Source organism: Aegilops tauschii, chromosome 2 (genome assembly GCF_002575655.3).
Source record: "Aegilops tauschii subsp. strangulata cultivar AL8/78 chromosome 2, Aet v6.0, whole genome shotgun sequence".
NCBI classification, from domain to species: domain Eukaryota; kingdom Viridiplantae; phylum Streptophyta; class Magnoliopsida; order Poales; family Poaceae; genus Aegilops; species Aegilops tauschii.
In genome coordinates, this window is record NC_053036.3 from 420,949,773 (window position 1) to 421,021,861 (window position 72,089).

The following is a 72,089-nucleotide window of genomic DNA, read 5'->3' on the forward strand; positions in this document are numbered from 1 at the left end:
ATTATAGTTCATCACGAAGCCTTTGTAGCTTGGTGGCAGTGATTGAAGAACTTTGTCAATGACACTATCATCAAGAAGATTAACTCCCAGTTGAGTCAAGTGGTTGTGGTACCCAGACATTCTGAGTATATGTTCACTGACAGAACTATTCTCCTCCATTTTGCAGCTGTAGAACTTATTGGAGACTTCATATCTCTCAATCCGGGCATTTTCTTGAAATATTAACTTCAACTCCTGGAACATCTCATATGCTCCATGACGTTCAAAACGTCGTTGAAGTCCCGGTTCTAAGCCGTAAAGCATGGATCACTGAACTATCGAGTAGTCATCAGCTTTACTCTGCTAGACGTTCTTAACGTCATCAGCAGCATCTGCAGCAGGCCTGGCACCTAGTGGTGCTTTCAGGACATAATTCTTCTGTGCAGCAATGAGGATAATCCTCAAGTTACGGACTGATACGTCTCCAACGTATCTATAATTTTTGATTGTGCCATGCTATTATATTATCCATCTAGGATGTTTTATATGCATTTATATGATTTTTGGGACTAACCTATTAACCTAGAGCCAGTGCCAGTTTCTGTTTTTCCTTGTTTTTGAGTATCGCAGAAAAGGAAAACCAAACGGAGTCCAATTGACCTGAAATTTCACGGAGATTATTTTTGGACCAGAAGAAAAGCCCACGGAGTATCGGAGATGGACCAGAAGAGTCCCGAGGCACCCACGAGGGTGGGGGGCGCGCCCTACCCCCTGGGCGCGCCCCCTACCTCGTGTCCGCCTCGGAGACCCCCCTGACTTGTTCCCGACGCCAAAAATCCCTATAAATATAGAAACCCCCGAAAAGAAACCTAGATCGGGAGTTCCGCCGCCGCAAGCCTCTGTAGCCACCAAAAACCAATCGAGACCCTGTTCCAGCACCCTGCCGGAGGGGGGATCCCTCACCGGTGGCCATCTACATCATCCCGGCGCACTCCATGACGAGGAGGGAGTAGTTCTCCCTCGGGGCTGAGGGTATGTACCAGTAGCTATGTGTTTGATCTCTCTCTCTCTCTCGTGTTCTTGATTTGGCACGATCTTGATGTATCACGAGCTTTGCTATTATAGTTGGATCTTATGATGTTTCTCCCCCCTCTACTCTCTTGTATGGATTGAGTTTTCCCTTTGAAGTTATTGTTGGAAATATGCCCTAGAGGCAATAATAAAATGGTTATTATTATATTTCCTTGTTCATGATAATTGTCTATTGTTCATGCTATAATTGTGTTATCCGAAAATCATAATACATGTGTGAATACATAGACCACAACATGTCCCTAGTGAGTCTCTAGTTGACTAGCTCGTTGATGAATAGATGGTTATGGTTTCCTGACCATGGACATTGGATGTCATTGATAACGGGATCACATCATTAGGAGAATGATGTGATGGACAAGACCCAATCCTAAGCATAGCACTAGATCGTGTAGTTCGTTTGCTAAAGCTTTTCTAATGTCAAGTATCATTTCCTTAGACCATGAGGTCGTGCAACTCCCGGATGCCATAGGAATGCTTTGGGTGTACCAAACGTCACAACGTAACTGGGTGACTATAAAGGTGCACTACAGGTATCTCCGAAAGTGTTTGTTGGGTTGGCGCGGATCGAGACTGGGATTTGTCACTCCGTATGATGGAGAGGTATCTCTCGGCCCACTCGGTAATGCATCATCATAATGAGATCGATGTGACCAAGTAGTTGGTCACGGGATCATGCATTACAGAACGAGTAAAGTTACTTGTCGGTAACGAGATTGAACGAGGTATTGGGATACCGACGATCGAAACTAGGGCAAGTAACGTACCGATTGACAAAGGGAATTGTATACGGGATTGCTTGAATCCTCGACATCGTGGTTCATCCGATGAGATCATCGTGGAACGTGTGGGAGCCAACATGGGTATCCAGATCCCGCTGTTGGTTATTGGCTAGAGAGTTGTCTTGTCATGTCTGCATGATTACCGAACCCGTAGGGTCTACACACTTAAGGTTCAATGATGCTAGGGTTATAAGGAAGGTTTTTATGTGATTACCGAATGTTGTTCGGAGTCCCGGATGAGATCCCGGACGTCACGAGGAGTTCCGGATTGGTCCGGAGGTGAAGATTTATATATGGGAAGTCATCATACGGTCACCGGAAATATTCGGGGGTATACCGGTATTGTACCGGGACCACCGGAGGGGTTCCGGGGGTCCACCGGGAGGGTCCACCTGCCCCGAAGGGCCTTATGGGCTGTAGGTGGAAGGGAACCAGCCCCTAAGTGGGCTGGGCACCATCCCCCCTAGGGCCCATGCGCCTAGGGTTGGGGGAACCCTAAAGGGGGGCGCGCCCCTTGCTTGGGGGGCAAGCCCCCTCCCCCTTGGCCGCCGCCCCCTCTAGATCTCATCTAGAGGGGCCGGCCCCCTTCCCCCTTCTCCCTATAAATAGAGGGGTAGAGGGAGGGCAGCAGCACCACATCCAAGGCGCAGCCCCTCCCCTCCCCAACACCTCTCCTCCTCCGCGTGAGCTTGGCGAAGCCCTGCCGGAGAACTGCCACTCCACCATCACCATGCCGTCGTGCTGCTGTTGGAGCCTTGTTCCTCAACCTCTCCCTCCTCCTTGCTGAATCAAGGCGCGGGAGACATCACCGGGCTGCACGTGTGTTGAACGCGGAGGCACCGTTATTCGGTGCTTGGATCGGATTCTGCCGCGATCTAAATCGCTACGTGTACAACTCCTCCAACCGCGTTCTTGCAACGCTTCCGCATTGCGATCTTCAAAGGTATGAAGATGCACTCCCCTCTTGTTGCTAGTAAACTCCATAGATTGATCTTGGTGATGCGTAGAAATTTTTTAATTTCTGCAACGATCCCCAACAGTGGCATCATGAGCTAGGTCTATGCGTAGTTTCTATGCACGAGTAGAACACAAGTTGTTGTGGGCGTCGATTTTGTCAATTTACTTGCCGTTACTAGTCTTATCTTGATTTGGCGGCATTGTGGGATGAAGTGGCCCGGACCGACCTTACACGTACGCTTACGTGAGACAGGTTCCATCGACTGACATGCACTAGTTGCATAAGGTGGCTAGCGGGTGTCTGTCTCTCCCACTTTAGTCGGATCGGATTCGATGAAAAGGGTCCTTATGAAGGGTAAATAGAAATTGTCATATCACGTTGTGGTTTTGGCGTAGGTAAGAAACGTTCTTGCTAGAAACCTATAGCAGCCACGTAAAAATTTGCAACAACAATTAGAGGACGTCTAACTTGTTTTTGCAGCAAGTGTCATGTGATGTGATGTTGGGGAACGTAGTAATTTCAAAAAAAATCCTACGCACACGCAAGATCATGGTGATGCATAGCAACGAGAGGGGAGAGTGTTGTCCACGTACCCTCGTAGACCGACAGCGGAAACGTTATCACAACGCGGTTGATGTAATCGTACGTCTTCACGATCCGACCGATCAAGTACCGAACGTACGGCACCTCCGAGTTCAGCACATGTTCAGCTCGATGACGTCCCTTGGACTCCGATCCAGCCGAGTGTTGAGGGAGAGTTTCGTCAGCACGACGGCGTGGTGACAATGATGATGTTCTACCGACGCAGGGCTTCGCCTAAGCACCGCTACGATATTATCGAGGTGTAATATGATGGAGGGGGCACCGCACACGGCTAAGAGATCAATGATCAATTGTTGTGTCTATGGGGTGCCCCCTGCCCCCGTATATAAATGAGCAAGGGGGAAGGCGGCCGACCTAGGAGGAGGGCGCACCAAGGGGGGAGTCCTACTCCCACCGGGAGTAGGACTCCTCCTTTCCTTGTTGGAATAGGAGAAGGGAAGGGAGAAGGAGAAAGAAGGAAGGGGACGCCCCCCTCCCTAGTCCAATTCGGACTAGTCCATGGGGAGGGGTGCGGCCACCCTTTGGGGCCTTTTTCTCCTTTCCCGTATGGCCCATTAAGGCCCAATACGAATTCCCGTAACTCTCCGGTACTCCAAAAAATACCCGAATCACTCGGAACCTTTCCGAAGTCCGAATATAGTCGTCCAATATATCAATTTTTACGTCTCGGCCATTTCGAGACTCCTCGACATGACCCTGATCTCATCCGGGACTCCGAACTCCTTCGGTACATCAAAACACATAAACACATAATATAACCGTCATCGTAACATTAAGCGTGCGGACCCTAAGGGTTCGAGAACTATGTAGACATGACCGAGACACCTCTCCGGTCAATAAACAATAGCGGAACCTGGATGCTCATATTAGTTCCCACATATTCTACGAAGATCTTTATCGGTCAGACCGCATAACAACATACGGTGTTCCCTTTGTCATCGGTATGTTACTTGCCCGAGATTCGATCGTCGGTATCTTAATACCTAGTTCAATCTCGTTACCGGCAAGTCTCTTTACTCGTTCCGTAATACATCATCCCGCAACTAACTCATTAATTACAATGCTTGCAAGGCTTATAGTGATGTGCATTACTGAGTGGGCCCTAGAGATACCTCTCCGACAATCGGAGTGACAAATCCTAATCTCGAAATACGCCAACCCAACAAGTACCTTTGGAAGCACCTGTAGAGCACCTTTATAATCACGCAGTTACGTTGTGACATTTGGTAGCACACAAAGTGTTCCTCCGGTAAACGGGAGTTGCATAATCTCATAGTCATAGGAACATGTATAAGTCATGAAGAAAGCAATAGCAACATACTAAACGATCGAGTGCTAAGCTAACGGAATGGGTCAAGTCAATCACATCATTCTCCTAATGATATGATCCCGTTAATCAAATGACAACTCATGTCTATGGCTAGGAAACATAACCATCTTTGATCAACGAGCTAGTCAAGTAGAGGCATACTAGTGACACTCTGTTTGTCTATGTATTCATACATGTATCATGTTTCCGGTTAATACAATTCTAATATGAATAATAAACATTTATCATGATATAAGGAAATAAATAATAACTTTATTATTGCCTCTAGGGCATATTTCCTTCAGTCTCCCACTTGCACTAGAGTCAATAATCTAGTTCACATCGCCATGTGATTTAACATCAATAGTTCACATCACCGTGTGATTAACACCCATAGTTCACATCGTCATGTGACCAACACCCAAAGGGTTTACTAGAGTCAATAATCTAGTTCACATCGCTATGTGATTAACACCCAAAGAGTACTAAGGTGTGATTATGTTTTGCTTGTGAGATAATTTTAGTCAACGGGTCTGTCACTATGTCTACCATGCTCTGCACGGGGCTACTCTAGCTAATTGCTCCCACTTTCAATATGTATCTAGACCGAGACTTAGAGTCATCTAGATTAGTGTCAAAACTTGCATCGACATAACCCTTTACGACGAACCTTTTGTCACTTCCATAATTGAGAAACATAACCTTATTCCAGTAAGGATAATTTTGACCGCTGTGCAGTGATCTACTCCTAGATCACTATTGTACTCCCTTGCCAAAATCAGTGTAGGGTATACAATAGATCTGGTACACAGCATGGCATACTTTATAGAACCTATGGCCGAGGCATAGGGAATGACTTTCATTCTTTTTCTATCTTCTGCCGTGGTCGGGCTTTGAGTCTTACTCAATTTCACACCTTGTAACATAGGTAAGAAACTCTTTCTTTGACTGTTCCATTTTGAACCACTTCAAAATCTTGTTAAGGTATGTACTCATTGAAAAAACTTATCAAGCGTCTTGATCTATCTCTATAGATCTTGATGCTCAATATGTAAGCAGCTTCACCGAGGTCTTTCTTTGAAAAACTCCTTTCAAACACTCCTTTATGCTTTGCAGAATAATTCTACATTATTTCCAATCAACAATATGTCATTCACATATACTTATCAGAAATGTTGTAGTGCTCCCACTCACTTTCTTGTAAATACAAGCTTCACCGCAAGTCTGTATAAAACTATATCCTTTGATCAACTTATCAAAGCGTATATTCCAACTCCGAGATGCTTGCACCAGTCCATAGATGGATCGCTGGAGCTTGCATATTTTGTTAGCACTTTTAGGATTGACAAAACCTCCTGGTTGCATCATATACAACTCTTCTTTAATAAATCCATTAAGGAATGCAGTTTTGTTTATCCATTTGCCATATTTCATAAAATGCGGCAATTGCTAACATGATTCAGACAGACTTAAGCATAGATACGAGTGAGAAACTCTCATCGTAGTCAACACCTTTGAACTTGTCGAAAACCTTTTTACGACAATTCTAGCTTTGTACATAGTAACACTACTATCAGCGTCCTTCTTCCTCTTGAAGATCCATTTAATCTCAATGGCTTGCCGATCATTGGGCAAGTCAATCAAAGTCCATACTTTGTTCTCAAACATGGATCTCATCTCAGATTTCATGGCCTCAAGCCATTTTGCGGAATCTGGGCTCATCATTGCTTCCTCATAGTTCGTAGGTTCGTCATGGTCTAGTAACATGACCTCCAGAACTGGATTACCATACCACTCTGGTGCGGATTTCATTCTGGTTGACCTACGAGGTTCGGTAGTAACTTGATCTGAAGTTACATGATCATCATCATTAGCTTCCTCACTAATTGGTGTAGGAGTCACAGAAACTGGTTTTTGTGATGAACTACTTTCCAATAAGGGAGCAGGTACAATTACCTCATCAAGTTCTACTTTCCTCCCACTTACTTCTTTCGAGAGAAACTCCTTCTCCAGAAAGGATCCATTCTTAGCAACAAATGTCTTGCCTTCGGATCTGTGATAGAAGGTGTACCCAACATTCTCCTTTGGGTATCCTATGAAGGCACATTTCTCCGATTTAGGTTCGAGCTTATCAGGTTGAAGTTTCTTCACATAAGCATCGCAACCCCAAACTTTAAGAAACGACAACTTTGGTTTCTTGCCAAACCACAGTTCATAAGATGTCGTCTCAACGGATTTAGATGGTACCCTATTTAACGTGAATGCAGCTGTCTCTAATGCATAATCCCAAAACGATAGTGGTAGATCGGTAAGAGACATCATATATCGCACCATATCTAATAAAGTACGGTTACGATGTTCGGACACACCATTACACCGTGGTGTTCCAGGTGGCGTGAGTAGTGAAACTATTTCACATTGTTTTAACTGAAGGCCAAACTCGTAACTCAAATACTCTTCTCCACGATCAGATCGTAGAAACTTTATTTTCTTGTTACGATGATTTTCCGCTTCACTCTGAAATTATATGAACTTTTCAAATGTTTCAGACTTCTGTTTCATTAAGTAGATATACCCATATCTGCTCAAATCATCTGTGAAGGTCAGAAAATAATGATACCCGCTACGAGCCTCAATATTCATCGGACCACATACATCTGTATGTATGATTTCCAACAAATCTGTTGCTCTCTCCATAGTTCCGGAGAACGACGTTTTAGTCATCTTGCCCATGAGGCACGGTTCGCAAGCATCAAGTGATTCATAATCAAGTGATTCCAAAATCCCATCAGTATGGAGTTTCTTCATGCGCTTTACACCAATATGACCTAAACGGCAGTGCCACAAATAAGTTGCACTATCATTATTAACTTTGCATCTTTTTGGCTTCATTATTATGAATATGTGTATCACTACGATCGAGATCCAACAAACCATTTTATTGGGTGTATGACCATAGAAGGTTTTATTCAAGTAAACAGAACAACAATTATTCTCTAATTTAATGAATAACCGTATTGCAACAAACATGATCAAATCATATTCATGCTCAACGCAAACACCAAATAACACTTATTTAGGTTCAACACTAATCCCGAAAGTGTAGGGAGCGTGCGATGATGATCATATCAATCTTGGAACCACTTCCAACACACATCGTCACTTTACCCTTAACTAGTTTCTGTTCATTCTGCAACTACCGTTTCGAGTTACTACTCTTAGCATCTGAACCAGTATCAAATGCCGAGGGGTTGCTACGAACACTAGTAAAATACACATCAATAATCTGTATATCAAATATACCTTTGTTCACTTTTGCCATCCTTCTTATCCGCCAAATACTTGGGGCAGTTCCGCTTGCAGTGACCAGTCCCTTTGCAGTAGAAGCACTTAGTCTCAGGCTTAGGTACAGACTTGGGCTTCTTCACTTGAGTAGCAACTTGCTTGCCGTTCTTCTTGAAGTTCCCCTTCTATCCCTTTGCCCTTTTCTTGAAACTAGTGGTCTTGTTAACCATCAACACTTGATGCTCTTTCTTGATTTCTACCTTCATCAATTTCAGCATTGCGAAGAGCTCGGGAATAACTTTCGTCATCCCTTGCATACTATAGTTCATCACGAAATTCTACTAACTTGGTGATGGTGACTAGAGAATTCTGTCAATCACTATTTTATATGGAAGATTAACTCCCACTTGATTCAAGCGATTGTAGTACCCAGACAATCTGAGCACATGCTCACTACTTGAGCTATTCTCCTCCATCTTTTAGCTATAGAACTTGTTGGAGACTTCATATCTCTCAACTCGGGTATTTGCTTGAAATATTAACTTCAACTCCTGGAACATCTCATATGGTCCATGACGTTCAAAACGTCTTTGAAGTCCCGATTCTAAGCCGTTAAGCATGGTGCACTAAACTATCAAGTAGTCATCATATTAAGGTAGCCAAACGTTCATAACGTCTGCATCTGCTCCTGCAATAGGTCTGTCACCTAGCGGTGCATCAAGGACATAATTTTTCTGTGTAGCAATGAGGATAATCCTCAGATCGCGGATCCAATCCGCATCTTTGCTACTAACATCTTTCAACATAATTTTTCTCTAGGAACATATGAAATTAAACACAGGGAAGCAACAACGCGAGCTATTGATCTACAACATAATTTGCAAAATACTATCAGGACTAAGTTCATGATAAATTTAAGTTCAATTAATCATATTACTTAAGAACTCCCACTTAGATAGACATCCCTCTAATCCTCTAAGTGATCACGTGATCCATATCAACTAAACCATGTCCGATCATCACGTGAGATGGACTAGTTTCAATGGTGAACATCACTATGTTGATCATATCTACTATATGATTCACGCTCGACCTTTCGGTCTCCGTGTTCCGAGGCCATATCTGCATATGCTAGGCTCGTCAAGTTTAACCTGAGTATTCCGTGTGTGCAACTGTTTTGCACCCGTTGTATTTGAACGTAGAGCCTATCACACCCGATCATCACGTGGTGTCTCAGCACGAAGAACTTTCGCAACGGTGCATACTCAGGGAGAACACTTTTATCTTGAAATTTTAGTGAGAGATCATCTTATAATGCTACCGTCAATCAAAGCAAGATAAGATGCATAAAAGATAAACATCACATGCAATCAATATAAGTGATATGATATGGCCATCATCATCTTGTGCTTGTGATCTCCATCTCCGAAGCACCGTCATGATCACCATCGTCACCGGCGCGACACCTTGATCTCCATCGTAGCATCGTTGTCGTCTCGCCAACTATTGCTTTTACGACTATCGCTACCGCTTAGTGATAAAGTAAAACAATTACATGGCGATTGCATTTCATACAATAAAGCGACAACCATATGGCTCCTGCCAGTTGCCGATAACTCGGTTACAAAACATGATCATCTCATACAATAAAATATGGCATCATGTCTTGACCATATCACATCACAACATGCCCTGCAAAAACAAGTTAGACGTCCTCTACTTTGTTGTTGCAAGTTTTACGTGGTTGCTACGGGCTTAGCAAGAATCGTTCTTACCTACGCATCAAAACCAGAACGATAGTTTGTCAAGTTGGTGCTGTTTTAACCTTCGCAAGGACCGGGCGTAGCCACACTCGATTCAACTAAAGTGAGAGAGACAGACACCCGCCAGTCACCTTTAAGCAATGAGTGCTCGCAACGGTGAAACCGGTCTCGCGCAAGCGTACGCGTAATGTTGGTCCGGGCCGCTTCATCTCACAATACCGCTGAACCAAAGTATGACATGCTGGTAAGCAGTATGACTTATATCGCCCACAACTCACTTGTGTTCTACTCGTGCATAACATCAACGCATAAAACCAGGCTCGGATGCCACTGTTGGGGAACGTAGTAATTTCAAAAAAAATATTCCTACGCACACGCAAGATCATGGTGATGCATAGCAACGAGAGGGGAGAGTGTTGTCCACGTACCCTCGTAGACCGATAGCGGAAGCGTTAACACAACGCGGTTGATGTAGTCGTACGTCTTCACGATCCGACCGATCAAGTACCGAACGTACGGCACCTCCGAGTTCAGCACACGTTCAGCTCGATGACGTCCCTCGAACTCCGATCCAGCCGAGTGTTGAGGGAGAGTTTCGTCAGCACGACGGCGTGGTGACAATGATGAAGTTCTACCGACGCAGGGCTTCGCCTAAGCACCGCTACGATATTATCGAGGTGTAATATGGTGGAGGGGGGCACCGCACACGGCTAAGAGATCAATGATCAATTGTTGTGTCTATGGGGTGCCCCCTGCCCCCGTATATAAAGGAGCAAGGGGGAAGGCGGCCGACCTAGGAGGAGGGCGCGCCAAGGGGGGAGTCCTACTCCCACCGGGAGTAGGACTCCTCCTTTCCTTGTTGGAATAGGAGAAGGGAAGGGAGAAGGAGAAAGAAGGAAGGGGGCGCCCCCCCTCCCTAGTCCAATTCGGACTAGTCCATGGGGAGGGGTGCGGCCACCCTTTGGGGCCTTTTTCTCCTTTCCCGTATGGCCCATTAAGGCCCAATACGAATTCCCGTAACTCTCCGGTACTCCAAAAAATACCCGAATCACTCGGAACCTTTCCGAAGTCCGAATATAGTCGTCCAATATATCGATTTTTACGTCTTGGCCATTTCGAGACTCCTCGTCATGTCCCCGATCTCATCCGGTATATCAAAATACATAAACTCATAATATAACCGTCATCGTAACGTTAAGCGTGCGGACCCTATGGGTTCGAGAACTATGTAGACATGACCGAGACACCTCTCCGGTCAATAACCAATAGCGGAACCTGGATGCTCATATTGGTTCCCACATATTCTACGAAGATCTTTATCGGTCAGACCGCATAACAACATACGTTGTTCACTTTGTCATCGGTATGTTACTTGCCCGAGATTCAATCGTCGGTATCTTAATACCTAGTTCAATCTCGTTACCGGCAAGTCTCTTTACTCGCTCCGTAATACATCATCCCGCAACTAACTCATTAGTTACAATGCTTACAAGGCTTATAGTGATGTGCATTACTGAGTGGGCCCTAGAGATACCTCTCCGACAATCGGAGTGACAAATCCTAATCTCGAAATACGCCAACCCAACAAGTACCTTTGGAAGCACCTGTAGAGCACCTTTATAATCACCCAGTTATGTTGTGATGTTTGGTAGCACACAAAGTGTTCCTCCGGTAAACGGGAGTTGCATAATCTCATAGTCATAGGAACATGTATAAGTCATGAAGAAAGCAATAGCAACATACTAAACGATCGAGTGCTAAGCTAACGGAATGGGTCAAGTCAATCACATCATTCTCCTAATGATATGATCCCGTTAATCAAATGACAACTCATGTCTATGGCTAGGAAACATAACCATCTTTGATCAACGAGCTAGTCAAGTAGAGGCATACTAGTGACACTCTGTTTGTCTATGTATTCACACATGTATCATGTTTCCGGTTAATACAATTCTAGTATGAATAATAAACATTTATCATGATATAAGGAAATAAATAATAACTTTATTATTGCCTCTAGGGCATATTTCCTTCATGTGATATGGCCAGAAGGATGTGATGAATGATATATGTGATGTATGAGATTGATCATGTTCTTGTAATAGGAATCTCGACTTGCATGTCGATGAGTTTGACAACCGGCAGGAGCCATAGGAGTTGTCTTAATTTATTTATGACCTGCGTGTCAACTGGAACGTCATGTAATTACTTTACTTTATTGCTAACCGTTAGCCATAGTAGTAGAAGTAATAGTTGGCGAGACAACTTCATGAAGACACGATGATGGAGATCATGGTGTCATGCCAGTGACGATAATGATCATGGTGCCCCGAAGATGGAGATCAAAAGGAGCAAAATGATATTGGCCATATCATGTCACTATTTGATTGCATGTGATGTTTATCATGTTTTACATCTTATTTGCTTAGAACGACGGTAGCATAAATAAGATGATCCCTCGCTAAAATTTCAAGAAAGTGTTCCCCCTAACTGTGCACCGTTGCGAAGGTTCATTGTTCCGAAGCACCACGTGATGATCGGGTGTGATAGGTTCTAACGTTCGCATACAACGGGTGTAAGCCAGATTTACACACGCAATACACTTAGGTTGACTTGACGAGCCTAGCATGTAGAGACATGGCCTCGGAACACAAGAGACCGAAAGGTCGAGCATGAGTCGTATAGCAGATACGATCAACATGAAGATGTTCACCGATGATGACTAGTCCGTCTCACGTGATGATCGGACACGGCCTACTTGACTCGGATCATGTATCACTTAGATGACTAGAGGGATGTCTGTCTGAGTGGGAGTTCATTAATAATTTGGTTAGACGAATTTAATTATCACGAACTTCGTCTAAAACCTTTACAATATGTCTTGTAGATCAAATGGCCCACGCTAATGTCAACCTCAACTTCAACGCGTTCCTAGAGAAAACCAAGCTGAAAGACGATGGTAGCAACTATACGGACTGGGTCCGGAACTTGAGGATCATCCTCATAGCTGCCAATAAAGCATATGTCCTGGAAGCACCGCTAGGTGAAGCACCCGTCCCAGCAAAACAAGACGTTATGAACGCCTGGCAAGCACGTGTTGATGACTACTCCCTGGTTCAGTGCGGCATGCTTTACAGCTTAGAACCGGGGCTCCAAAAGCGTTTTGAGCAGCACGGAGCATATGAGATGTTCCAAGAGCTGAAAATGGTTTTCCAAGCTCATGCCCGGGTCGAGAGATATGAAGTCTTCGACAAGTTCTAAAGTTATAAGATGGAGGAGAATAGTTCTGTCAGCGAGCACATACTCAAAATGTCTGGGTTACACAATCGCTTATCTCAGCTGGGAGTTAATCTCCCGGATGACGCGGTCGTTGACAGAATCCTTCAGTCGCTCCCACTTAGCTACAAGAGCTTTGTGATGAACTTCAATATGCAGGGGATGGAAAATACCATTCCTGAGGTATATTCAATGCTGAAATCAGCGGAGGTGGAGATAAAAAAGGAACATCAAGTGTTGATGGTCAATAAAACCACTAGTTTCAAGAAAGGCAAGGGTAAAAAGAACTTCAAGAAGGACGGCAAGGGGGTTGCCGCGCCCAGTAAGCCAGTTGCCGGGAAGAAGCCAAAGCATGGACCCAAGCCCGAGACTGAGTGCTTTTATTGCAAGGGAAATGGTCACTGGAAGCGGAACTGCCCCAAGTACTTAGCGGATAAGAAGGCCGTCAATACCAAAGGTATATGTGATATACATGTTATTGATGTGTACCTTACCAGCGCTCATAGTAGCTCCTAGGTATTTGATACTGGTGCGGTTGCTCATATTTGTAACTGAAAACAGGAGCTGTGGAATAAGCGGAGACTGGCGAAGGACGAGGTGACGACGCGTCGGGAATGGTTCCAAGGTCGATGTGATCGCCGTCGGCACGCTACCTCTGCATTTACCTACGGGATTAGTTTTAAACCTCAATAATTGTTATTTAGTGCCAGCTTTGAGCATGAACATTGTATCTGGATCTCGTTTAATGCGAGATGGCTACTCATTTAAATCTGAGAATAATGGTTGTTCTATTTATATGAGAGATATGTTTTATGGTCATGCTCCGCTGGTCAATGGTTTATTCTTATTGAATCTCGAACGTGATGTTACACATATTCATAGTGTGAATGCCAAAAGATGTAAGGTTGATAATGATAGTCCCACATACTTGTGGCACTGCCGCCTTGGTCACATTGGTGTCAAACGCATGAAGAAACTCCATGCAGATGGACTTTTGGACTCTCTTGATTATGAATCATTTGACACATGTGAACCATGCCTCATGGGCAGAATGACCAAGACTCCGTTCTCCGGAACAATGGAGCGAGCAACCAACTTATTGGAAATCATACATACTGATGTGTGCGGTCCAATGAGCGTTGAGGCTCGCGGTGGTTATCGTTATGTTCTCACCCTCACTAATGACTTAAGTAGATATGGGTATGTCTACTTAATGAAACACAAGTCTGATACCTTTGAAAAGTTCAAGGAATTTCAGAGTGAGGTTGAGAATCAACGTGACAGGAAAATAAAGTTCTTACGATCAGATCGTGGGGGAGAATATTTGAGTCACGAATTTGGCACGTACTTAAGGAAATGTGGAATTGTTTCACAACTCACGCCGCCTGGAACACCTCAGCGTAATGGTGTGTCCGAACGTCGTAATCGCACTCTGTTGGACATGGTGCGATCTATGATGTCTCTTACCGACCTACCGCTATCATTTTGGGGATATGCTTTAGAGACTGCCGCATTCACTTTAAATAGGGCTCCATCGAAATCCGTTGAGACGACACCGTATGAATTATGGTTTGGTAAGAAACCTAAGCTGTCGTTTCTGAAAGTTTGGGGATGCGATGCTTATGTCAAGAAACTTCAACCTGAAAAGCTCGAACCCAAGTCGGAAAAATGCGTCTTCATAGGATACCCTAAGGAAACTATTGGGTATACCTTCTACCTCAGATCCGAAGGAAAGATCTTTTTTGCCAAGAACGGATCCTTTCTAGAGAAAGAGTTTCTCTCGAAAGAAGTAAGTGGGAGGAAAGTGGAACTTGATGAAGTACTGCCTCTTGAACCGGAAAGTAGCGCAGCTGAAGAAAATGTTTCTGTGGTGCTTGCACCGACTAGAGAGAAAGTTAATGATGATGATCAAGGAACTTCGGATCAAGTTACTACTGAACTTCGTAGGTCCACAAGGACATGTTCCGCACCAGAGTGGTACCGCAACCCTGTCCTGGAAATCATGTTGTTAGACAATGGTGAACCTTCGAACTATGAAGAAGCGATGGCGGGCCCGGATGCCGACAAATGGCTTGAAGCCATGAAATCCGAGATAGGATCCATCTATGAAAACGAAGTATGGACTTTGACTGACTTGCCCGATGATCGGCGAGCCATAGAAAATAAATGGATCTTTAAGAAGAAGACAAACACGGATGGTAATGTGACCATCTATAAGGCCCGACTTGTCACTAAGGGTTATCGACAAGTTCAAGGGGTTGACTACGATGAGACTTTCTCACCCGTAGCGAAGCTGAAGTCCGTCCGAATCATGTTAGCAATTGCCGCGTTCTATGATTATGAGATATGGCAAATGGACGTCAAAACGGCATTCCTTAATGGTTTCCTTAAGGAAGAATTATATATGATGCAGCCAGAAGGTTTTGTCGATCCTAAGAATGCTGACAAGGTGTGCAAGCTCCAACGCTCAATCTATGGGCTGGTGCAAGCATCTCGGAGTTGGAACATTCGCTTTGATGAGATGATCAAAGCGTTTGGGTTTACGCAGACTTATGGAGAAGCCTGTGTTTATAAGAAAGTGAGTGGGAGCTCTGTAGCGTTTCTCATATTATATGTGGATGACATACTATTGATGGGAAATGATATATAATTCTTGGAAAGCATAAAGGCCCACTTGAATAAGTGTTTTTCAATGAAGGACCTTGGAGAAGCTGCTTATATATTAGGCATCAAGATCTATAGAAATAGATCGAGACGCCTCATTGGTCTTTCACAAAGCACGTACCTTGACAAGATATTGAAGAAGTTCAATATGGATCAGTCCAAGAAGGGGTACTTTCCTGTATTGCAAGGTGTGAGATTGAGCACGGCTCAATGCCCGACCATGGCAGAAGATAGAGAAAAGATGAGTGTCATCCCCTATGCCTCGGCCATAGGGTCTATTATGTATGCCATGCTGTGTACCAGACCTGATGTAAACCTTGCCGTAAGTTTGGTAGGAAGGTACCAAAGTAATCCCGGTATGGAACACTGGACAACGGTCAAGAATATCCTGAAGTACCTGAAGAGGACTAAGGATATGTTTCTCGTTTATGGAGGTGACGAAGAGCTCGTCGTAAAGGGTTACGTCGACGCTAGCTTCGACACAGATCTGGATGACTCCAAGTCACAAACCGGATACGTGTATATTTTGACTGGTGGGGTAGTCAGCTGGTGCAGTTGCAAGCAAAGCGTCGTGGCGGGATCTACATGTGAAGCGGAGTACATGGCAGCCTCGGAGGCAGCGCATGAAGCAATCTGGATGAAGGAGTTCATTACCGACCTAGGAGTTATTCCCAATGCGTCGGGCCCGATGACTCTCTTCTGTGACAACACTGGAGCTATTGCCCTAGCCAAGGAGCCCAGGTTTCACAATAAGACCAGGCATATCAAGCGTCGCTTCAACTCCATTCGTGAAAATGTTCAAGATGGAGACATAGATATTTGTAAAGTGCATACGGACCTGAATGTCGCAGATCCGTTGACTAAACCTCTTCCACGAGCAAAACATGATCAACACCAGAACTCTAGGGGTGTTCGATTCATCACAATGTAACTAGATTATTGACTCTAGTGCAAGTGGGAGACTGTTGGAAATATGCCCTTGAGGCAATAATAAAATGGTTATTATTATATTTCCTTGTTCATGATAATTGTCTATTGTTCATGCTATAATTGTGTTATCCGGAAATCGTAATACATGTGTGAATACATAGACCACAACATGTCCCTAGTGAGCCTCTAGTTGACTAGCTCGTTGATCAATAGATGGTTACGGTTTCCTGACCATGGACATTGGATGTCATTGATAACGGGATCACATCATTAGGAGAATGATGTGATGGACATGACCCAATCCTAAGCATAGCACTAGATCGTGTAGTTTGTTTGCTAAAGCTTTTCTAATGTCAAGTATCATTTCCTTAGACCATGAGATCGTGCAACTCCCGGATGCCGTAGGAATGCTTTGGGTGTACCAAACGTCACAACGTAACTGGGTGACTATAAAGGTGCACTACAGGTATCTCCGAAAGTGTCTGTTGGGTTGGCGCGGATCGAGACTGGGATTTGTCACTCCTATGACGGAGAGGTATCTCTGGGCCCACTCTGTAATGCATCATCATAATGAGCTCGATGTGACCAAGTAGTTGGTCACGGTATCATGCATTACGGAACGAGTAAAGTGACATGCCGGTAACGAGATTGAACGAGGTGTTGGGATACCGACGATCGAATCTCGGGCAAGTAACGTACCGATTGACAAAGGGAATTGTATACGGGATTGCTTGAATCCTCGACATCGTGGTTCATCTGATGAGATCATCGTGGAACGTGTGGGATCCAACATGGGTATCCAGATCCCGCTGTTGGTTATTGGCTAGAGAGGTGTCTCGGTCATGTCTGCATGATTCCCGAACCCGTAGGGTCTACACACTTAAGGTTCGATGATGCTAGGGTTATAAGGAAGGTTTGTATGTGATTACCGAATGTTGTTCGGAGTCCCGGATGAGATCTCGGACGTCATGAGGAGTTCCGGATTGGTCCGGAGGTGAAGATTTATATATGGGAAGTCATCATACGGTCACCGGAAATATTCGGGGGTATACCGGTATTGTACCGGGACCACCGGAGGGGTTCCGGGGGTCCAGCGGGAGGGTCCACCTGCCCCGAAGGGCCTTATGGGCTGTAGGTGGAAGGGAACCAGCCCCTAAGTGGGCTGGGCACTATCCCCCCTAGGGCCCATGCGCCTAGGGTTGGGGGGAACCCTAAAGGGGGCGCCCCCCTTGCTTGGGGGGGCAAGCCCCCTCCCCCTTGGCCGCCACCCCCCCTCTAGATCTCATCTAGAGGGGCTGGCCCCCTTTCCCCTTCTCCCTATAAATAGAGGGGTGGAGCGAGGGCAGCAGCGCCACATCCAAGGTGCAGCCCCTCCCCTCCCCAACACCTCTCCTCCTCCGCGTGAGCTTGGCGAAGCCCTGCCGGAGAACTGCCACTCCACCACCACCACGCTGTCATGCTGCTGTTGGAGGCTTCTTCCTCAACCTCTCCCTCCTCCTTGCTGGATCAAGGCGTGGGAGACATCACCGGGCTGCACGTGTGTTGAACGCGGAGGCACCATTGTTCGGTGCTTGGATCGGATTCTGCCGCGATATGAATCGCTACGTGTACAACTCCTCCAACCGCATTCTTGCAACGCTTCCGCATTGCGATCTTCAAAGGTATGAAGATGCACTCCCCTCTCGTTGCTAGTAAACTCCATAGATTGATCTTGGTGATGCGTAGAAATTTCTTAATTTCTGCAACGATCCCCAACAGTTATCTTATCGGATTGAGTCTTTAAGGATTTGAGAACACTCGATGTATGTCTTGCATGTGCTTATCTATGGTGACAATGGGATATTCACGTGATCTACTTGATGTATGTTTTGGTGATCAACTTGCGGGTTGAGTGACCTTGTGAACTTATGCATAGGGGTTGGCACACGTTTTCGTCTTGACTCTCCGGTAGAAACTTTGGGGCACTCTTTGAAGTTCTTTGTGTTGGTTGAATAGATGAATCTGAGATTGTGTGATGCATATCGTATAATCATACCCACGGATACTTGAGGTGACATTGGAGTATCTAGGTGACATTAGGGTTTTGGTATATTTGTATCTTAAGGTGTTATTCTAGTACGAACTCTAGGATAGATCGAACGGAAAGAATAGCTTCGTGTTATTTTACTACGGACTCTTGAATAGATCGATCAAAAAGGATAACTTTGAGGTGGTTTTGTACCCTACATAATCTCTTCGTTTGTTCTCCGCTATCAGTGACTTTGGAGTGACTCTTTGTTGCATGTTGGGGGATAGTTATATGATCCAATTATGTTATTATTGTTGAGAGAACTTGCACTAGTTAAAGTATGAACCCTAGGCCTTGTTTCAACGCATTGCAATATCGTTTGTGCTCACTTTTATCATTAGTTACCTTGCTGTTTTTATATTTTCAGATTACAAAAACCTATATCTACCATCCATATTGCACTTGTATCACCATCTCTTCGCCGAACTAGTGCACCTATACAATTTACCATTGTATTGGGTGTGTTGGGGACACAAGAGACTCATTTTTATTTGGTTGCAGGGTTGTTTGAGAGAGACCATCTTCATCCTACGCCTCCCACGGATTAATAAACCTTAGGTCATCCACTTGAGGGAAATTTGCTACTGTCCTACAAACCTCTGCACTTGGAGGCCCAACAACGTCTACAAGAATAAGGTTGTGTAGTAGACATCAAGCTCTTTTCTGGCGCCGTTGCCGGGGAGGCTAGGTAAGCGGCACTACCACCCCGTCAACTAAGCTCTTTTCTGGCGCCGTTGCTGGGGAGGTTAGTGCTTGAAGGTATATCTTTAGATCTTGCAATCGAATCTTTTAGTTTCTTGTTTTATCACTAGTTTAGTCTATAAAAAAGTACAAAAAATGGAATTGAGTGTGCCTCATATGCTTCATCTTTTTAATATCTTTCGTGAAAATGATGGAAAGGAAAATTGTGCTCAAGTGCTAGAAGAAGAAATCTATAAAAAATTTGGCAATAAATCTGTGTATGATGAGCATGATTGCAGTGTTGTTAGTATGAATTCTTTGAATATCCATGATGCTAATGATATGCAAAGCCACAAGCTTGGGGAAGCTATGTTTTATGAAGATGATATTTTTTGTCCCCCAAGTTTTGATGAGCAAATTTATTATGATGAAAGCATGCCTCCTATCTATGATGATTATTGTGATGACACGTATGCTATAAAGATTAATGATAACCATGAAACTTGTCATCTTGATTTTAATTTTCAATTGGATTATGCCTCACATGATAGTTATTTTGTTGAGTTTGCTCCCACTACTATTCATGAGAAGAAATTTGCTTATGTGGAGAGTAATAAAAATTCTATGCTTGTAGATCATGAAAATAATGCTTTATGTGATGGTTATATTGTTGAATTCATTCATGATGCTACTGAAAATTATTATGAGGGAGGAATATATGCTTGTAGGAGTTGCAATAATATCAAGTTTCCTCTCTATGTGTTGAAAATCTTGAAGTTATGCTTGTTTTACCTTCCTATGCAAGTTGATTCTTGTTCCCATAAGTTGTTTGCTCACAATATCCCTATGCATAGGAAGTGGGTTAGGCTTAAATGTGTTAGTAATATTCTTCATGATGCTCTCTTTATGTTTCAATTCATATCTTTTATGTGAGCATCATTGAAATCATCATGCCTAGCTAGGGGCGTTAAACGTTAGCGCTTGTTGATAGGCAACCCAATTTTATTTTTGTTCTTTGCTTTTTGCTCCTGTTTAGTAATAAATAAACCATCTAGCCTCTGTTTAGATGTGGTTTTATTTTTAAGTAGTGTTTGTGCCAAGTAGAACCTTTGGGAAGACTTGGGTGAAGTCTATGCGATCTTGTTGTAAAAAACAGAAACTTTTGCGCTCACGAGATTAGCTGCCATTTTTTACTGGAGAGTGCTTTTAGGTTGATTCTTTTTGAAGATGATTAATAGACAAATTCCTGATGTCAGAACTTTTGGAGTTACAGAAGTATTCGAATGATACAGATTACTACAGACTGTTCTATTTTTGACAGATTCTGTTTTCATTGTGTTGTTTGCTTATTTTGATGAATCTATGAGTAGTATAGGAGGGTGTGAACCATAGAGAAGTTGGAACACAGTAGATATTACACCAATATGAATTTAGAATGAGTTCACAACAGTACCTAAGTGGTGATTTATTTTCTTATACTAACGGAGCTTACGAGTTTTCTGTTGAGTTTTGTGTTGTGAAGTTTTCAAGTTTTGGGTAAAGTTCGATGGAATATGGAATAAGGAGTGGCAAGAGCCTAAGCTTGGGGATGCCCAAGGCACCCCAAGGTAAAATTCAAGGACAACCAAAAGCCTAAGCTTGGGGATGCCTCGGATGGCATCCCCTCTTTCGTCTTTGTTCATCGGTAACTTTACTTGGAGCTATATTTTTATTCACCACATGATATGTGTTTTGCTTGGAGCATCATTTTATTTTATTTAGTTTTGCTTGCTGTTTGAATAATATCCCAAGATATGAAATTCTTAAATGTTAGAGAGTCTTCACATAGTTGCATAATTATTCAACTACTCATTGATCTTCACTTATATCTTTCAGAGTAGTTTGTCGTTTGCTCGTGTGCTTCATTTATATCCTATGAGTAAATGGTTGAATGAGTTGAATATCTTAAATCTGAAATTATATATGTTTCATATGCTTATCCCGTGGGGAGTAGTGACTTCACATATAAGAAGTAGAGGTGGTAAATTTATTGAAGGTTAGCAAACATTGTATTGGTCACTTGAACAATTCATGAAAGAATATTGAAGGAAGAGAGATTTCACATATAAATATACTATCTTGGACATCTTCTCTGATTGTGAGCCCCATTAATTATTTTCAAACCTGAGCAAATTAGTTGAAGTTGGAAAAGGAAGACAACATAATGAGTTATGCTTGGGTATATTTGTGTAGAAGTTATATTGTTATGGATCCTCTAACATGTGGTGCTTGCTATTTAGAATCCTTTGTTAGCCAAAATATCTGTACTAAGTGGGAATACGGTTTGTGCATCCAAATTCCTTGAACCAAGTTTCTTCCATGAGTGTCCACCATATCTACCTATATGCGGTATTTACCCGCCGTTCCAAGTAAATTTGCATGTGCCAAACTCTAAACCTTCAAATAATAATCTATTTTGTATGCCTGAATCGCTCATGTAGCGACTAGGGGCTGTCAGTATCTTCCATGCTAGGTGGGTTATTCTCACGATGAGTGGACTCCGCTCATCATTCACAAGAAAATGGCTGGTAACTGGGATGCCCAGCCCTATGATCAAAAGATCAAAAACAAAATCGCAAATAATTTAAACAAAACTCCCCCAGGATTGTTGATAGTTGGACAGCACCCATTGTTTCGGACAAGCCGTGGAGTGTGATTGTTGGTGGAGGGGGAGTAAAATCTTTACCTTTCTATTTGGGAACCGCCTATAATGTATCTAGTATAGAAGATATTGGGAACTCTTGGTCGTTATGTTGACAATGAAAGCATACCTCTCAAAATTATTTTCATCTCCGTTTTAAAGCTTCGAGCTCTGGCACCTCTGCAAATCCCTGCTTCCCTCTGCGAAGGGCCTATCTTTTAATTTTATGCAAGAGTCAGTAGTATTCCTTCTCATTCCAACCTACTTTTTGGTTGGCAAGCATCATGTGATGGGGAAAGATCTAAGCATATATGGCCATTCAAATATATTTGATCATGAATTATTATTGTTGACAATTATCTACATGATAAACAAGCTGGGAGGCGAAACATTAAGCCCCTATCTTTCTCTGTGTTCGATGGATGCTATTTGTTCTAAAAATATGCTCTGAGTGGTAGCAATCATGGAAGACTATATGATAGTTGAGTATGTGGGATTTGCTAAATCAAAGCTCTTAGATAGACCCTTCCTGAAAATAAAATGAATTGCAATTGTTTGATGACTGAGAACATAGTTTGTTAGTTTTCAATAAAGTTTATAATCTATGCGTTAACATATGAATATCTTGCTACTTGCTCATGAGAAGCTTTATGATATGAGCTACTGCTATGATATATAATGATGCTAGAAAAAGTGATTGAAATTATCATTGATCAAACTTGTGCACTTGATAGCATTCCACATCAAAAATTCTGTTTTTATCATTTACCTACTCGAGGACGAGCAGGAATTAAGCTTGGGGATGCTTGATACGTCTCCTACGTATCTATAATTTTTGATTGTTCCATGCTATTATATTATCCATCTAGGATGTTTTATATGCATTTATATGCTATATTATATGATTGTTGGGACTAACCTATAGACCTAGAGCCCAGCGCCAGTTTCTTTTTTTTCCTTGTTTTTGAGTATCGCAGAAAAGGAAAACCAAATGGAGTCCAATTGACCCGAAACTTCACGGAGATTATTTTTGGACTAGAAGAAGCCCACGGAGTATCGGAGATGGACCAGAAGAGTCCAGAGGCACCCACGAGGGTGGGGGGGCGCGCCCCCTACCTCGTGGCCGCCTCGGAGACCCCCCTGACTTGTTCCCGACGCCAAAAATCCCTATAAATATAGAAACCCCCGAAAAGAAACCTAGATCGGGAGTTCCGTCGCCGCAAGCCTCTGTAGCCACCAAAAACCAATCGGGACCCTGTTCCGGCACCCTGCCGGAGGGGGGATCCCTCACCGGTGGCCATCTTCATCATCCCGGCGCTCTCCATGACGAGGAGGGAGTAGTTCTCCCTCGGGGCTGAGGGTATGTACCAGTAGCTATGTGTTTGATCTCTCTCTCTCTCTCTCTCTCTCTCTCTCTCTCGTGTTCTTGATTTGGCACGATCTTGATGTATCACGAGCTTTGCTATTATAGTTGGATCTTATGATTTTCTCCCCCTCTACTCTCTTGTAATGGATTGAGTTTTCCCTTTGAAGTTATCTTATCGGATTGAGTCTTTAAGGATTTGAGAACACTCGATGTATGTCTTGCATGTGCTTATCTGTGGTGACAATGGGATATTCACGTGATCTACTTGATGTATGTTTTGGTGATCAACTTGCGGGTTCAGTGACCTTGTGAACTTATGCATAGGGGTTGGCACACGTTTTCGTCTTGACTCTCCGGTAGAAACTTTGGGGCACTCTTTGAAGTTCTTTGTGTTGGTTGAATAGATGAATCTGAGATTGTGTGATGCATATCGTATAATCATACCCACGGATACTTGAGGTGACATTGGAGTATCTAGGTGACATTAGGGTTTTGGTTTATTTGTATCTTAAGGTGTTATTCTAGTACGGACTCTAGGATAGATCTAACGGAAAGAATAGCTTCGTGTTATTTTACTACGGACTCTTGAATAGATCGATCAGAAAGGATAACTTTGAGGTGGTTTCGTACCCTACAATAATCTCTTCGTTTGTTCTCCGCTATCAGTGACTTTGGAGTGGCTCTTTGTTGCATGTTGAGGGATAGTTATATGGTCCAATTATGTTATTATTGTTGAGAGAACTTGCACTAGTGAAAGTATGAACCTTAGGCCTTGTTTCAACGCATTGCAATATCGTTTGTGCTCACTTTTATCATTAGTTACCTTGCTGCTTTTATATTTTCATATTACAAAAACCTATATCTACCATCCATATTGCACTTGTATCACCATCTCTTCGCCGAACTAGTGCACCTATACAATTTACCATTGTCTTGGGTGTGTTGGGGACACAAGAGACTCTTTGTTATTTGGTTGCAGGGTTGTTTGAGAGAGACCATCTTCATCCTACGCCTCCCACGGATTGATAAACCTTAGGTCATCCACTTGAGGGAAATTTGCTACTGTCCTACAAACCTCTGCACTTGGAGGCCCAACAACGTCTACAAGAAGAAGGTTGTGTAGTAGACATCACGGACCCAGTCCGCCACTACAAAAAAAAGACACATCCGTGACATTTTGGGCTGAACGGAATTTTTTTCTGTCATACTTATGACACTTCTGTGATGATAATTGTGACAAAACCCAGTATCATCATAGATGTGGTGGGGTCCTACTTCTATGACAAAAAAATATGATAGAAAATGGGCTTTTCGTCCTGGACAGGCCGGAGACGCAGCTGCATGACATTCTTTGGGCCGTCCATGACGGAAAAAGCCGTGGTAGAAGCAAGGACAAGGAAAATATCGGGGTGTTCCCGGTTACGGTGGGTGGTCGGGGCCGAGCGATGCGTGTTTCTCTCGTACACGCACGCGCGTTGGTGCGAGGCGTTGGGCTCTAACTGAACCCGAGCGAGGCGTTGGGCTCTAACTGAACCCGAACGATTGCACTGCAGGCTACGCGTTACTGAACCCGAGCGATCGATCGATGGCTGTTAACTGAACACGATCGAGCGATTCCTTCGCTACTGCTACTAACTGAAGCCGATCGATGCTGCCTCTGGATGAATAGTGAGCATTGCTGGGGGGTTTGGATGAACAATTCCCGGTGGGGGTGGATGAACAGGACCCCGTGGTGTTGCCTCTGGATGAACATGACCCCGATCGATCGAGCCGGTTGGGGCTGGATGAACAGGACCCCGTGGAGGGTTGGATGAACAGTAGACGGTGGAGGGCTGGATGAACAGTAGCCCGTGGAGGGGTGGTTGAACAGGAGCCCGTGGAGAGGGCTGGTTGAACAGTAGCCGGTGGAGTAGCGCGCGGTGGAGGCTGGATGAACAGGACCCCGTGGATGAACAGTCGCAGGTGGAGGCTGGAGGAGGTCGACGGTGGATGAACAGTAGCCCGTGGAGGCTGGAGGGGGTCGACGGTGGAGATGAACAGTATCTCGTGGAGTCCCTTTTTGCGGTACGCCACACCCCTCCCGATGAACAGGACCCCCGTTTCGACCGTGGCGCTCCAACACAAGTCCGTTTCCTCCGTTTTGCGGTACGCCACACCCCTCCCGATTAACAGGACCCCCGTTTCGACCGTAGGAGGTCCGTTTCCTCCATTTTGTGGTACGCCAGACCCCTCCCGATGAACGGTATCCCGTTTCGACCGTGCCGGTCGAACACAAGGCCATTTCCTCCGTTCTGCGATACGCCAGGCCTCGTTTCCATCGGCTGTTCCGTCCAAGCCCTCCCGATGAACACGACGACGCATTCTGTTCCGACCCAGCCGGTTGGCTCCCCATGAACACGCCGACGACGCAGTTTCTCCGTTCCGACCCAGCCATGTACACGAGCCCTGGCCGTACGTATGCGCGAGTAGGCGTTCGAGACCCTACCCGTATGTACGTACGTGGCCATATTTTTTTTCTTGCACACTGGCCGCTGTACGTATGTGTACATGCTACGTGCGCGCCTCTACTATGACACGTGCACGCCTCTACATCGACCAGTATATACGTACACGTTCGCGGCCAGAATGACAACGCAACGTACACTTCGACCAGGTGGGTCCCGACTGTCAGGCACTTCCTTGCCTGCGAAGATGTAGCTAGTGGGTCCCAGCAGTCAGGGGGCGAATCATTTTTTTTTGCCCGGACGCACTTCCTTGCGTGCGAAGATGTAGCTGGTGGGTCCCAGCAGTCAGGGGGAAACGTTTTTTTTCACGAAATACGATGGCCCGTCCGGTGGGTCCCTGCTGTCAGGTGGAGGAATAATTATTTTGCGCGTAATAAGGAGGCACTTCCTTGCGGCCGCCGTGGACCCAGCTGTCAGCCTCTGCACGTACAGTACTCTTCCGATGGAAGTCGTTCCTTGACCACGTTGACCACGCCGCGCCTAGAGCACCAGGGCAGTGGACGACGGCGAGGCCTAGGAAGAGTACGACGCGGAGCCGGGGAAGACGCGGCAGTGGAAGCCCGCGCAGAGAGGAGTACGAGGGTTCACTAGTTCGGCTGCGGTGTGAGGCTGCCGTCGCCGCAGGGCCTGGCCAGCGGTGGGAATAGTAGGGGTGGTGAGGCCTCCGCAGCAGCACAGCCGGCCACGGGACGCAGGAGCATGCGGCACGACCGACGCTGCTTTGGGCGGCTGGAGCAAGAAGACCAGAGGTTCAAGAAGCACTACGGCCATTGGATGGACATCGTACGGTCACTGGAGCTAGAATCGTTCATATTGACTAAGTTGACAAAGCACTCCATCCCCGTCAACTTAGTAGGCCAACAAGTCAGCCTCCCACCAAGGTGGGTCCCAACTAGCAGGGGGAGTATTCATTTTTTTGTGCGTAATAAGGAGGCACTTTCGATGGTTCCGAGCTGACAGCGGGGGGAACGTTTTTTTTTCATGAAATACGGTGGCCCATACGGTGGGTCCCAGTAGTTAGGGGGGAAACGTTTTTCGCCAAATACGGTGGACCGTCCGGTGGGTCCTTGCTGTTAGGTGGAGGAATAATTATTTTCCGCGTAATAAGGAGGCACTTCCTTGCGACTGTCGTGGACTCAGCTGTCAGCCTCTCCACGTACAGTACTCTTCCGATGGAAGTCGTTCCTTGACCACGTTGACCATGCCGCACCGAGAGCACCAGGGCGGTGGACGATGGCGAGCGGCGAGGCCTAGGAAGGGGACGACGTGGAGCCGGGGAAGACGCGGCAGTGGAAGCCCGCGCGGAGAGGAGTACGAGGGTTCACTGGTTCGGCTGCGGTGTGAGGCTACCGTCGCTGCAGAATAACAGGGGGTGTGGGTGAGTGGAGGGATGGCCTGGCCAGCGGTGGGAGTAGTAGGGGGCAGTGAGGCCTCTGCGGCAGCACAGCCAGTCACGGGAGGCAGGAGCAGGCGGCACGACCGGCGCTGCTTTGGGCGGCTGGAGCAAGAAGACAAGAGGTTGAAGAAGCACAACGGCCGTTGGATGGACATCCTACGGTCACTGCAGGTAGAATCGTTCATATTGACTAAGTTGACAAAGCCCTTGGTACGCGTCAACTTAGTAGGCCCACAGATCAGCTTCCAAAACGGTGCGCCCTAGATGTCAGGGGGAGGAATCATTATTTGGGCCGGTGAAGCTAGAATATCCGAGATTGAAGAAGAAGCACGGCATCCGTTGGATGGACGTCCAACGCCACTGCTGCTAGAACCATGTGTTGACTATAATAAGTTGACAAAGCCTTGCATACGCGTCAAGTTCTTTTTTTAGGGGACGCGTCAACTTAGTAGGCCCACAAGTGTGTGGCAGAGAACTTATAGCCCATTTGCGATTTGTAAGAATGTACAGCCCATTTTTGAATTCTAATGGAATTTACTACAGCCCATTTACAGTTTGTTAAAAGTACAGCCCATTTTCTAGCTAGGACAATGATTAATAATTTCAACCAACCGTTCAAGACATAATTCAATAAAAGTTCCCACATTTTGATGGGATCCGAAATATTTTTATCCCGAAATTTCTAGTCAGATTAAATATAAATTTGTATTACGTAAAAATCTAACGAAACATTGGGTGCACAACAATTAAAAATTAATATTTTCAAAATCCATAAATAATATTTTATAAACTAATTTCGTGCTTGGTGCATTTTTATATAGTTACTGCCCAGTTTTTATAATTACATCCCATTTATTATTTTTTAAAGCCCATTTTCCTGTTAAGCCTAATGCATCCCTCCTAGGAAAGATCTGTAGCCCAGCGGGCGCGGGGAATAACAAGTTGACCTTGCCTGGGTATTCCTAAAAAACGTATAGCTGGGCTAGCCATTTTCATCTTAAAAAAATTAATATCTAGGCTGGATATCTGTCCTGGGCTAGACGGGCCACAACCCGCCCAGTTAATACCCTGCTCTCCTCTGAACAACAACGAAAACATCGCCAAGAAAAACTCTACAGTGCTCACGCCTCAAAAACACAAATACTGCTCGAGCTGCTTGGTCCCAGCTGTCGGCCGCACCTTGTGCAATTCTCTCGTTTATATTGACTACATAGGTTGACAATGGTGTGGGACCGTGATGTCTGGAAACCAGGAGGAAGCAAAAAAAATATAGTTGTACATAATAAGGAGGCACTTGCGTACGTACGGCTATGGCCCTAGTGGGTCCCTACTGTCATCCAGTCAAAATAAAGTCATCTCCTGAATCCTCATGTTCATTGACCATGTTAACAATGCTCGGCGCCACGACGAGCGCAACAACTCGAAGGACGACGGAGAGGGCCTCGCGGGCCCTACGGATGGTCTGATACAGTGCCCGTTGCTCATTCAGGAAGCCAAGATCATGGGACACCTATGAGCACCTTCGATTGACTGAGACGGCATGAAACGGTAAGGCCGCGCTTGGGAGCTCTGGTTTATTTCACACCTGTATTAAGATACAAGTGTAATTTACTCGTCATCGGAAACAACGCGTAAAATACAGGCGTAATGAAACCGAGGGCCCGAGGTCTGTAAGTAAAAACGGCGGGTTACGCGTGTAATTTGAGAGACTGGTGTATATTTTACTAGTCGAAATCGACCAACCAAGCGCTTCGCCCGAGACCATCTGCTTTTATTTACAAGCGTCAGTTTTACAAGCGGTTTTGGTTGGAAAACGACGATCCAATCACGGCCTAAGATGATGAGTTGGTCGAAAGATCATATGGTTTCACGTCTAACCTACCTGACTTGTCGTATAGGCTATGAATGAAACATAAGACGATGAACTTCTTAAGCACGGAAACAACAGAAGAGGATGATCTTCCGAACAAGCAAATCACTGGCATTAGATCGACATGCAAAACAATACGAAGCATTATTCTCAGGAGGCACGGTGAACAGCTCGTGATGCCGCATGCCACAACATTCCAAGCTCAACTTTGCAATCAAACACAAGGCCTGGCATTACATAGATAATATTCAGAACAAACTCTTAAAATATTTTACATAAGTCAACATTCATGTGACTATGCATCTCAGCAGAGTAAATATTTACTTCTGAACTGAAGACAGGAATAGGAAAAACGATCGACGTTGCTCATAGCAAAGGGCGTCCCACTCAAAAATATCAAATGCATGTTTTCTGGCTAACATGAATGAGCAAAAATTGACAAGGTTTTCCAATTCCAATATATTAAACTAATGTCAAATTTGACAAGCTTTTCCCATTCAAAATATGTAATGCCTATGATTGTGGAACGGGCAGGGTCTGTCATCAATTTGTCATCTGATAGTCCGGTGGCTCAAGGTGACGACGAATGACTAGAGAACCATTCGATGTATTGTGCATGATGTGAAGTATTATGGAGGACATGAACCATCTGAACATTTTGTGCAGTTCCACTAAAATCAAGCTGAGCATCCCTGTGGATTTCGTATTTATATGCTGCCAGAAAACAAAGACACATCAGCACACACATGAATATTGGCCCCAGTGTCAACCCACCAATCGGTGGACTAACAAACTGAAAGTACGGTAAACAGATTACCATACCCAGATGCCCCATCATTGTTGCTTAGAGTGACATTGACAGACTTGGAGTCCTGTCCTGGCTTCTTGGTACTTGTTTGGGCACTTGTTTGCCCAGTGTTCCTCCGAACCACAAGTAAAGCAGCCATCTCTCTTTTTGTCTTTCTTCTTACCCTTCTTAATGGCCGACGCTGGCAGCACCATTCAAACATATAGTCCGGTGGCTCAAGGTGATGACGAATGATTAGAGAACCATTCGATGTATTGTGCATGATGAAGTATTATGGAGGACACAAACCATCTGGACATTTTGTGCAGTTCCACTAAAATCAAGCTGAGCATCCCTGTGGATATCATATTTATATGCTGCAAGAAAACAAAGACACAACAGCACACACATGAATATTGGCCCCAGTGTCAACCCACCAATGGGTGGACTAACAAACTGAAAGTACGGTAAACAGATTACCATACCAGATGCCCCATCATTGTTGCTTAGAATGACACTGACAGATTTGGAGTCCTGTCCTGGCTTCCTGTACTTGTTTGGCCACTTTTTGCCCAGTGCACTCCACGTGTTGTAGAGTTTCCTATGCTCTCTGCAGACTAGTCATGTCACTAGCGTCTACTAATACTCTGTAAAGCTTCTCGACCATTCCTTGTGTAATGTAGCACAAACAACGACTGCTTCTTTCTGCAAAGTGGTAAGACCAACTGGACCCACTAATGCAGCAGTTTGCCTTAGACACATTGGCTCCTTTTGTGCAGTTCAACTAAAATCAAAGTCGGAATAAAACCGAGCTTTTATTTTGATATCCCTGTAAGCAACAAAAGGCATAAGGGAAACAATTACTGAGAAATAACGGTTGATGACTTGTACTCCCAGAAGAAAAACATCTACTGATCTACCTTATCTTAATGGGAAACAAAGCAGGAGAGTAGCAATTCTCAACCAGTGTGATTCATTCATATTAACTGAGCCATTATCTTAACAATGCCTTGTTTCAACATGTATAAAGAACGACAAAGCAGAAAAGTATCATTCCTAAAACAATGCGACTGATTCATTTTAACAGAGACATTATCTTAACAATACCTTGGTTAAACATGTAGAAAAAACTACAAAGCAGGATAGTGCCATTTGTAAAACACTATAACTGATATATAATAACAGAGACATTATCTGAACAATACATTTCTTAAACATGTACTCCGGCCGATCCCTAACAGAAATGGTACTCCCACCGATCCCTAACAAGTGTTGCAGTTTTGAACTAAGATTCAGTAGTTAATTCTGAGGAAAGTCGGTACTGACCTTTCAAGACCAAGATTTGAAACAACTCGTGAGGAAGATCTGAGAGATATCTCAACACATATATGGAAATCCGGTCTCATTTTGTGCAGTTCCACCAAAATTAAGCGAAGCAAAATGTCGCAATAGCAACAAGTTGAATAGATACCCCTGTTTTAACGGAGGCAAAAAGGAATCAATTACTGGCCAATAAAGGCGGATGAAACATGCGGCCACAAAAATGGTAATCCCGCCAATCCCTAACAAGTGTTGCAGTTTTGAAATAAGTTTTAGTAGTTAATTCTGAGAGTGGCATTGCTTAATTTACTAGCGGCATTAGATTAACAGAAAGCATAAACAGTTCCAGGGGAGAGTGGGCGCAACAACAACATGTGCTTCCATCTACTTATAAAGGGGGTGATGCAGAGTTTGTTGTAACAAAGCAACAAGCATAATGTCTGGGTTGGTCCCATTTTTGTTCACTACTTAATGGGAAAAGACAGCAATACAATAGCTTCAATTCAACATTTATTTAAAACAGTACCAACACAAGTAGCATAGCATCTCAAAACACACTGCACGATCATGTGGATGAAGGCAAGTACCAACCTGTCATGACGCACACAAGATCACGTACGAATCTGCCAACACGAATAGGAAATCCAATCTCGTTTTGTGCAGTTACTATGAAATCAAGTAAAGTCGCCGGTGTGACATTTAAGTTTGCTATAGCAACAAGTTGAATAGATATCCCTTATTTAACAGTGGCAAAAAAGGAAACAATTACTGCCAATAAAGGAGGATGAAACTTGCGGCCACAAAAAGAAGCATCTACCTTATCTTGATGGAAAACAAAGTATAGGACAGTAGCATTTCTAAACGGTTGCATTGATTCATATTAACAGAGAAATTCTCTTAAAATAGTTCAGTAGTTAATTCTGAGAGTGGCATTGCTTAAAATACAATAGCTTCAATTCAACATTTATTTAAAACAGTACCAATACAAGTAGCACAACATCTCAAAACACACTGCACGATCATGTGGATGGGACATGGGACATGCCAGCACCATGTGCGTCCACACGTATAAATGGGTGATGCAGAGTATGTAGCCAAGCAGCATATCTACGTTGGTCCCATATTTATTCTCTTTGAAACTTTTTCCGATGTGAGGGCAACAAATCTAGTCCTGCACAAACTACCCGATCCCCCAGGTTCTTTCCCTTTTCAACAAAGAGTTCGGTTCCTTACAAATGTGTGTACTGGGTTACCCCCTTTTTCCCTTGTCTACCAACAAAGTGGCTGGATAGCTAGTCTATACCACTTTCCCTCCCTCCTTTCCTCATTGAACCACGTCCTAGATTCATGCTCCACCCCACCGCACCCTTATTTCCTCTTTGAACCAAGACCTAGATTCGACTACAGAATCGAAAAAGATCAGCATGCAGCTAGACCAATGACGGTTTCAAAGAAACTTATACCTTAGGGTCGTCGGGATGTGGCAAGGCATGCGGCGGGAGGTCGTATCTGCCCACACTACGTACGGCAGCGAGGAAGAAGGGGTGGGTGGCCCTCCCACACAGGTGCTGGGTGAAAGAGAAAAGCGTAGCTGACAGTGGATTGCCTCCCTCGCCGAAGGCGATAGAGTGAATGCTGCACCTCCTCCCCTTCCCGATGCGACGGGATCCGGACGCCTCCTTTGCCGTCTGTGAGGGGGGGGGGTGAGAGAGACAGAGGCCACAACGTAGTCTTGTTTAGATCTGGTGAAGAGGGTGAGAGACAGTGAATATAGCAAACCCTAGCAAAGGAACGCTGAGCCTCCAGCGTGTATATATATATGTAGTGCGGCGAGAGTGTGGAGAGTGCAAACCCTAGCGAACAAGCGCTGAGGCTCCAGCTTATATATATACTGTAGTACGGACTAGGCTCCGGTGCCTTAACTGCACCCACTTTTGGCTGTATGACAGGTGGGCCAGCCACATTTTGGGCCCACCTGTCATAAACCCAAAGGCAGGTGCACTAAAGTCAATGAAGCTGCGTCCATATAGTACTCGTGTATACGACTAATATATAGTGGAGTGGTTTTCTTATCTCTCAATAACAATCGTTTCAAATTGTGTAAGTATGAAATGAAACTCTTTATTTAACGTACCAGTGAAGAAAACTACCAATCCCTCTATTCCTAAATATTTGTCTTTCTAGAGATTTCAACAAATGACTACATACGGAGCAAAATGAGTGAATCTACACTGTAAAAAATGTCTATATACATCCGTATGTGGTAGTCCATTGCAAACCACTTGAAAGACAAATATTTAGGAACGGAGGGAGTACTTCTGATGAACTAACGATCCACGCGTCCTGGTTGCACTTCCTGTCCTTCACGTGTGGTACACTACCCTCCCTTAAGTGAACAACCACACATGCGCCAAATTATCGGAAACGTGTGAGAGTGTGTACAAATAAAGAATTTTAATTTCAATTATCGGAAAGGTTTGAGAGTATGTATAGTTTGCCCTCTCTAATAATTATGGTTTGTTGTGTTCGGCCTAAACTTGGTCAAACTTTACAAAGTTTGACTTCAGTCAAATCTAATATGTGGAGTAAATAAAAATGGAGGGCTACTACGTCCATCCGGGTTTTTAGTCCACACCATTTTTTAATCAAAGTTAATAGCTGGACAAATAAAATTACAGGGGAGCTGGAGACAAAGTTGTGAGAAGGCTTAGAAATCAATACAAAACTTATGCTCTTAGTACCAACGTCGATACTTCTTCGAGGAAACATTTGGTTCATAGCCAATTGTGTGATAAAATTGCACCAACGTGAAAGACAACTGCGTCTCCAACGGAACCAAGGTGAACTGACAAATGATATCATCTTTCTGGGTAACAAGCAAAGAGCATTGATGGAAGATAGCTTGTTTTTCATTGAAAATCGATCAGCTTCACCAGCCGATGCAACCATGAGCATCGATAGGTCATCGTGGTGATGCATCATCCATTTGGCATCAAGTTTGGGTCAGGCACCTATGAAGTTCGACAAATCCTCACTGTGGTTTGTTTCTTCTCAGTAGTCAAGCTCGAGGAAGGAAGAACCACATGGCAGAGGACAGTGAGGCGGAACAACAATGGCCATCCAATTTTGTGCAGTTCCACTAAAATTGAGGAAGACATGCCCGGGTATGGAGATACGCATCGTTGTTTCCAAAAATATAAAAAAGGGATATAGTGTTGTTACTTTGTTTTACAAGATTAACAACGACATCTCAATTGGCAATAAGAATTATGAAAAGTACACCAACAAACAGAAGCATCATGATTATATTGATGGGAATTAAACCAGGATACCCGAGAAAAAAAGCATTTCTTCATTTAACCAGTGATAGTATTAGATTAGCAGCAGCAATAGGAGCATATGGACAATGACCGCACAACCACCATGTACTTTTTGTCGAAACAACATGTATACCTCCACCGAGGCATAAATCAGGACAACTTTTCGAGTGGCATTTCCTCTATAATAGTAGGTGATGTTGGACCAGCCGACGAACCCTAGCTACTATACGTGGGGAGCTGGGGAGTAGTCGCATAGAAGAAAACCGTCATGCAGCGACCTGGGGAGCTGGACCAGTACAAGAAGTTATACCTCACGTGGGCGAGATGTCGCTTAGGTGGGCGGGCGGGATCTGCCCACACGACGGCAGCAAACAAGGGTGCGGAGGACCTTCGTCCGTGCCAGCTGTGACGCCCCCGATTCAATCGTACACTAATCATGCACGCAAATGTGTACGATCAAGATCAGGGACCCACGGGAAGATATCACAACACAACTCTACAACATAAATAAGTCATACAAGCATCATAATACAAGCCAGGGGCCTCGAGGGCTCGAATACAAGTGCTCGATCATAGACGAGTCAGCGAAGCAACAATATCTGAGTACAGACATAAGTTAAACAAGTTTGCCTTAAGAAGGCTAGCACAAAAGTAGCAATGATCGAAAAGGCAAGGCCTCCTGCCTGGGACCTCCTAACTACTCCTCGAAGCCGAACTCCATGTAGAATCATCGTCGGGATCTCTAGCTCCTGGACTCCAGCATCTGGTTGCGACAACCAGGTATAGAAAGGGGAAAAGAGGGAGAAAAGCAACCGTGAGTACTCATCCAAAGTACTCGCAAGCAATGAGCTACACTACATATGCATGGGTATATGTGTAAAGGGCCATATCGGTGGACTGAACTGTAGAATGCCAGAATAAGAGGGGGATAGCTAATCCTGTCGAAGACTATGCTTCTGGCCACCTCCATCTTGCAGCATGTAGAAGAGAGTAGATGGTAAGTTCACCAAGTAGCATCGCATAGCATAATCCTACCCGGTGATCCCCTCCTCGTCGCCCTGTTAGAGAGCGATCACCGGGTTGTATCTGGCACTTGGAAGGTTGTGTTTTATTAAGTATCCGGTTCTAGTTGTCATAAGGTCAAGGTACAACTCCGGGTTGTCCTTTTACCGAGGGACACGACTATTCGAATAGATAAACTTCTCTGCAGGGGTGCACCACATAACCCAACACGCTCGATCCCATTTGGCGGGACACACTTTTCTGGGTCATGCCCGGCCTCGAAAGATCAACACGTCGCAGCCCCACCTAGGCTCAACAGAGAGGTCAGCACGCCGGTCTAAATCCTATGCGCGCAGGGGTCTGGGCCCATCGCCCATTGCACACCTGCACGTTGTGTACGCGGCCGGAAGTAGACCTAGCCCCCTTAATACAAGCGTGAGCTTATGGTCCAATGCGGCGCGCGCCACTCAGTCGCTGACGTCAAAAAGAGCTTTGGCTGATACCACGACGCCGAGTGCCCATAACTGTTCCCGCGTAGTTAGTTAGTGCGTATAGACCAAATGGCCAGACTCAGATAAATTACCAAGATCTCGTTAAGCGTGTTAAGTATCCGCGAACGCCGACCAGGGCCAGGCCCACCTCTCTCCTAGGTGGTCTCAACCTGCCCTGTCGCTCCGCCACAAAGTAACAGCCGGGGGCCGTCAGGAACCCAGGCCCACCTCTACCGGGATGGAGCCACCTGTCCTTTCAGCCCCCTCATCAGAGTCACTTGCGGGTACTCAACGAGCCGACCCGACTTTAGTCACCACATGTGTCATGTATATAAAGTATATAGTATATACCCGTGATCACCTCCCGAAGTGATCACGGCCTAGTAGTATAGCATGGCAGACGGACAAGAGTGTAGGGCCACTGATGGAACACTAGCATCCTATACTAAGCAGTAGGATAGCAGGTAAGGGTAACAACTGTAGCAACAATGACAGGCTATGCAACAGAATAGGATTAACCGAAATCAGTAACATGCTACACTACTCTAATGCAAGCAGTATAGAGAAGAATATGCGATATCTGGTGATCAAGGGGGGGCTTGCCTGGTTGCTCTGGCAAGAAGGAGGGGTCGTCAACAGCGTAGTCGGTCGGGGCACCAGCAGCGGCGTCGGTCTCGTAGTCTACCGGAGAAAAGAGGGGGAAGAAAGAATAAATACAATGCAACAAATGCATGATGATGCATGACATGACAAAGCATGATGCTAGGCGTGCCCAATCGCGGTAGTAGGTGATACCGGCGAAGGGGGGAAACATCCGGGAAAGTATTCCCGGTGTTGCGCGTTTTCGGACAGATGAACCGGAGGGGGAAAGTTGCGAGTTCGATAGGTTAGGGATGTGTGGCGGACGAACGGACTGCGTATTCGGATTCGTCTCGCCGTTCTGAGCAACTTTCATGTACAAAACATTTTCATTCGAGTTACGGTTTATTTTATATTAATTTTCAAAGTTTTAAACATTTTCCGAAATATCTGGATTTATTATTAATTTCGCAATTAAAACTGTAAATTTACTTTTGTCACCTAGTGTGTTTCCAGCCACAGTCAATGACATGTGGGGCCAGGTCAAAGTCAACAGTACAATCAACTGTTTTTTTGACAGAAAGACTGTAAGGGAACCCCCTACAGTATAATTGGTGCAACAAACCCAAATTGCAAGTACCATGTCTTGAACCTGGGTGGGTAGGAAGGCATCAGCCCCTTCGCACCACTAGGCTATGCCTTAGTCTGCAATACAATCAGCTGTTGACTAGGTCAACCAGTGAATAATTTCTGTGGGTCTTGCATGTCATAGGCTGTCTAATTAATTAACACTAGTTAATTAGGTTAGTTAGTTATTAGGTTAATTAAATACAATTAATTAATTTAGTTAATCAATTAATTAGTTGATTAACATTTTTATTTAGTTATTATTATTAATTTTCTTAATTCACTTTTTTTAAACGTTCTGGGGGCGGCCCCACATGTCAAAGGCCCAGGGGGCCGATGCGGGTTAGCGAGCGATGGGGCGCTGGAGGTGCCCAACCCGGGCGAGGGCCAGTGGGCACGGAGGGGCGCCGGGCGCCGGAGATGGCACCGGTGAGGCCACGGCGGGGCAGCACCGGGGCGTGGCGACGGCCCGGCCTCGCGCAGGCGGGCGCGTAGCGATACGGGCGAGGCCAGCGGCGGCCGGAGCGTGTTGGCGGAGTCGGAGCAGGGCGACGCGGTCGCGGCTATGGGCGTACGGGAGCGGGACCGGGCGAGGGGTGAGCGCGTGCTGCCCAGAGCGCGAGCTCCGACACGCAGGCGCGCGCACGAAGGCGCGGCCGTGGGTACGGCGGGGTCGTGGTGAGCGTGGTCGGCGTGCACGGGGACAGAGGGGAGAGAGGAGGACCGGGGTCCTCACCGCGAGGCGTAGGGACGGGGCAGTGGGGCGCGAGGTGGAGTCGGAGACGACGCGGACGGAGTGGAGGCAGTCCAGCGAGGTGGTCGTCGATGAGGTAGGGCGCGGTGGTGGCGTTCCGGGCGGCGGCGGCGGTCGATCCCCCCGATCCAATCGGGGGGGGCAGAGGATGGGAGAGGAGGAGGCGCGGGCATGAGGGGATGGAGGGAGACCAGATCTGCGACGGGGCCTCCGGCGAGGTGGGCTCCAGCGAGGTCGCCGGCGGGACGCGCGAGGCCGGGAGGGTAGGAAGCGCACGGGACGGGGCACTGCCTTGTGCGTGCGTGAGTGTGTTGCAGTGCGTGTGGGAGACGAGGGAGACGTGGGGGGCGAGTGGGGCATGGGTAGGTTAGGTCACGGGGGAGTGGGGTTAATCTGGGAGGTGGGGGACTGGCTGGGCCGGCCTGGTTAGCCTAGAGGCCAGCTGGACCGTGGCCAAGTGGGGGGTCTCCTTTTAGTTATTTTTTTGGTTTGTTTTAATTTTGCATTTATGTTTTCTTTTTAGTATTATTAGCTTTTAGTTGTTGTAAGATTATAAGACCAGTACCTAAATTGAGGTTGCAAATTAGCCCACTGCCACAATATTATTTTTGTATTTAAAATATTCAGTTCGCATTTTTATAAATTTCAAAAGCGCATTTATAATAGGTTAGTTGCTGTTTTATTTGTATTAGTGCATTAGAATACTTTACAGAAGTGTGGTTTCTTCACCAATATTTAGTATGGATTATTTTCCACAATTCGAACATTTTAGTCTTAATGTTTCAAAACTTTTGTTGTTTGCCTTTACTTTGAATTCAAATTTCGAATCGGGTTTGAAGTAACGCGAGATTAACAACAGTAACCAAGGTGACGTGGCACCATTAGTAGAGGGTTACTGTAGTTTAATTATCCGGGCGTTACAAATCTCCACTACAAGAAATCTCGTCCCGAGATTTTAGAGGTGGAGTTAAGGGGAAAGAATCGGTTACGTAATTCTAGAGATTCTTCTCGGTTTTGGTTGCTCTTCTCAAAGAGGTCGATCTATAACGTTGATGTCTTCATAGCTCGGCTTTAGGTCATCATGATGAAGTCGTCCTTTTCTTCGGGAACTCAAACGTACTTATGAATAGGTAAGGGGCAGCTCGGCTACGACAGAATGCTTATGAGGGAAACAATCTGGAGTTAACCCATGAATGAGCATACGATTATCTCTCGAGTTGGACATATAAAATACATCGAGAGTAAGGTACGAAGGTACAATGAGAGGGTCCAAGCGGATAGATAGCTGCTCAAAGTCTGAACCAGAGCGAGAAAGGGGTTCAGAGCAGCGAGAGTAAGTATTGGCCTTATACGAGAATAGAGCACTAGGAAGGTGGCTCGCGAATTACCTACGAAACCAAGAGCAAGGCATAACTTTGTCAACAAGGTGTACAAGAGAGTCAGGTTTCAATCCTGTGGAATTGTGGGTTATGGGCCCACCATGTGGGTTAAAAGTAGAGGGAGCGGTGACATCTTGCATGGTCATGATAGCAAGGCAGGTGAGAGGGTAGCCTGTCGATTATGTCGGCAACAACGTCGGTACCAAGGGCGAGGGACGAAGAGAACCATTTTCCTGCTCGTTGAACGAGGCGGACCAATAGGCAAAGTTCTCGTCCATCGGTGGCTACCGGAATGTCATCAACAATGGTAACAGGGTCTTGCTGACAGAATTGTACACCAAGGTGTTTACATAAGCAGGAGAACATTACTGCGTAGATCATATAGATCACAAGAAACGTTAAACCAACCAATGGAAAGGAAAATAAGATTATCAGATTAAACAGAACAATGGAAAGGAAAATGTGTTTAAACACATATTTCAAGGGTATATCCTTCGCAAGGACAATGGTTAGAAGAGAACCATTTAGGTTAGGGAAGAGGAAGTTCATGACATTACCCAAAGAACGGTGTTTGAATAATTGATAACGAAAATTTAGCATTGTGCTTCAAATGTTTTTATTGAAGATCGGAGTACCACAGACATGCTTCGAGATAGCATTGACATGGTCATTAGGTAAGATCAGGCTATGGATACACAAAGGATCCATCAGGAACAACTTATAGAGTAAGTCTTACAATTTCCTCATGGAAGAATAGCTAACCTTGCTAAAAAGGAAAACTTATAACAATAGGTCCTCCGGCCAGGTGTGTTAGGCATGACATCACCTTACCGGGTCATAAATAGACCAATGTTATAACTCTTGGAAATATGTTCCAACCATCATATGTGACCGAGATTCAGATCTGATTGGTGTCAGGATAACTCAGACTCAGGATGCCTGAGAAGAAAAGGTGCAACACAAATTGACGAGATGACAATGTAAGATTCTCAGGAGATGAACTATGGAAGCGAGTTCCGAACAAGGGTTCATCATTAAATCAAGGAGAGGTGAGGAGGTGACTGATTGACTCAGCGACAATCCATTGAGATTTCCAAAAGATGGATTTCCACAACTATGTGAACAAGGAGATAACATTAGCTAGATCAAATGACTTAATCATGTATGCTCGAGGAAAACATACCCAGTTAAACATTGGTTGAAATGTGCACCTGAAATATGGGCTAGGTAGCACGATCAATGTTCAAATGATGATTCATTAAGCCATAGACGTAGAATGAAACTATAGACCAATAACTTCAAAGCAATAGGGTTGCTAGAAGTTTAGAATTTACACATCACAGACCATTTGTCGGTATTTCGTTTAGAAACAACACGGGGACCAAGAAAGAATGGTGATGGTGAGAAGTATCACTGTACCAAGAATTCTTAAGAGGTGGAGTAATGCTCACGACATTCTTGACATCAAAGATGGTAATACTCCACGGTAGAACATAACATAGGTTGGATAGCAGGGAAATCAAGATACAACACAAAATATGAACAAGTTTGTGTTGGGGGGAGGCAAGAATGTTGTCGATGATAACACAATTCATCGAGGGGCAAGGATGGTATTTCTCATCCTGAATTTCGACACACAACTTGGAAGAAGTCAAATTGTTGACAATGATCACGACAAATTTGTCGAGAGGTTTTCAAGAAGATGTAATTGATCGACGATGACATCAAGTCAAAGGAATGATGAAAGCGAAAGGTTATTGGAACCACGGGTAGGACACAAACTCGAAATCAAGTTTGTTGTTCAAGGAGAAGTGATATGACGAGGAAGATCGACGCAAGATTAGCTCACTGTCGAAATTTGTGTGCTGGGAAGGTCCAGGTAGCACAGCTAAAATCGGCACGATAATGACATAGCCGAGTAGGCTAGGAATGACTTGAAGGATTATTAAACTCGTAAGCAACAAAAATTACTTAGAGTTATTGAACCGGAGTGCGGAATTGATTCACTTATCGGTGTCCTTGAGGGGTTCTAACAACTCAGAACCCGTTGGAAAAATGGAATCGGCAAGAATATTAGTTGGTGAAGAACTCATAAGAAGTTAAGTAGTTCCTTGGCATTCTCGAGATACCAGGGGGGTAATACTCGACGACAGACCAAAGTAGAGGTTGGACGGGGGTATTGCTCTGCAGAGGACAAGTGCTTAAACTTGCACGAGAAATGGTATTTAAAGGAGAACATGGTCGGAACCACGATTGCAAAAGGATCAATACACAGATACTAGACGATATCATATCAAGGAAATAGTTATTATTACAAGAAGCTTCTATGATAGGATCTACATCGTGTCCATGGGCATGAACACAAAGTTCAAGGTCGACTCCCACTTCTCTAATGCATAACCTTTCATTCACTTCTCGCCTTCGACAAAGTTGTAGTGTTGAAATCTTATCTGACATAACAACAGTAGAGTATGACCCGTAGTAGTTTCCGGGTTCACACAGATTACAAAAGGCGTAGGTTCAATCCATCAGGGCCTCTTAGAACATATACCAGAAACTTCACGGGTAAACAAGCTCAATGGCAGAGCATGTTCGACAAGGCAGAAGATACAATTTACCGAAGGCATTATGTATCAGGGAAAGAACTCACAAGAATTTTGGATGTGAAGGACACTTTCGGATAATAATTCAACAAAGGACTTAATGGTTCATAACGGAGCTGATGTGAGCATCGGCACACTACCAGTTGACGAAATAATGCAAGGGCATCAGATCATAGAACATCTGAATGATTCAATGCTTAGGTATCAAAGGAATTATGATTTCCAAATCGGAGGTTCAGAAGCAGATGCTCTGATCAAGGGTGGATAAGTTCAATAGACTTAGGGGTACAATCGACGGTAATTTGATTGGTCGAGAACCATCTCATGTTCAAAATGACATCTGAGCCAGAAGGATGAATTTTAGGGTCCGATTGAGGGTCGCGAGCATTCGCAACATATTGAATCAAGAGACTCGAAATGATAATGACAAAGGATACTAAATGAATATTGCTCGTCTTAGGAACACAACCAAAATGCAAGCACACAACTGCAGAGCAATAGCGGACAGAGGATTACCGGAAGATGAGATAACATCTTAATGTATCTTGTGCATCATAAGAACAACAGGGGAAGAACGGATACTTGCAGGTGCAAGGAATTATCCGTAGGGGGTTTCATGAGGCAAGAACTGCAGGGCAGTAAGCTCAAAACATTCTCGGAACAATAGAGAGGATTTCAAGTGATATTGTAATAACAAGATCAACTGGGAGTAAAAGTAAGGATGGCAGGTGTAAGTATTTATCCATAGGGATATTTCGGTGGTAGGGAATTGCAAATGCAATGGGCACAAGGTCTGGAGAGAATATCAGAGATTATCTTCGAAATCTTCTGGTGCAGCCGGCAATCATTTGTAATAAGGGGCTCTCCGGGAGGAAGTAGTTATGAGAACCTAGAGTCGGATTTAGTAAAATCATTTAACCCAAATAGAAGAGAGATCAGAGTCCCAGAGTATAGACGAGGAATAAAAGATCCTAATACCACCCAATGGCGATGTGGGCCCGTAAGACACACAACCATGTTAGTAAAAGTTTTGCAATGTCTAGACTCGACTTCGGCCAAGGGGTTGGAAAGGGGGATTCCTACAGGCAGTTGGCTCTAATACCAACTTGTGACGCCCCCGATTCAATCGTACACTAATCATGCACGCAAATGTGTACGATCAAGATTAGGGACCCACGGGAAGATATCACAACACAACTCTACAACATAAATAAGTCATACAAGCATCATAATACAAGCCAGGGCCTCGAGGGCTCGAATACAAGTGCTCGATCATAGACGAGTCAGCGGAAGCAACAATATCTGAGTACAGACATAAGTTAAAAAAGTTTGCCTTAATAAGGCTAGCACAAAAGTAGCAACGATCGAAAAGGCAAGGCCTCCTGCCTGGGACCTCCTAACTACTCCTCGAAGTCGAACTCCATGTAGAATCATTCTTGGGATCTCTAGCTCCTGGACTCCAGCATCTGGTTGCGACAACCAGGTATAGAAAGGGGAAAAGAGGGAGAGAAGCAACCGTGAGTACTCATCCAAAGTACTCGCAAGCAAGGAGCTACACTACATATGCATGGGTATATGTGTAAAGGGCCATATCGGTGGACTGAACTACAGAATGCCAGAATAAGAGGGGGATAGCTAATCCCGTCGAAGACTACGCTTCTGGCCACCTCCATCTTGCAGCATGTAGAAGAGAGTAGATGGCAAGTTCACCAAGTAGCATCGCATAGCATAATCCTACCCGGCGATCCCCTCCTCGTCGCCCTGTTAGAGAGCGATCACCGGGTTGTATCTGGCACTTGGAAGGGTGTGTTTTATTAAGTATCTGGTTCTAGTTGTCATAAAGTCAAGGTACAACTCCGGGTCGTCCTTTTACCGAGGGACACAGCTATTCGAATAGATAAACTTCCCTGCAGGGGTGCACCACATAACCCAACACGCTCGATCCCATTTGGCCGGACACACTTTTCTGGGTCATGCCCGGCCTCGGAAGATCAACACGTCGTAGCCCCACCTAGGCTCAACAGAGAGGTCAGCACGCCGGTCTAAATCCTATGCGCGCAGGGGTCTGGGCCCATCGCCCATTGCACACCTGCACGTTGCGTACGCGGCCGGAAGCAGACCTAGCCCCCTTAATACAAGCGCGAGCTTACGGTCCAATGCGGCGCGCGCCACTCAGTCGCTGACGTCAAAAAGAGCTTCGGCTGATACCACGACGCCGAGTGCCCATAACTGTTCCCGCGTAGTTGGTTAGTGCGTATAGACCAAATGGCCAGACTCAGATCAAATACCAAGATCTCGTTAAGCGTGTTAAGTATCCGCGAACGCCAACCAGGACCAGGCCCACCTCTCTCCTAGGTGGTCTCAACCTGCCCTGTCGCTCCGCCACAAAGTAACAGTCGGGGGCCGTCAGGAACCCAGGCCCACCTCTACCGGGATGGAGCCACCTGTCCTTTCAGCCCCCTCATCAGAATCACTTGCGGGTACTCAACGAGCCGACCCGACTTTAGTCACCACATGTGTCATGTATATAAAGTATATAGTTAATACCCGTGATCACCTCCCGAAGTGATCACGGCCAAGTAGTATAGCATGGCAGACGGACAAGAGTGTAGGGCCACTGATGGAACACTAGCATCCTAGACTAAGTAGTAGGATAGCAGGTGAGGGTAACAACTGTAGCAACAATGACAGGCTATGCAACAGAATAGGATTAACCGAAATCAGTAACATGCTACACTACTCTAATGCAAGCAGTATAGAGAAGAATAGGCGATATCTGGTGATCAAGGGGGGGGGCTTGCCTGGTTGCTCTGGCAAGAACGAGGGGTCGTCAACAGCGTAGTCGGTCGGGGCACCAGCAGCGGCGTCGGTCTCGTAGTCTACCAGAGAGAAGAGAGGGAAGAAACAATAAATACAATGCAACAAATGCATGATGATGCATGACATGACAAAGCGTGATGCTAGGCATGCCCAATCGCGGTAGTAGGTGATACCGGCGAAGGGGGGAAACATCCGGGAAAGTATTCCCGGTGTTTCGCGTTTTCGGACAGATGAATCGGAGGGGGAAAGTTGCGAGTTCGATAGGTTAGGGATGTGTGGCGGACGAACGGATTGTGTATTCGGATTCGTCTCCTCGTTCTGAGCAACTTTCATGTACAAAACATTTTCATCCGAGTTACGGTTTATTTTATATTAATTTTCAAAGTTTTAAACATTTTCCGAAATATCTGGATTTATTATTAATTTCGCAATTAAAACTGTAAATTTACTTTTGTCACCTAGTTTGTTGCCAGCCACAGTCAATGACATGTGGGGCCAGGTCAAAGTCAATAGTACAATCAGCTGTTGACTAGGTCAACCAGTGAATATTTTCTATGGGTCCTGCATGTCATAGGCTGTCTAATTAATTAACAGTAGTTAATTAGGTTAGTTAGTTATTAGGTTAATGAAATACAATTAATTAATTTAGTTAATAAATTAATTAGTTGATTAACATTTTTATTTAGTTATTATTAATAATTTTCTTAATTCACTTTTTTTTAAACGTTCTGGGGGCGGCCGCACATGTCAAAGGCCCAGGGGGCCGATGCGGGTTAGCGGGCGATGGGGCGCTGGAGGTGCCCAACCCGGGCGAGGGCCAGTGGGCACGGAGGGGCGCCGGGCGCCGGAGATGGCACCGGTGAGGCCACGGCGGGGCAGCACCGGGGCGTGGCGACGGCCCGGCCTCGCGCATGCGGGCGCGTAGCGATACGGGCGAGGCCAGCGGCGGCCGGAGCGTGTTGGCGGAGTCGGAGCAGGGCGACGCAGTCGCGGCTATGGGCGTACGGGAGCGGGACCGGGCGTGGGGTGAGCGTGTGCTGCCCAGAGCGCGAGCTCCGGCACGCAGGCGCGCGCGCGAAGGCGCAGCTGTGGGTGCGGCGGGGTCGTGGTGAGCGTGGTCAGCGTGCACATGGACATAGGGGAGAGAGGAGGACCGGGGTCCTCACCGCGAGGTGTAGGGACGGGGCAGTGGGGCGCGAGGTGGAGGTCGGAGACGACGCGGACGGAGTGGAGGCAGTCCGGCGAGGTGGTCGTCGACGAGGTAGGGCGCGGCGGTGCCGTTCCGGGCGGCGGCGGCGGTTCGATCCCCCCGATCCAATCGGGGGGGGCGCAGAGGATGGGAGAGGGGGAGGCGCGGGCATCAGGGGACGGAGGGAGACCAGATCTGCGACGGGGTCTCCGGCGAGGTGGGCTCCAGCGAGGTCGCCAGCGGGACGCGCGAGGCCGGGAGGGTAGGAGGCGCACGGGACGGGGCGCTGCCTTGTGCGTGCATGAGTGAGTTGCGGCGCGTGTGGGAGAGGAGGGAGACGTGGGGGGGGGGGGTGAGTGGGGGCATGGGTAGGTTAGGTCACGGGGGAGTGGGGTTAATCGGGCGGTGGGGGACTGGCTGGGCCGGCCTGGTTAGCCTAGAGGCCAGCTGGGCCGTGGCCAAGTGGGGGGGTCTCCTTTTAGTTATTTTTTTTGGTTTGTTTTAATTTTGTATTTATGTTTTCTTTTTAGTATTATTAGCTTTTAGTTGTTGTAAGATTATAAGACCAGTACCAAAATTGAGGTTGCAAATTAGCCCACTGCCACAATATTATTTTTGTATTTAAAATATTCAGTTCGCATTTTTATAAATTTCAAAAGCGCATTTATAATAGGTTTAGTTGCTGTTTTATTTGTTTTAGTGCATTAGAATACTCTACAGAAGTGTGGTTTCTTCACCAATATTTAGTATGGATTATTTTCCACAATTCGAACATTTTAGTCTTAATGTTTCAAAACTTTTGTCGTTTGCCTTTACTTTGAATTCAAATTTCGAATCGGGTTTGAACTAACGCGAGATTAACAACAGTAACCGAGGTGACGTGGCACCATTAGTAGAGGGTGGTTGTAGTTTAATTATCCGGGCGTTACACCATCGCCGGCTCCGAGAGGACGGTGCGCATCGTCGTCCTCCATCGCCGACGGCGACAACGTCAACGCTGCACGTCCTCACCTCCCGCAGCGGACGGGATTCGGCCGGATATGTGACCACCGGTGAGGAGAGAGATAGTGTGGACACTGTCATCTTGTTTTGATATGGAGAGGGTGAGAGAGCGAGACGCGAGAAACTCTATCAAACAAGAGGCTATAATGGAGTAAAACAATCTCTCCATAGCAGTGGTTTTAAATAGAATACGCGCGTTCTCGAAAAAAAAACGAAAACTGGCGGACAATTTTTTAACGTACCAAGAAAGAAAACTCGATCAAAAACACGCCCCCGCTTCCAGGTCGCGAGAGTCGTCGCACACACACACATAGACATAGACATGCATATCCGTATTTACGTAAAATTCCATTTCCATCTCCATCTCCAATCATATTTGTCCAACTGGCACATTATTTACGTTGTTAATTATATACGCGAAAATATTAACATATAGCATCTCTTGTTTGCGGGCGTCCGGACCGCTGCCACGGCTGCTCCTGAACAACCCGAACCCTCTTCATCACCCGCATGTGCTTCCCGCCCGAAACGGTCAGTGCCGCATTCATGCTCGGCCAGAGCCGACGTGACCTCTCACTAGCGCCGGCATTGAAGCGGCGTGCCGGCCGAGAGAGCGCCGCCCGCGCCGCTTCCTGGTGCACGCGACTGCTCCGCGTTCAAAGGTCGCAATAGCCGGCGACAACATGCATGTAAAAAGTTCTTGGGAGTCCGTGCTATAGCTAGTTGTCCTCCCCCAACTCGTCAATCTCTTCCAGTAGTACTAGTACTCCATGGCGCGATCCATCGACAAGCAGGCGTGAAAGTTATCGTATACTCGGTTTGCGGTGAGTGGCATGCCAAGCGACCGTGTGGGGTCGAGCAGTGGAGGAGAGTGAGACACAAACGCGACAGACGTGATTTAAACATTGGTTTTGCTCGATGGGGCGATCCAACGAAACGTTGGTTTCTCTCCGTTTCCATTTTTCTCCGGAAAAACAGAAACTTTCCACTCCATTTTCATTCCTACTCCAAGGTTGCCCCGTTAGAACATTCCATCAAATACAAAGAAAAACTAACACGCATGCTGATGCATCTCAATGATTCACAGATCATAGCCAATATTTAATTCACAACTAAAGAGAAAAGTTGTGAGAGCGTGTACGAAAGAAAAACTACTGATAGGGTCACTACGACTTAAACCCTAAACCCTAAACAGGATTTAATTTCCTGGCCAGGTAGAACCTGTCGAAGGAAAGACGGCTGGCACCCTCGGATCATACAATGCTTTTGTGCAGTTCCACTAAAATCGAGCTGAGCATCCCTGATGGCAAAGATATTGAAGAAGGGTGATTAGAATAATAGTAGTGGCACTAGTTCATGAGACATAAACTCATCAAAAGTAGAAGCCGGTAGAAGTAGAGAAAGATCGACATGGAGATGGAGCTACGTGGGGAGCTGCGGCAGTGGAGCAAGCCGGCTCCAAAAGGAAAATGGACTACCTGGGACGTCGGGCTGTAGCTAGAAGGGCGGTTGGGACGCGGCATCGGCCCATACCGCGGTGACCCCCGATTGGGACGCACCGACTGTGGATTTTCTCCCTCGCTGATGTCGACCGCGTCTACGCAGAACATTGTTCCCTTCCTCCAGCTGCGGGATCAAGCCGGATATGTGACCAGCGGTGTGGCCACCGTCTTTCTATGCTTGTGAAGATAACAACCCAAGCAAGCAGGCTTGTAGCTTAGGCTCCTGCTAGTGTATATATAGTGGTTTTCTTTTTCTCTCCATATCAACCATTTTATATTGCGTACGTGTCATTGAAGAGTGAAATGATGGTTGCTTCTTCCGACTAACTTACTGTGTGATTTGACTGCTCCTTTAGTGGCCCCTACACGTACTCCCCCTACGTGTATGCAACAGTCACACGTACACATGGATGCAAAATGCGTGCGACGCCCTAATGCATGCATGTCCGAGCACACGACGGAACACACACGATCACGCTCGAGTGCTCAACCTACACGTGCATGCACACACATACTCAGCCAGGGTGAGCTAGTGACCGTATAAACACCGGAAAATGTATATATTGAGCGGGAATGAGCGTATTATGAAGTCCACTGACCGTATTTTTACAAATATACAGTGAGAGACAGTGTATTTATCTCGTTTGAAATTAAGCCATATTAACCGGAGAGGAGGCAGTATGGACTAGCATTACTTTGTTGTGTCCCGTCAACTTGCCGAGCGAGGAGAAGCTTGCGCGCGGTGGCTCGCAGGACAAGGAGAAACTTTTGACTAATGCAAGCTCTCCTTCGCTCAGGCGGTGGATGTGCAACAGTTAATTCGGTGTCAGATTGCCAGAAGCATACACTATACTAGTACTATTATTGTTGCACTTCCCGAAGAGGCGAACAGCCAAGCGCAAAGTTTACTAGTACTAGTACTACTACTATAGTCTATAGAGGTATGTACTATACTAGTACTAGGAACCGGAAGGAGGAACGGATGCACTCTTATTATATTTTAAAATGTGATAAAGCAATCTTCAACACATTTGGTTCTCTTCGAGGGTTCTCGCATGTGATAATGGAAGTTGATTGCATGGAACACTCACCACAATTCTCGCTTAATTCTGGCTCATATCCTGTTACAAATAGGAGCGCTCGGTAATATTTCCTCTTTTTTTGTTATTCAGCATGTAAACAGGTCAGCAAACCTTGCGGCGCATCTTTGTGCGAACCGTGCTTGCTGCACTTTGAATGTGGCCGAGAGCTGGCTTGATGAAACACCTCGCTTCCTACTTCTTTTTTGCAGGGTACCTCGCTTCCTAGTGACTAGTGTCTTGGCTGATCGTCCTAAGAATGCTTATATATGAATAAAGCTCTCTCATTTACCCGCAAAAAAGATTAAGCCATATTAACCGGAAAGGAGGGAGTATGGACTAGCAGTACTTGTTGGTGTGTCCCGTCAACTTGCAGAACGAGGAGAAGCTTGTAGGACTAGGTGAAGCTCGCTTACGCCTTTTGACTAATGCAACGTACCCTCACCCAGACGGTGGACATGCATCAGTTCATTCGGTGTCAGATTGCCAGAGGCATACACTGTAGTACCGAACATGCGGAGTACCATCATTGTTCGACTTCATGAAGAGGCGAAGAGCCAAGCGCAAGGTTTAGTAGTACGAGTAGTACTACTACTAGAACCGCATGGTGGAGCCTCTGTACTCTTATTTTTTTAATCTCTGATAAAGTACACATTTATTCCGGAGAAGGACGGAAAACGGCAGCCCAACATGTAATGATGATATCGATCAACCATGATCGAATATATCTTGGCCTCTGTGCGAGCCCGTCTGTGTGTTCTCGCTCCTCGTCTCTCTCAAGGAATGGCGGGTTGGCCATTTTGCCGTCAATTGAGATCGGTTTGCTCACACTCCGGTCCCACATGTCAATGATATGCCAAGAGAAGGTGCGTTGACCGACTGGCCATACGCGTACTTGGTTTTGCACCTTCATACTACTCCTCCCTCCGTCACAGTTTACAGGGCGCGCTTCATTATGATGCATTTCTCTCAATGCATTTCCACCACCAGAGAGACTTTACACGCGTTTGGTTTAATGCTCAATTAATTAGGGCGTGGTAACCGCAATTTTCTCTCGATGTAGTACTACGGAGTGGAGTAAGTGCATGCATGTGTGTACCCGGGGTGGAAGCACTGCATGCATGTGTGTACGCATTATTTCCTCTAGTAATAGACGCCGTGCAATAACTACCAATGCTATTTTTCAGGCCGATCGCTAGTCACCTCGGTCCCAGAGATTTTCTCTTTTTCTGAAGCGCGCTCTATAAACAGTGACGGATGGAGTAGTATGAGCGGATTCAAAGAAGAGCGTATTGATGGTTGCTTCTTCCGAGCAACTTACAGTGGGAAAGGTGGGGCTTATGATTTGACTGCTCATTACTAACTATTAATGCGGCGCAACGACCGGTCTGAGTCTCCGATGCGGCTGTGCACTACCCCCTCGGTTCTTAAATATACTCCGGAGTATTTGTCTTTCTAGAGATTTCAACGAGTGACTACTCAAATATTTGTCTTTTTAGAGATTCAAATGGACTACTTCATACAGATGTATATAGACATATTTTAGAGTGTAGATTCACACATTTTGCTCCGTATGTAGTCACTTGTTGGAATCTCTAGAAAGACAAATATTTAGGAACGAAGGGAGTACATATACGATGCAAAATGAGTGAATCTACACTCTAAAATATGCCCATTTGAAATTTGTAAAAAGACAAATATTTAGGAACGAATGAGTATAATTTTGTGCATGGCACATGGACCCGGATGCCGAAGAGGCTTCTGGCAATGCTATCAAGCTTCGAGCATTTTTTTACATAATTGACGTACTATACAAATAATTTTCCAGCGACATGAAATTGTACAATGGTGTGAGCTTTCAGCTTTTGTTTCGCGTGTCTTGCCATCGATGCTCTTTCGGAAACAATAAAAAACTAACTTCCTTGCTAATCAGAGCTAATATTTACATCAGAATTGAAGGCAAAGTTGTGAGAAGGTGTTAAATTAAAATTGATCCATGCTTTCATTGGCAGCAACGTCCCCCCAGCTCTATCTAAATCAACAAGGCATGTTGGGAAAAAAGTAGCTATCTGGAGCATGCAACATTCCGATCATTTTGTGCAGTTCCACTAAAATAGATCTGAGCGTCCCTGTTCCAAAGATATTAAGTGTGATTACGATAATAGAGGACTGCTGATGAAACAATAAACACACAAATAGAAGCTGGTCACCTTTGCAGTCTCTCTTAAGACTAACTAGTTGGAGAAGATTAGGCTCGGAGTTGAATGAGGAGGATAGAGCAAAACCATTCTCCCTTTGTGCAGTCGCACTGAAATGTAGAGACGTTGCCCGTGTGACATTTTGGTAGAACTGCACAAAACACTCTTAAGAAAAAAGTGATTTGTGCAGTTCACCAAAAGGTCGCAATAGCAACAAGGTGAAATGGATAGCCCTGTTTTCAAAAAAGAGGTAGAAAGGAAACAATTACTGGCCAATAACAGTTGATGACACATGCGACGACAAAAAAGAAGCATATTCCTTGTCCTAAGGGAAGATAACAACACGATTGTGTTTGTCTAAAATGGTGTGAGGACGAGATTGCAATATGGAAAGTACGCCGAACGAGCTACGTTTTGGGCAAAGAACTATGGAAGATCCACATGCAGCGACGTGGGAAGACGGGCAGTGGAGCAAGGCCGGAGGGGATACCTGGAGGTCGTCGGGATGTAACTAGTTGAGCGGCGGCGGGCGGAATCTGCCCATACCGCGGGAGCGAGCAGGTGGCGTAGGCCCTACCATGCCGAAGCTTGGTCAGAGAGAACGACGTGTACCGCAGATCGGGACGTGCTGCCTCGGCGTCGTCGAACGGAGAAACGATGCACGTCCTCCCTTTCCGCCGGCGGATGGGATGCAGCCGGATCAGTGAACAACGGTGAGAGATAGAGAGAGAGAGGCCACCGCAGCCTTGTGTGAGATACTCTGAAGAGAGACAAACCAGGCAGGCAGGCTCCATTGTATATAGTGGAGCAGTCTACCTTTTTCTCCATAAAAATCGTTTTATATTCTGTGTACGTGCCATTGAGCGATATAACTTTATTTAAAAATAACGCGCCAATGCATCAAGTCGAACTTTGTTTCGTGCACGCGTGGTACACGACCTCCGTAGGTAAACAACCGCTACACGCATTCAAATTAGCACGTGGGCTGCCATTTCGTACAGAAATGAGCCCCACCGTGTACCCGCGCGGGTGTGGTTGGGTACGAAGCGTGAGTACGTGCACGGTGCACCTATTCTCTTCTTGTATACGTACACCACCTACGTGGGGTTATGTGAGAGAGATACAAACGTAGAGAGATATAGTGTGTGGGTTCGTGAGAGTTTTTTTTGGGGGGGTGGGTGAGGGAGTCCTGGACTAAGGGGTCCTCGGGCGTCCGGCCTGTTATCCATTAGGCCGGATTGATGGGCTAGACATGAAGGCCGAAGACTATACCCGTGTCTGGATTGGACTCTACTTGGCGTGGAAGGCAAGCTAGGCGACCAACTATGAAGATTCCTTCTTATGTAACCGACTCCATGTAACCCTAGATCTCTCCGGTGTCTATATAAACCGGAGAGAGTAGTCCGGATGGACAGATACACATTACCATAGTCATACAGGCTAGACTTCTAGGGTTTAGCCATTACGATCTCGTGGTAGATCAACTCTTGTAATACTCATATTCATCAAGATCAATCAAGCAGGAAGTAGGGTATTACCTCCATAGAGAGGGCCCGAACCTGGGTAAACATCGTGTCCCCCGTCTCCTGTTACCATCGATCCTAGACGCACAGTTCGGGACCCCCTACCCGAGATCCGCCGGTTTTGACACCGACATTGGTGCTTTCATTGAGAGTTCCACTGTGCCGTCGCTAAGAGGGTTGATGGCTCGCCTTGTTGTCAAGCATAATATCATCTCCGGAGGAGCCTTGGCCCCAGGCCAAACCCTCCGGCTGGGCGGCTTCGTCATGACCGCCAGTTCGGCCCTTAAGCCAACGATGACCTCTCAAGTCATCAAAAATCGCCTCCGCGTTGATCCTGAATACTCCGCCCGGATGGATCCGACGGAGTTGTCGTCGTTGAACGAACTCCTGGATTGCATGGCCACCTTGGGGGTCGCCACAGACTACGATCGGGTTGGGCTTAAACCCGACCTGAGAAAAATTAAGACTCCTCCGATCACCCACCAAATAGCGGTAGTCGAGGAGCGGGACAACTCTTCCGCTATATTGAAGACGAACTATGTTCGGATCTCCGATCTCGAAGGGCCGGATATTCTCCGGCAAAAAGGCATATCTTGTCCTCCGAACATAGAGTCGGACGACGAGCCTAAAAAATCAGTCGATATCCCGGGGCCCGAACTGTCAGGTCCGATAGATCTTCAAACTCCGGACCCAAAATCGGGTCAGGGTTCGGATTTAATTCCACCCACCCGCCCAGACATAGACGCTCTCATGAGCATCCAACAGCAGTCTCAGGAAACGGTCCACCACTTCAGGGCCAGATTCCTCCTTGTCAAAGATAAGGTAAAGGATTGCTGCGACGAAGACGCGATAGCAGCATTTTGCAGCAACTGCGCGGACGAAGGTAACCTCAACGCCATGAATCGCCGCCGCATACTAAAGTTTGCTGACTTAGCAACTATTGTACAAAAGTACAGCGCGATGGAAAGCGCCTGGAAAACTCAGGCAGCTTGCTGGGAACCGTCGGTCCCAACTCAACTCCTCATAAAAGCGAAGAGGACGCACCCCCATGGCACGCCCAGCCCAACAGTCAAAAAACATAAACCCATTACGTTGCACGAGACCGTTCTGGAGGGATGGCTCAATGGCCCATGCAAAATACACACAACGCCAGACACCGTGGCAACCCACAGCCTTAGAGCATGTTGGATACTTCGGCAGGTAGCCAAGAGCGGCGAGGACATCCTTATCAAGGACACCCCAGAACAGCACCCTCCAGAAAACAACGACTCAAGAGTATTGACGGTCTTCGAGACATTTGCTTCAAACAATAAGCGTAAAAGGGCACTACGCGATCTCGCCGAAGTCTGCCAGGTCGCCGCAATTGACCCCTGGAACGACACGACCATAACCTTTAACGCCAGTGACGAACCTAAATACAGAACAGTCCGAGCGCCAGCCGCGTTAGTACTCAGTCCCATCATGGATGGTTTCCGACTTACAAAAGTCCTCATGGACGGCGGCAGCGGACTAAACCTCATTTATGAAGAAACGCTCCATAAGATGGAAATAAACAGGAGCCGCATCGAGAGAAGCAGCACAACCTTTCGAGGTATCATTCCCAGTCGGGAAGCACGATGTGCGGGAAAAATCACACTTGATGTGGTGTTCGGCACGCCGGAGAACTATCGGTCCGAAGAAATAACTTTCAAGGTGGCCCCTTTCAACAGTGGATACCACGCCCTCTTAGGGCGAGAGGCCTTCATGCGCTTTCAAGCCATACCTCATTATGGGTATATGAAGCTAAAAATGCCCGGGCCTAATGGAATAATCACCCTCGTCAGCGATCCGGATATAGCACTCCGCACCGAGAACAATATCGCATCCTTGGCCCTCGAGGCATTATCTGAGGCCCTTGCGGCCGAAGAACTAACCGTACTACGCTCCACTGTGGATAGGGATGATGTGATCCTGGACAAACGAACCAAATCTACTTCCTTCAAGCCAGCAGAAGAAACAGTCAAATTTCAGGTCCATCCAACAGACCCGAAGAAGACAGCATTTATCGGAGCGCAACTCAGCCCCACAGTTGACGCCGCACTACAAGACTTCTTGCGCGAAAACTGGGATATATTCGCCTGGCACTCCTCAGATATGCCAGGAATCCCGCTCGAGTTGGCCGAACACAGCCTCAACATACTGAAGGGATACAAACCGGTCAAACAAACACTGCGGCGCTTTTCCGAGCCCAAACGACAAGCTATGGGGGAGGAGCTGGCCAAACTCATTGAGGCCGGATTCATCAGAGATATCAAACATCCGGACTAGCTGGCAAACTTGGTAATGGTACCAAAAAAGGATAAATCCTGGCGCCTGTGCGTCGATTTCAAAGACCTTAACAAGGCTTGCCCTAGGGATCCCTTCCCCCTCCCTCGCATTGATCAAATCATCGATGCTACCGCAGGACACGACTCGCTGTGCTTCCTTGATGCATATTCCGGATATGATCAAATCAAAATGAAGGAGTCCGATCAAGCCGCAACTGCATTCATCACACCATACGGGCCGTTTTGCTTCAACACCATGTCTTTCGGACTCAAGAACGCCGGCGCCACCTACCAGCGCATGATCCAAACATGCCTCAAGAAACAGATCGGGAAGACAGTGGAGGCCTACGTGGACGACGTCGTCATCAAAACTAGACACGTCGAAACACTAATAGACGATTTGCGTCTCACATTCGACAACCTCCGCACATATGACATCAAGCTTAACCCGGAAAAGTGCGTGTTCGGCGTCCCCGCCGGAAAACTACTGGGCTTCATCGTTTCCAACAGAGGGATTGAAGCAAATCCAGCCAAAATCTGAGCTCTGCCACAATTGGCTACGCCAACCGAACTTAAACAGGTCCAAAAACTCGCTGGGTGCGTGGCAGCTTTAAGCCACTTTATCTCCAGGTTGGGGGAAAAGGCGCTGCCACTTTATCGCCTTCCATGGCACACCGATAACTTCGAGTGGACAATCGCGGCGACGGCCGGACTGCAAGAAATAAAAGCCCTTCTGGCAAGCAACCCAATCCTGGCCGCGCCAAACGTCGGCGAACCAATGCTCCTATATGTATCGGCCACACACCAGGTGGTGAGCGCCGTACTCGTCGTTGAGCGAGAACAGGACAAACACAAATTTCCGCTCCAAAAGCCAGTATGCTATGTATCGACCGTCCTCACACCATGCAAATCCCGGTACCCTCACTATCAAAAGATAGCATATTCAGTCTTCATGGCATCTCGAAAGTTACGACACTACTTTCAGGAGTGTTCGATCACGATAGATTCCGAAGTGCCCCTCAATGATATAATAAACAACCGGGATGCCACGGGCCGGATTGCAGAATGGGCCATTGAGCTCCTTCCATTCGACATCACGTACAAACCACGTCAAGCCATCAAATCCCAAGTACTGGCTGACTTCGTCGCCGAATGGACAGAGGCCGAACTCCCTAAAGAGTACGGCACATATTCCAACTGGGTTATGCATTTTGACGGCTCCAAAATGTTGGTGGGGCTAGGAGCGGGCGTCGTATTAACGTCCCCCACGGGAGATATCGTCCAGTACGTACTCCAAATATTATACACAGACTCCAACAATGCAGCCGAATACGAGGCCTTGCTACATGGCCTTCGGATGGCCGTATAAATGGGCATGCAACGCCTGGAGGTGCGCGGGGACTCAAACCTTGCAATATCCCAAATTTATGGAGACTTTGATGCCAAAGATCCAAAGATGTCAGCTTATCGCAACGCCATATTAAAGATGTCGGCTCGGTTCGAGGGGCTCGAATTTCATCACGTCGCCCACGAAAGTAATCAGGCGGCAGACGTCCTTGCTCGCATCGGTGCTAAGCGCGACCCCGTCCCACCTAATATCTTCCTCGAAAGGCTCTTTAAGACATCCGTGGTGGGGCAAGGGGGAGACAGCAATGACAGTCCCGTTCCGAACACAAACATAGATAGCGAACACGCCGATATCATCGGAGGCTCAGCCACCGAAATAACACCATCGGCCCACCTCATTATGGCAGTCATTGCCCCGTGGACCGAACCATTCTTGGCCTACCATAATAGGAAGGAGCTCCCAGAAGATTAGAACGAGGCTCGCCGCATTGTCCGGCGTTCGAAGGCCTATAAAGTTCACGAAGGAGAGCTCTACAAGAAAAGCACTACCGGAGTCCTTCAAAGGTGTATCTCCGAGGAGGAGGGCCGACAACTCTTGGCAGAAATCCACGCCGGTCTCAGTGGGCACCACGCCGCAGCCAGGGCACTTGTCAGCAAGGCCTTCCGGACAGGATTTTATTGGCCTACGGCCCGAGCAGATGCGCAGGACCTCATCCAGCGCTGCGTGGGATGCCAACTCTTCGCCAACCAAAGCCATATGCCCCCAACCGCCCTACGAACAATCCCCATTACATGGACCTTTGCGGTCTGGGGCTTGGACATGGTTGGACCCCTTAAAGGGGGAAGCCATAAGAAAAAATATCTGCTGGTCATGGTGGATAAATTCACCAAGTGTATAGAGGCTAGACCAGTTAAAACGGCCGAGTCTAGACGGGTGATTGCATTTATATCCGATGTGGTGCACCGATATGGTGTCCCGCACAACATCATCACTGACAATGGTTCCAATTTCACAGCCGATGAGGTAAAAACCTGGTGTCCTAATCTGGGCATTAAGCTTGATTACGCCTCTGTCTACCACCTGCGAACAAACGGTCAAGTCAAACGAGCCAATGGTCTTATTATGAGCGGCATCAAACCCAGGCTAGTGCGGTCTTTGAAAGAATCAGACAAGCACCGGGTTGAGGAGCTCGACTCCGTACTCTAGGGGCTACGGACCATGCCCAACCGTGCTACCGGATACACACCTTTCTTCATGGTGTATGGGGCAGAGGCTGTATTGCCCTGCGATATTATACATGACTCACCTCGAGTGCATATGTACGAAGAGAAAGAGGCCGAGTTGGATCGGCAGGACAGCCTAGATGCCCTGGAGGAGGAGCGCGACGTCGCCAAAGCCCGTTTAGCATTTTATCAATAGCAGGCTCAAAGATATCAAAGCAGAGAAGTACGGGCCAAGACTTACAACGTTGGCGAACTCGTTCTACGCTTGCCGGAGAAGAAAAAGGACAAACTCAAGCCCAAATGGGACGGTCCCTTCATAATTGACGAAGTTCTTACCGGAGGAGCGTACCGTCTTCGTGATGCATCAGACAATCGCCTAGAGCCAAACCCCTGGAACGCGGCCAGACTCCGAAGGTTCTATGCCTAGCGCCGAATTCCTTGTTAGTCTCCTTCTCCCCGTGTTTCCATTATTTTTTCTCTCTTTTACACCTTTTTTCGCTTTAAAGCTCTCATACGGCTTGACCGAACACTGCCGATGTACACATCTTTACATGTGTATGCCCATTATGCCTGGGAGCTTCTTGGACAGAAGCTTTTCATTAATTCACTGAGCATCAAGCTCTTCACATATGAGTCTTTCCATATGTACCTTTTCTTCGCCACTATATGCATTGGTATGACTTAAGTTTTGGCCAAGCTGGGTTGCCTGGCTCCTGTGCTTATGCCCTACGTTCCCGTTAGTTCGGCTAGGCCATAAAGGGAGCACCTCTGCGATTGTTACTGCCGGGTCATCCGGATGTGTACCTCAGACTGGGTGAAGCTGAAAGCTAGCGTTCTTAAGGGAATATTCGGTCGGCGAGTTAAAGATGTTTTCTGTAATCACTCCATTACGAACCCCCAGAAGCTGTACACGATGTGATCTTCACATCACAATTCGGACATGTATCCTAATGCATGCACACCCAGGGAAAGGAACCCTTAATGGAACTATTCTCTCTGGAAGATGTTTCTTACTATTTCAATGTAATATAACATAACTAGCAGAATACAACTTGTCTGTTCAAGCAACTGTGACCCATACGCCTAGTTTTCCAAGCATACCCCGGTCTATTCGGCCGCGAGGGTATTCGGAAACACTCCGCACCATCGAGTCTGGAGGTTGAAGCGAAAAGGTCTGCCATGACAAATGCTATACAATTCAGCTAGAATTACATAGGGTAAGGAAAGTACATAGTCACTTGGACTCAAACACTTCCTTCTCTATACCGTCCAACATGCGGTCTAACTTACAATCCTGTTGGTAATATTTGGCGGCCACCTCTACTTGGTCATACACTAAACTAACGGGAATTTCTTCCCCATTCGACCCTAGCGGTCCGACCCGAGCCATGTGATTAGGATCAAGCTTGGTATACCGAGTTTTCACCATGGCCCAAGCCTCTCGCGCACCCTCTCGACAGGCCGATATCTTCCATAGTCGGATACGCCGCCGCGCTCCTTTGAACAGATCTACAAGCTCCTCCAACCTCCCGGAGGGGAGGTGGATGGCCATAGGGCCTTGGCAACACTCCGCATCGCCAGCCGCGCCTGTTCGTGCACTTGCGACAGCCCTTGCAGCAGACCACTCGATGATCCGGACACCTCCTCTTCAGGACGGCCCGTCAATATACCTGCAATCATAATTATATCAGTTCCATTTATTTCTGAACTACTTTAACAATAGTTCGGACACATACAGAATATGCCGCCCCGCAGCTTCTTGTTCTCCTTCAACGGGGAGGATGACACCTCCCGCTATGGTCGGAAAGGTCCGGACACCCCCGCTGCTCTAGCCAAGATATTGGCCGAGCTATTCAAAGGGGAGCCCTCTATATTGAAGCGGCTGAACCCCTCGCACTATGGAGGTCGCCATTACCTCAACCATTGTTAATCTAGACTGGGCGAGCGTCTTTATCTTACCCATGAGCTGATGAACCTCCGAACTGTCATCCTCCTCAAGGCTCCGAGGACGCCAACTATGGCGTTTCTTTAGCGGAACGCTTGCGAATTCAGGGAGACCCTTTCGAACCGGGTCGGGAAGTGCAACGTCCTTGATGTAGAACCATTCGGAAGGCCATTCTTTAGGTGCCCTCCTTGGTGTGCCGGACAGGTATCCGGTATCGGTGATGCGCCACACTTTGGCTCCGCCCACTTCAAATATTGACCCCTCGTGGTTACACGGGACAAGACAGAACAATTTTCTCCAGAGTTCAAAATGGGATTCAACACCCAGAAATAACTCGCATAAAGCGACGTAACCTGCTATATGTAGGATAGAGGCAGGAGTGAAGTTGTGCAGCTGGAGGCCGTAATATTCCAGAAGCCCTTGGAGGAATGGATGGACTGGAAATCCAACGCCTCTTAGCAGATAAGGGACGAAGCACACTCGCTCCCCCCGGATGGATTGGGGAAGTCCTCCGCCTGAGTCACGCCATTGAAGGAGGCCAACCTTGCTCGAACAGGAACCAGATCCGCGGGGGGAAGAAATCCCTGCGCTTGCAACTTTGCTAATTGACTCTGGGGCACAGAGCACTTCTCCCACTCCCCTCTCTCGGGGCTGGAACAGGAGGAGGAGCTGGGAATGCTAGCCATGTTGGTATCGTTTCTCCTAGCAGTCTCCGGGGATTTTGTCGGCGCTGTATCGCATGGATCTGAGATCCAATATCTTTAAATAGGCGCTCTTCCTTGCACGGATGGGGTGTTATTCACAAAAATATCATGACGTTCCGCATTCGCTCGACACGTGGAAGACGAAGTTATTAGCACACAGAAGCCGAGGGGGGCAATATTGAATCAGCGGCCAAATATATTACTTGGAGAAGGAACCCACCTTGCAATGCCAAAGACAATACTGCGCGCTGAACACCTCGTCATTGAAGCCTGGTTCGGGGGCTACTGAGGGAGTCCTGGACTAAGGGGTCCTCGGGCGTCCGGCCTGTTATCCATTAGGCCGGATTGATGGGCTGTGAAGACATGAAGGCCGAAGACTATACCCATGTCTGGATTGGACTTTACTTGGCATGGAAGGCAAGCTAGGCGACCAACTATGAAGATTCCTTCTTATGTAACCGACTCCATGTAACCCTAGATCTCTCCGGTGTCTATATAAACCGGAGAGAGTAGTCCGGATGGACAGATACACATTACCATAGTCATACAGGCTAGACTTCTAGGGTTTAGCCATTACGATCTCGTGGTAGATCAACTCTTGTAATACTCATATTCATCAAGATCAATCAAGCAGGAAGTAGGGTATTACCTCCATAGAGAGGGCCCGAACCTGGGTAAACATCGTGTCCCCCGTCTCCTGTTACCATCGATCCTAGACGCACAGTTCGGGACCCCCTACCCGAGATCCGCCGGTTTTGACACCGACAGTGGGGTCAATCAAAAAATGTAACATATGCAATGTGTGTGAAATAGAGTCCTGGATATATCATATATATAGAGGGGGCGATCCTCGAGAAGAGAGCGGAGATAACATCGGCTTGAGGTGTCCATAGAATCGAAGAGAGGGATGATGTGTGTGTGTGTGCGCGCGCGCGATCGATAAAGAGTGCCATCGAATTTGTGTGTGCCCACGTCAAAGATATAGAGTGGCTGGCCTACTGGAACGTGAGAGGGGACAGGTGCAGTTTGTCTCTGTGGCTTGGATACCTACCTACAGCGCTCGACTATCGGTGTGTGGTGGGGGGGGAGGGAGGCCTAATTAACTATAGAGGTACAATGGCTGGTATATGTGTGGAGGAGGAGAGAGGCCTACCTCATGTATTAAGGGAGATCAATCTACCTCATGTATTAAGGGAGATCGATCGGCATCCATGCATATGTGTAGGAGAGGAATAAGGTTGGGAGAGAGACAGAGCTAGAGTGTTGGAGGGGGTGGTAGTGGAGTTGCTTCTAACAAATGGTGGGATAGGCTTGCTAGACAACCGGAGGGCACGCCTACAATATCAATAAGAGAGGGGATGGCTGCCTATCTGTGCACGTGCGTAAAAGAGACGGGTCAGGAGGCATGCACGAATGATGAGGGGGCGATATGGCTGTGGTAAGCAGACATAACTACATAGGAAGATCAATCGTCCTTTGTCAGAGAAAGGAGAGACATAACTTGTGAGGTACGTCGATCGATAGGGGGGAATAGTTAAATTCGACCTAGGTATATGTTGGGAGATCGATCGGTATACATGCATGTGTGTGTTAGAAGCAAATGAGGCACGGGGAGAAGGATAGAGAGAGAGGGATGCATCTAGGAGGTGGTGCGAGAGTCATACTATATCGAGGGGGGGGAGTGTGCGAGTACGAGATCGATGAAATGAGTAGTGGGAGTGAGGCATGGACGGTGATAAGAGAAGAGGGGAAGCTTGTGTTTTGTGCTAGGAACACCTAGCTAGAGAGGCATATCGATCGATGTGTGCCGTAAAGAAGGAGCTGGGGGGCCTACACACACCGTGGGTGAATGACCTAAAGTGAAAAGACGAATTTGCGCGATGGAGCTAGAGAATGCTGAGGGAGGGTGAGAGGGATGCGGGCGTGTGCATGCACGAGATAAAGTTAGCACTAGCTAGCTACAAAGATAAGAGGATTGTGTGGGTGTAAAAGACGAATAGAGATCATACTTCATTATAAAAAGCGAATTCAGATATTTCAAGAATTTATCATAGTGTTTTAAACCGACGCATGTGTGAATATATATAACGGTGATACACATGGTGTGGTTATGAACATGTTATACTACATACAATATATTTTATCTCTACTCTTATAAAAAAACGGAGTTGTTGATGATGGTGTGCCTGCCATCCAGCAATATAGGCCGTCCGATTTATATCTGACGGATAGGAAGGAAACTATGGCAATTTTGAAAAAAGATACCCACACCCCTCTCCATATTTGCAAATTAGGCCTCCCCTTGATCATGTTGATGTTCTGTGGAACGCATGGGCATCTTGCTAGTACTACGTATAATATATAGAACATTGATCATAATTTGGGCTAATGTGTGGCTTTTGCAGCTTAGGTCTAAATACGTGTCATAATGTAGGGGGCGGGGCACTATACTATGTGTGATAAACACGGTGTACACGTATGGAACATGGTTTAGATTATAAATATATAGTTAGTACATCAAATGTACTATTATTTGGAATCAACATCAAGTGTATTCAAAAAATAGAATTCGAGTTCATGTAGTACACATAGTTCATATCTATCTCTATAGTAATCATGTGGTGTGTTATTAAGGTAATACACGAATGATGGTTGAAGTTGGCAACAATCATGATTGTAGATTCTTATTGAAATAGAGAAACGAATTCAAATTCAGTTCGAATTGCAGCGGTAGTATAGACATTTGGAATGCACTAAAATGTTGGTATGAGTAGGTTACATGCATTATACAGCAAGTGAAAATTTTTAATTGGACATAACATGGATTCATACTCCCTCCTTCCATCTATATAGGGTGTAATGTGTTTTTTAAGACCGCCTTTGACTATTGACAAGATTAATAGTACATGACATGCAAAATGTGAAAATTATATCATTGAAAGAACCTTTCACAGACGAATTTAACGGTGTGCTTTGTGTAAGTTGCATGTCATATATTATTGCTCTAATATTTGGTCAAAGTTAGCATCGAAAAACACATTAGGCCCTATAAGATGGAAGCAGGGAGTAGCTTTGAATAGCATTTTTATAGTAAAACGGGGCAAGACTCTCTCTTTGTGTGGTGTGAATAGTTTTATTTTTTTCATTTTCTTTTTGGTTGAGGGAAGTGCGAATTGATTTGGTACATACAAGTACAATATTACACGTTAGGCTTGTCCCTAAAATTCAACCCGCGCCTTGTTATATCCCGAAAATTCAGATATCGTGCTCCCAAAACTGGCGCCTTCACAACCCGTGCCTTGCTATCCCGAAATTACAACGCGCGCGAAAACTCCCTCCAGCTGCCAAATCCCGACACGCGAAATTCCCCTTCTAACCCTGAGCCGAAAGGGCCGCTAGTTCAAATCGGTGGGGGGTACTTTTGTAACACACCCTACATTTTGGACAAGCGCGTCCCTAAGTCATGGTTCACCCCCTCCCATTGCCTCCTTTTTGCCATTCGAAATCCCAGGCCGCCATAACCTCTTCGCTCCAGCCGCGAAACCCCACCCTCTTCCGTCCGCCACCTCACCGCTGCCCAGCCGGAGCCTCTTCCCTGACGACGTCGTCCACCGCAACAGCTCGACGTCCCTCGTCCACCACCCTGGATGAGAATCCGTTGTCCATCTCGTTGTCCCGCCGGTTGAGCAGCCCATTCTCCACTTCCAAGGAGCTGCTCCGACGATCGCCTCATCTATCGCGGCTGCTCCATCCCCACAGCGTCACCTTAACCTGCTCCACCGGAACCACAGCATCCTCACCGACTCCTCGGACGAAGCCGAGGCCTACTCGACGCCATCAAAAAGGTTGTACACTCATCGTATCGCACCTTCTCCTTAGCTCGACCTCCCGGCGCCGACGGTGCTCCATCTCGCACCCCCATGGAGCGGCTACCTTGAAGCCGGCGCCGCGGGCGACATCTCCACGGCGGCTCTCCCCCCAGTGCGAGGCCCCTTCGGCGGCGGCGTCCATACCAGCCGGATCTACTGCTGCTGCTCCGTCTCTCGCTCGCTCGCTCGCGCTGCTGCTGCTCCGGCTCTCGCTCGATCGCTTGCTCGCCCAGCTGCTGCTACTCCGGCTCTCGCTCGCTCGCTCGCGCTGCTGCTGCTGCTCTCCCCCTCGCTCGTGCTGCTGCTCTGCTCCGATTTAGCTACACTTTAGTCGACTGAATCGACTTTTGGGTCAGTCGATTTTCAGGGGGTGGGGGGGGCTCGCCGGAGTTAAGGATGAACCACCCACAGCAGGGACGGGGGCTCGCCGGAGAGGTACCCCACTATCTATCTTAGGGTTCAGGGTGGGGAGGGGGGCCTATAGGGCTGACCGGGGCGGCGGCGGACCGGCGGTGGGGAGTTGTTTCGTGGCGGCGAGGCGGCGCTGGGGCCGGCGGTTCGGCCGGTGGTGGCTGGCGGCTCAGGGGGGTGCAGGTTGAAGATGAACTGCAGACCCTCCCTAAACTACATGTCAAGTGCCTCTCTGCTACCATTGCATTTAGTTTCGATAGTAACATTCAGATTCCACAGTAAATTTCAGTTTTGACAGTTAAGTTCAGAGTCAACAGTTTTTACCTCATCCGTTGTAGTCAGGTGGTTTTTGGTGATGTAAATTTTACATCTATTTTACATCATCTATTGGAGATGCTATTAGAATCCCACTTGAGATTGATGATGTTTGTCTTGTGCTGCTTCAGCCTTGACGTTTTACGGCTCACCGGAGCTGCTCCAACGATAGAACGATCCATCACAACAGAGCAGTGCCCAGGACGCCGTCTACAGATTCCTCAGATCTTCCTCCACACCTCCGTCAGCCACCTCTGCCTCAACTGCTTCAGCGACCAACCCAATGATGCTGAGGTCGACACGGCTACGGCAAAGAGGTTGTACACTTGTTGCATCACTTATTACAATACATTGATGTCGATCCATTAGGGCTATTTTGGTTCGACGGAAAAACATAGAAATAGGGAATTTTCCAATGGCACTCTACTATTAAATTATTCATGCATTTTGTTGAAAGGAATGAAGCAAAACATCCACCTGGACCTACTTTTCAAAACCCTATGCATGAAAACAAGACCAAGTGCATTAGTGGCAGAGTAACATTCTAACTGTACACGCTTTCATATGGTTTCACTTTATTTGGGCCATGTTCCTTTGCATTCCTCTGCTCTTCCAATTCCTGTAAACCAAACACCCAAGTTGACAGAAATCCTGTGTTTACAAATGCTCTGTTTACCATGTGCATTCCTATCCTATTCCGGTGTTTTTCCTATCCCTGCGTTTTTAGAATCATGCAAGCCAAATGAACCCTTACAGAATTACTTCAGTTACAGGTAGGTGTCGAAAGGAATTTTGTGTGGTTTGTCCTGCTCCTGCCGCGACGTCGTCCACCTCATCTGAGCTGCTCCATCGACAGAAACATCCACCAAACCAGACATCACAACTCCTGACCGTCTTTCGCCGCCTCAGATCTCCTTCCCTGCCTCCGGCACCCACCGCAACGGCATCACCATCATCGACTCAGCAGATGAACCTGAGGAGTACACGGGTCCACAAGAGAGGTCGCACTCTTTTGATTCTGCTTATGTTATGCATTGCTTAAAATTACCTGGTACTTTATCGTCCTGTTCACCTCTTGGACTCGAAGTCAGGTCCAAATTAATGTTCAAACTTGAGTTCTAAATTAGTTGTGGGGCACATATCGAGGAACCAATGAATAGTATCTCTGTCTAATATCTGGTTCACCTAGGGTATGCCTATGTTGTTCATCTTGGGTGGGAAACAAATAGTAAAGCAATCATCATCTGTCTTTTTATTAAATTAAAGCAATCATCAGCCTGCTATCATTATTTTTGGATCCATCCTCTGGTTGTTACCATCACTCTAAATTTCTGCATGCTCTCCTTACATAATCTCACCATATTTTTTTGTATGCATGTCAGATATTGTACACAGTCATGCTGAACATGTAGAGAAAAAGAGAAGAGTTTTGCGCGGCAATACAATGTCATGCAAACATCGCTCCATGGTGGGTTCAATGGCAAACCCTCCCCACCCCTCTCCAGATTGTAATCCAAAGGAAGATATCTGTTCTGAGGCGGATTCAGACGCCGCTGACCACTCCTATTTACCCCCCAAGGTGTTTGCTCTACCTTGGCATGATGATGTTAGTCATATCATGCATATGTTGCCTTGCAGTGCCTAGTTTTGACATCATATACGTCATCTGCTTAGTTTAGACATGTTCTGTCGCCACCTGTTTAGTTTCTATATCATATATGGGAATTATGCAGTCTCATGTCTTTTAGCCGGCCATAATATATGTGAAATGTGCAATGCCATCCTGTTTAACCTGGCATCATATATTTGAATGATATCTTGCCCATCCTTTTCTTCATTACATTTCCATTTGTCGACAATGTTTGTACATTAAACTACACTTCCTGTGAATCAGCCATTTGGGTGGGAGATTGAAAAATCTGGAGTGAAAACAAGGCCTTCAGAGCAGACAGTGCTACCTGTCGAAGCAGATCTCTTGTTGGGTCCCGATAGCTCCTCAGAGATGGATTCAGAGACAGATGACCAGTCCTATTCCCCCACTGAGGTGTATGCTCTAACTTGGCACGGCGTTTTAGTTATTCATCATATCTTTGAATTATGTTATGCTATGCTATCCAGTTTAGATAGACATCATATATGTGAAATTATGTCATGCTATCCGTTTTAGTTAAACAATATACATGTCAACTATTTCATGTCCTCTTTTTTCCACACTATCTATTGCATTTGTCTCTCATACAATGTCTGTACATTCAACTATGTTTCCTGTTTATCAGCCATTTGAATTGGAGCGGGTGAGGCCAGCATCTAGCGGACTAAAAACACGGTCTTCAAATAAAACAGTGCTACCTCTTGGTGGAGATAGCACCCTGGTTGTACATGCACGAGAACCAACCCTACCACACATAACCCAAACTCTCGCAGATTGTACCCCTACTGCGATGGACAGAGAACCAGCTTCACCCAATCTAACCCCAATCCCAGCAGATAGTAACCCAGTTCCTGTTGACACAGCACCATCTCCACCACAGAGCTCCCAAACAAGAGCAGTTAGTAAGGCAGCTCCAGTGCCCAAAGGGCTAGTACTACCACGACGAACCCCAACTCCACTAGTTAGTACGCTTATTCCTGTGGAGGAAGCACAACCAGCTAGTCGTAGTTTAGCATCTATCGCATTTGATGTTGTTAAATCGTATGTGCGTATCTTCCCATCTTGAAAATATTATACTGAAGATGAAGGAAAATGCCAGTTGCAGGTGTTTGTCTAGGAGTTATGTGTAAGTAATGTTATTCATGGCAATTACTTTGCTTTGTCCCATACATCCTACCTCCATGATGGTTATAATACAGTAAATTTTCCCATTTTCTCTATAGAGAAGGACGAATTTGGAAACTCGGGATGAGGTAACCTATGCTAATACCTCTGCTATCTTCAAGAATGCTTGGTGGCAGTATCGGAATTACCTGAAGAAAACGTACTTCACCGGCAAAGAAACTCATCAAATTCCCTTACGTTCTCCTGAGACACATTTACTGGACGATGACTGGGAACGCCTTGTTCTGTACTGGTCCCGAACCAAGAATGTGATAAGGTCTATGAGCTCATTTTCTATTTTTAAGTACTATATTCTTGCGTCTTACTGTACTCTGTTCATGTAGAACAAGTGCCTAAACCTCAAGAACAACTATTCTAATTTAAGATTCCATTGCTATCATAGTTCCAAAAAGCGCTAGGCGTTAATTGTGCGTTTTTCCACTGCCTTGCGCTTTACTGACCAAAGGGCATGCTTATGTGCAGTTATGCACTGATTAAGCGTAGTTATGCGCAATGCGTTTCGCCAACGCCTAGAGCCTAGGCGCGCTTAAGCGCTTGCTTAGGCGTGCCTTTTTAAACTATGATTGCTATCGTGCATACTGCTTTGCTCTTGTATCACTGTATTTACTCATACAAACTTATTTTTAAATTGAAGGATCCAATCGAAACTCCAATGCATAGCAGGTATGTTCACGCATGTTTCTTTAACATGCTTGCTCTTATCAATAGCTATGTTGATTTCAATTTCAATTGTGTATATAGTTGACTTCTCATATCATGCACATTACTAGCATCACAACAGAGCAAATAGTGTTGTTGTACATGTAGACCCGTGGTACCCATCTGAAATCTTGTTGTGTCGTGTAGTTTCCCATGCTTTGTATTCTTTCACTGCTGCTTTGTCTTGAACTGATATGATTTGAACCGTGTCTCTATTTTGATTTGGCAAGACAATGCAGTGACCATAGGACATGGATATATGTTTGTTTGATGCTTTTATTATGTACTAGTACTTGGCAATAGAAGACTTGGTAGTTTAATCCTGTCCACCTTACTAATGAACTGGTTCACCGAAATGAGTTTCATATACTAGTACATGCTCAACCTGTTATGTGTCTGCTAGTTTCTTCTTTTAGAATGCTGACAGAATATTGGGGAAGAGTGCCTTATTAAGCAATGGTAAAGAAAGTAATGTAGATAAGGTTCAGGATAGTGCCACATCCTTGTTGGTCTCCAACAAAGCTGATAAAACAGCTAAGGAAGACTATCTCGAAGATAGTGAGACAACCCAAAGTCCTGTCTTGGTTTAGTGTTCGAGTTACTGGCCACTACCGCTTGCACAAGCTATTCAAACTCACCGTCTGAATCAGTTCGGTTTCTTGAGTCTCAACTACAAGCTGAAAGACATCGATCAGCTGTGCTGCGACAAGAAGTGGAAGGACTTCGGAAGTCCCTGGAGCATTCAGATGCATACTTTCTGGTGCAACAACAAGCATTGGAGGATTTTAGCGCCAAACAGGACAAAGTTAATAAGCTTGCTAAGCTTATTGCCAGCATGGTGGATACCATGTTTCTTGAGCTCTTCTGAAGTTGTTTCAGTTATGCTCTTGTTTTGCTGCCACATTTATTTGCACTGGTGGCCAATTTTGACGGCCAGTGTATGTAATATGCTGCTTTGTTCCCTATATTTGCACTGGTGGCGAACTTTGATGCCCAGTGGATGTAATATGTGTAATAGCGGTAATAGGCTAGTGTTAATTGCTTGCTTATTTATTTCCTTATTGTCTTCTTTAGTTGTTTGCTTGTAGTCACTGCAGTTCTTTTTCTGTGTTTTTCTAGTGGCCACAATAACCTATTTTTGGAAACTAGGCCAAAATAATCATGGCAACACACCGACTGTTGTAACCATGGGCCTCCTACGGGCCGTATGATCCATGGGCCTTCTACGGGCCGTAGGATCCATTGGCCTTCTATACGGGTCGTAGGATCCATGGGCCTTCTAAGGGCCGTATGATTCATGGGCCTTTTACGGGCCGTAGGATCCATGGGCCTTCTACGGGGCGTATCATCATTTCGCCAATCATGGGCTGCACTATTCGTGGACAATAACGGGCCGTTAATAGGCCGTATTTGATAACTCTATGAAAACAACCCAACGGATTTTTTTACATGAAAACGGCCCAACGTATTAACGGGCCACAAACGGGCCGACTGTAACCACGGGCTGAATTTGGCCCACAAGCAGAAAATGACAGTAACGGGCCATAAGTAACCGAATGCTGGAAATGAGCCCAAGAATAAATGGGCCCTGAGAAGGCCAAAAGATAACATGGGCTGGAAACGGCCCAACGGAATAATGGGCCGTTAATGGGTATAAAGTGATACACTGTTTGTTACGGGCCAGTTTTACCACGGGCCGTTAAGGGGCCAAGGGTTACTAAGGGACTCATATGGGCCGAAAGACGTCATGGGCCATACATGGGCCGGAAGTTAAAACGGGCTGGAATTATATTAGACGGCCCAGATGACGCTACTGGGCCTAATTTGGATAGGCCGTAAATGGGCCCTGGGTTAGCGGGCTGTAAATGGGCTATATGCGAATATGCCATTAACAGGCTTGCCGTGGGCCGGCCCGCCACCTTTTGACAAAGTCAAACGGGCCGGCCTTTTCAGAAGAATGGGCCTCTGTTGGGTCGTGCCACGTGTTGACGTATCATAGGCGCTTTGGGTCCAATGAGTGGATGACATCTGTCCCAACGGTGAGCCGACACGTGTTTCCTCCAGCCAATGATGATTTTACACGTGGAAAATCCCTATTGGTCGGGGATATTAACGGGTTATCGGATCCAAAACCGGACCTGATAGCTTAACGGCGTTCCGTTACGGTGGATGCCACATGTCGGTCACACTTGACGAAAGCACTTCTGTGACGCACGATTTATCGTCATGGAAGTGGACACTTCCGTGGTGATAATTTTGGTAATGTCATGGAACACTTCTACGACAGCACAGGTATGACTATCTTGATTCTGTCATAAATTTGTCATGGATGTACATGCATGACAGAAAACGTGACCTACTGTGACAAACACGTATCATCACGGAAGTGTATTTTTTTGTAATGCGTGTAGTTGCTACCATCATCTTTCAACTTAGCTTTCTCTAGGAACACGTTAAAATTCAAAGGAACAGTAGCACGTGACATTCATCTACAACAACATAGACATGCAAAATACTATCAGGTACTAAGTTCATGATAAATTAAAGTTCAATTAATCATATTACTTAAAACTCACACTTAGATAGACATCCCTCTAATCATTAAGTGATCACGTGATCCAAATCAACTAAACCATGTCCGATCATCACGTGAGATGGAGTAGTTTTCAGTGGTGAACATCACTATGTTGATCATATCTACTATATGATTCACGCTCGACCTTTCGGTCTCAGTGTTCCGAGGCCATATCTGCATATGCTAGGCTCGTCAAGTTTAACCCGAGTATTTTGCCTGTGCAAAACTGTCTTGCACCCGTTGTATGTGAACGTAGAGCTTATCACACCCGATCATCATGTGGTGTCTCGGCGCGATGAACTGTCGCAACGGTGCATACTCAGGGAGAACACTTATACCTTGAAATTTAGTGAGAGATCATCTTATAATGCTACCGCCGAACTAAGCAAAATAAGATGCATAAAGGATAAACATCACATGCAATCAATATAAGTGATATGATATGGCCATCGTCATCTTGTGCCTTTGATCTCCATC